Here is a 72,089-nt window from a genome sequence, read left to right on the forward strand (position 1 = left end):
GAAAAAAAAATTATAATAAATTACATAAGTGAGGCTGAAAACAGGATACCGGATATACGGAAAACCAGATTTACGGTTTCCGGATATACGGAAAAACCGTATCGGATAAGGATACTAAAAAGGAAATTTTAAAAACCGGATATCCGATACGGTTTCCAAAACCGTATCGGATATCCGGTTTTCCTCACCCCTAGTTTCAGGGAGAGTGAGGGAATAAAAGGCGGGAGTAATTAGGGTTAAGTAGGGTGGGTTGGGTTAGTTTAGTGGATTGTTAGGTTAGTGGGTTGGGTTAGTCAATTAATAGGATGGGTTAAAGGTGGGTTGAGTGGTAATAATATAAAAGTAAGAAGGATAGTATGTCATTTCACAAGAAAAAATTTTACTGAGAAGGGAGAGAAGGACATTATTGTGAAGAGATGATTATGGAAAGTGGGAGATGTCCCCGCTCCCTGATAAGCTCCCGCCCTGTTAGGGACCCGCTGACAGACCTATTAATTAAGAGAGAGCCCTAGCAAAGGAGACGGGAGAGATTAGATGACCAATGTAACTCGATACTCGACCTAGCAGAGACTACTTGGCCGAGTATCTAAGGTATTACTCGACTGAGTGCGGTGTACTCGGCCGAGTATGTCTATACTCGACCAAGTATCTCGTCCGTCAGCGCGTTAATATAAAACGCGGAGAATTAAACATAAATCATTTTCGACGGTTTCCCTTATCATTCCTAAACCTAATCTCTATCTCCCAATTCTCTCATCTCACTCTACACTTCTTGGGTGGCCTTGAACACTAACCCGGAGAGTGAGACGGTCTATGCATGGAGTCTTTGAGTCGGGTTGTTGCCGCCGCCGTCGGTATCCGTCCGTGTCTCAAGGTGAGTTTGTGAATAACTGTTATCTGTTAATATATCTTGTATAGCTTAGTGATAGGGTACGGTTGTTAATTGTAGGATTTGATGTGGAGTCTTGCTTTGCATAATTTGATGGACGCGTTTTCATAGAATAGCGAAAAGGTAGTGTTTTCCTACTCAGTTGGTTGTTTAATTGATATTGAGATGATATGGTTTGATTATTGATATGATGATTACGGGTATGATTGATTGATATTGATATTGTGATCGGTATTGTGTTATGGGACCATTTTCGGGAGATGGTTCCAACCCCATGTTCGTGGATCCCGTCACAAGGGGGATGTGCACATTAATGATCTGGGTTCGCTCGCTGCGATGAGTGGGCCGGGCTTAGGTGGGGAAGGTTGCGGTCCTCCACTGGCGGTGTGGATTACCCGTTGCGATGGGTAATTCCGCAGGGCTACACACTTGGTGAGTAGTCGGATACTGGATACTTCTGGAGTTTGGATATGGTTACGACATTGGATGACTTTGTGTTTTGGTTTGTGTGCATTTCTTATTTTGATTATGCCGATGACTGGCATAAAACTACGATTTTAAAATACGTCATAAAACCTTGAAATCAACTTTTAAAAGTAATTTAAGAAATTTACATATAAAATTAAAAAGCTTCATTTTGTTTTATTTTCAATAATACGCAAATTAACAATTTAAATTAAAATCAAGACGATAAAATCTTAAATTAATAAAACAAATAAATTAAAAACCGATTTAATCAATTTAATTAATTTCATTAATAAAACCGATTAAATAAATCAAACCGTACCTACATCGAAAATCGACCCATAACTGAGCAGAGTCCATTGTCAATACATATCGTCCTATCATCATCGGGTGCTTGTTTGGTTTTCTATAAATCCCGATATCGACGGATACGGGTATCTACAACATTGGATGGCTTTGTGTTTTGGTTTGTGTGCACTTCTTATTTTGATTATGCAGATGACTGATCCCATTGTCGTTTTCAAAAATGGTTTAGCAGGTCTTGGATGTTGATATTGTTTGCGGGATAAGGATGGACCGAGTCATCACGCTGTCTAGTTAGATGCCGCTGTCTTTTACGTTTAGTTGTCTTTTAGTTGTATCGGAGTTGTTTTCCCTTTTGGTTATATTTTGTATAACAGTAAGTATACATTTAATAAACGTTCTGTCATTATCTATATGATATACTCTACCTCGGGCAACCGAGATGGTAACGCTTTTACTTAATAGGGAAGGCCTTGCTAAAGCTCATTGGTAAGTGGGGGTGTTACACAGATACTCGTTGAAATTGGCTTAACACTTGCTATTTGTTGCTTAAGTTAAATAGGGTAACTCGTGAAGCTACTCTAAGCATGTGGTAGAAAGACCGGGAGAAAAATACACACGATTCGGAACAGTCTCTCGAACGGCTCAAATTGAAGTCTATAATACACGTTTTTCGGGATTTTAAGGTCCTGGAACAAAAAATGTCCATAAATCACACGGATGATTTTTCAGGTCAGCTAAAAGGGCCTCACAATATTTGGGCAGCAACAGAGGACATTTGAGGCTACCGATGTGAGATAAACGAATCTCGGAATTTAATAGGAAACTCGTTGAAATTTGTTTAATACTTATTATTTGGTTTTGAATTGAATAAGGTAACTCCAGAATCGACCCTAGACACGTGGTAGAAAAACCGGGATAAAATTAATACGACCCAGAACGGCCTCTCGAAGGGCACAAATTGAAGTGTATAATACTCGTTTTTCGGGAGTCTATGGTCCCAGAACAAAAATGTCGGTAAATCACATGGATGATTTCTCAGGTTAGATAAAGGGGCCTCACAAAATTTGAGCAGCAACATAGGACATTTAAGGGTGCGAGTGTGGGACAAACAAGTTTTCGGCTTAAATCAGATACTCCTTGAAATTGGTTTAATACTTGTTATTTGTTGCTTAAACTGAATCTGGTAACTCATGAAGCGACTCTAGACACGTGGTAGAAAACCGAGACAAAAATAAACACGACTCGGAACGGCCTCTCGCACGGCTCAAATTGAAGTGTGACACGTTTTTCGGGATTCTAATTTCCTGAAGCAAAAATGTCCGAAAATCACAAGTATGATTTCTCGGGTCAGACAAAGTGGCCTCACAAAATTTGAAAAAGAACAGAGGACATTTAAGGGTGTCGGTGTGCGATAAACCAGTCTTTAGCTTAAATCAGATACTCGTTGAATTTGGTTTAATACTTGTTATTTGGTGCTTAAATTGAATAAGGTAACTCCTGAAGTGACTCTAGATACGTGGTAGAAAAATCGGGAGAAAAATAATTATGATCCGGAACGGCCTCATCAAGGTTCAAATTGAACACATTTTTTGGGATTCTAAGTTCATGGAACAAAATACCCGTAAATCACACGGATGTTTTCTCGGGTAAGACAAAGTGGTCTCACAAAATTTGAGGAGCAACAAAGGACATTTGAGGCTGCTGGTGTGCGATAAACCAGTTTCGGGCATAAAACTTATATTCGTTGAAATTGGTTTAATACTCGTTATTTGGTGCTGAAGTAAATAGGTTAACTCCTAAAGCTACTCTAGACACGTTGTAGAAAAAATGGTAGAAAAATAAACACGACCCGGAACGGCCTCTCGAACGGCCAAAATTGAAGTATATAATACACGTTTTTCAGGATTCTAAGGTCCCGGAGAAAAAATGTCCGTAAATTACACGGATGATTTCTCAGGTCACACAAAGCGGCGACAAGCTCCCTTATTACTATTTTGTCGATAAGTGAAAGAAATGTATTATATTATGAATCAATCTCGTTGTAATTCAATATAAAATAATCCTATCATCATTAGATCACATGCATATATAAAAATGTATGAACGGTTCAAAATTAAGATTTTAATTGACGGATGTAAGTAAATGTGAATTATTATTAATAATACACAAACTTTATTAACATGATACCCACCAAGATTGCCTTAATAAATATTAATACCGTAACCGTCTATAATATTGTTATTAGTTAATAAAGTATTAAACGTACTTCTTTCAAGGCTGGGTTAAATACTTAAATGTAACACGTCTAGAATAAAGGAATTGGTTGAGATTATCTTACCGTCAATACAATATTATAGCACTCATGAAACGATAATATGTTCGACTTGAAGACGATTACAAACATCTCATAAAGTCATATTAACTATTTTAACATTTGATACGAACTCAATTAGAAATTATAAATAAATTATCGTAAAAATAATATAAACCTGGTTACGGTTAGTAAATAATTTAACGGAAGAAAAAACTTTGGTTATGTATTTTAAAAACGCGAAGATACGAACCAAGCTCCAACTAACGCGACTCGAAAATGACCTGACCCGAATGAACCCGACCCGCTTTATCATCGACCCGAAAATGACCCGACCCACTTGACCCGAAAATGACCGACAAATATACCCGAAACGGCCCGAAAAACCCGATAGGACCCGATAATGTGGCAAACCCGAGCAGACCCGACCCGAATTGGCATGACCCGTACCCGACTCGTCGACCTCTTTTGCCAGGTTTTCCCCCTCAAGTCCCGCTCGATTGAATACGCTCTATACTCTGCCAAGTGACCTGAACAGTAATATCCGAATTCGACTTAAAGTCAAAAGAATTTGAACTGTTGCAACCTGAATTGTTTTAATTCGAACCGAAATAAACCCGAACGAGGTTTAACCTATATATTGATGACATAACCCAACATTGAAATCCGAAACGACTTGAATGTACCAATTGGGCGTCTCTCTTACTTATTAGAAAACATTATATACTACCTATTCAAAAAAAATTATTTGTATTTTAGGAGTTAAGATTGGAGGTTAGCAATTATTTATTAGTATAAGATTTAGTTTTCTTTTACAAAATATTTTTTTAACAAAATTCAAACAAATAACCAAATTCGAGTTTTTATAGTAACAATTATTACACTACACTCTCTTGGTTTCATTTAGCATTTATCAAAGTGATAAGTGCAACCATCCTTTGATGGAATATTTATGATGTATATTTATGATGAACAATAATATAAGGTTGCAAGTTGATAACTACATTATTTACTTGCTTTTCATGCCTGAAAACCTTCACTTATAGCTCACTTATGCATACTATGTGCATATTCATCACTTAATTGCTCAAATTGCTCAAGACCCGACATTTGGGTATGTGGTTCGGTTTTTCTTATTTTTATCGCTTTTGTAGGAGAAATGGAGGCCTAGGAAGCATCATATTAACTTAGGAGAGGCCCACAAGCCAACCACATGACCCATGACTCAACTAAAGAAGGAACTAAGGCCCCAAAAGAAGAAAAACAGAGTCTAGCGTGGATCTTGGAAGCAAAGTGAGCATCTCATTCAGGGAAGAATTAACCGTGCCAATCTCACCGCGCCTTCCTCAATTGGTCAGTGCGCATCGCCTTCAGGGAAGGCACCAACGTGTCAATCTCACCGCGCCTTCCTCAATTGGTCAGTGCGCACCGCCTTCAGGGAAGGCACCAACGTGCCAATCTCACCGTGCCAATCACCCATTACCTAATATCTAATTTATATTTAAGTCCCGACCTAATCAAATCCCGACCCGTTGATAGTCAAGGATCGAAAGTCAACTATTTTCCTAATTAGAACATGTACAAGTCAAATTTCTTGTTTAGGGCTTGCCTGGAATCCATGGAATAATTCGGGGGTAAATTTTAATTGAGTGATAATTACCGGGGAAGTTAATTACATGGGTAATGAGTTCATTGATGATATGTTTGGCATAAGGGTAATAACTACTGAGTATATGTTTTACTCCCTTAATCATTACCTAGGGGGGAGGGTGGGTAATGTATTACCCTTTCATGAGGGTAATAGATTCAGAGGTGAATAATTATTTTCATGCCAAACATGAAAAATGCACTTTAACTCTTACTCCTATATTTATTCCCCTCTTTTTACCCTCAATCCAAGCAAATCCTTAAACCCAACAAATTCCCCCTCAACAACTAATTTAAGTGAAACTAATTAGGTAAATTACTCATGTTGGGGCCTAATCGCATCCTACTGAAGGGATTTTTCACTACTCATGTTAATTAAGACTAAACAATGATAAAAGTTGCAACTTTGACAATAAACATGGTATGGAATCGATTTCTACAATTAATCATGCAATTAACAAAATAAAGATGATAGGATACTAATTAAACCAAATTCTAACATCAACTAAGTATAAAGGATAATGATCCTTTATGAAGAAGCAAACCTTTAAACTTTGAACTAACTAATATGTAAACAAATGACAAAAAGGAAAGAAAGAGAAAGAGAAATATACCAACAACGGAAAACAACAAAAACAATGAAGGAAAAAGATGGAAGAAAGCTTGAATCTTTGTAATTGATGAAGAATTGGTAAAAATTACAAAGAGGAAAATGTATTTCTCTCACTAAAATGTTGTTGTATGAAGTTTTTTTTTGATAAAAACGGGATGAACCCAAAGACCTACAGCGAGTAGAGTCTCAAGAGCGAGAAAACTAGAAAAACAAAACGCAAAAAACATCCAAGAACATCCTACAAAACATAAGTAGGTTACAAAACAAGTAAAACAAATAGTAGGTTACAAAACAAGTAAAACAAATAAAACAAAGTCGTTTAAGGTCGTTTCGGATTTCAATGTTGGGTTATGTCATCAATATACAGGTTAAACCTGTCGGGTTCATTTCGGTTCGAATTAAAACAATTACGTTTGACTTAGCTAAACACGTGAATTATAACAATTGGTAGTCTCGTTGCTCCTTATAATTCGACCCTTAAAAGTGCAACGAATCTCGTTCACTTGCGAGATAATTAAACTTACATCACAAGTTGCTACATACTTATGATCAATTTATCAAGTATTATATAAGAATGTCTTTTATTTTTCTCAATTGTATATATGTTTGTATTCAAATTATTCAACTATTCAACAAATGATAAAAATAAATATTACATAATTAACAAGTGTTACGTTGAGCCTAGTTATCTTACTTGTCAATAGAAGATTGAAATATTATATTCTATAAAAATCTAAAAATAAAAATCGAAATATTCAATATTTTGAATAAAGAGCTAATCCATTTACATCCTATCCAAACATAGCCTGAATTGAATTGAATCTCGTCTGCTTTGATATGGACCCGATTTGAATCTTATCTGGTTTGAAATTAACCTAACTCGAACCTGCACCGACCAGAAATATCTACAACCGATTAAAAGGGATAACTGAACCTGAACCTGAGTTGAACCGAAATCGAAAATAAAGATCAACCGAAATAGCCCGGCCCAAAAGAATCTGATCTGAAACTAATTCGATTGAGCTGTTAGCCACCTCTAAATATTATAACCCCCCATATATATGAAAAACCCTTTCACAATATTGAGCTAATAACAATTATGTTGAACATAAATAAAATCAATGCTAAGAAATTATTAAATTCAAATTTGAGACTTATCAACATCATCATCATTCATTCATTCATCAAGATGACAAGATTATTGATAATATTCCCTTAATAATGAAGATGGAGATGGAACATGAGGCCAGAGTTTTTTAAAGGATGAACCCGTTTGCATGCAACTTAGTTTATCTATTGCGTAAAATAACACGACACATTTAAATTTAAATTATATTTGTATGTTCTTCATGACTTATATTCTAGTTAGACGGGTCTCCTATATAAAGGAAGGGTGCATGCACTAGGGAACAAATAAAACACAAATTAAACAACCAAAACAAAAATACAATTAAACGCGTAACAAATATTAAGGTTGAACGAAAATGGCAAATCAATCCTCAACAAACCAAGTTTCACGTCCAATTGCAGGGTTTCACCCATGCCATTGGGGTGACCATTTCCTCAATCTTACTCACCACGATGAAGTAATCTCGCTCTCATCCTTCCTCCAAAACTTTAATTTATTACTCGTAATTTTGTTGATTTTGTTGGAAGTGACCCTTTAATATAAAATTTATTGTGCTCTCATTCCTGACATTTCTATAAGTACACCATTGTATGATATTTATGTCAGTAATATTAGTTTTTCTATGTACCATTTTAATTTGGGCCGAGCAAGTTTAGGTCCGGACCGATAAAATGGTCCAGACTATTTGGTTTGGACCGAATTCTTTCAGGTCCGATCCTCGGTCCTTTTGAAATTCCGGTCGTCGGTCGAAGACCGGTTACTTTAGGTCCAGACCGAATGGACCAAAATATATGACTTTCACGACTATTTATTCAAACTTTGAAAATGAATCGAATATTTTACACTAAAATGTCATTATTAACTCAACTATAAGAATTATTTAAATTAAACAATAGTTCAAATACCTATTTTATTTTATTTGATAAATTTAAAATTCAATAATCGTATACTAAACCAAGTGGTGTTAGTCCAGTGGTAGCTGGGTTAAACCTTGAAGCTTGCAGAAATGCAGGAGTTGAGAGGTCCCGGGTTCGACTACCAGCTGGGGCGATGATCACTTGGCCACTGCAGCCCCCGAAGGGGGTGGCTTACATGGTCCATGTGGTGGTGCGGGAATGCATGGGCCCGGGGGGACTCAACCCCCTCGTCATCAAAAAAAAAAAAATCGTATACTAAATACCGACAAAGTGTACTTTTCGCTCCATATCAGTTAGAAACCGGACCGGACCGAAAAATTCGGGTTTGGTCCGATCCAGGACAAAACTGTTAGGTCCGGTCTTCGATCCACTAAATTTATTTTTCGGTTTTTTGGCCGGCCGGTTTTGAACCGAAATTCAGCCCTAATTTTAACTTCAGATTGTAACACGGCTTACAATAAACTATCGTAAAAGTGTTTTAGAGACTTCATCTATCTATTCATCCTATATATACGTTGTTCACACATAAATATGATTTATGATTTAGGAAATTCTCGTCGAAAAGGAGCAAGAAATCTATCAACTCAAAGTAGAAGTTAGTAAGCTGCTAGCAGCGGCCCAGGAGCCACTGGTGCAACTCACATTTATCGACACGCTCGAACGTCTCGGCGTGTCTTATCATTTTGAAGAGGAAATTGAGCAAGCTTTAGAGCTTGCTTATGAGAGATTTCATGGTGATTGTGAGAATGCTGATCTCAATCACGTATCCCTTCGATTTCGGATCTTTAGGCAACATGGTTTCCATGTCCCTTGTGGTAAGTCTAACATCAAATTAACTTCTACGTCGTTTTTGTATTCCAATCATTCATACACTAAGTTAAGTTAAGGATAGATTAAATTAAAGATCGTTTTGACTTTTGAGTCCCTAATTCTCGTCAATTTCAATTGTTAAAAATAAACTGGTACAAAGATGCATCCCTTTATTATTTACTAAGAGAATAAAAACTCTCTTGATTTTCCCTTCAAAATGCATATAACTAAATAAAGAAATAAGTGAAACTTTTATTCTTTTAAATTATTATATTTTCTTATAATTAAACTCTATTTTTTTTTGTTAAATTCATAACTATGAATTTTTCGGTATACTAAAATAAAATTGGTATTAAATAATAAACTATAAGTTGCTAATTTTTTTAGTAATGCAATATTTAGAATTTAATTTGACACATATTTACAATTACTTTCGTGACAAAAAAATCATTAAAAAAAATTGGAGAAGATTTATAAATGAAATCCTTAGTTTTATCGTTAAAAAAAATATTTTCATAAAAATACATATTTCATAACTTTACTTAATTTAGTTTTCCATTTCAATTTTTTTTTTTTTGTTTTAAATCAAAATACACATGCATTTTGCGGGATATATACTAGTTTTTAAGTATTTGTATAAGCCTTGAAAGTTGAACCTCTAATCTTTAATTGGATCTAATTGGATCCTATACTAGATCCATATTCTAACGGATTCATCAAATGTAAATCTAATTGAAACAGATGTTTTCAACAAATTCAAGGATGAGAATGAAAGATTCAAGGAATCATTAACAAGTGATGTACAAGGAATGTTAAGCTTGTATGAGGCTTCATATGTTAGAGTTGACGATGACAAGATACTAGATGATGCCCTTGCCTTCACAACTCCTCATCTTATAGCTATGTCTAACAACTTAAGCTCGCCGCTTGCCGACCTAGTGCCTCATGCCCTCCATCAACCTTTGCACTTGGGGATACCTCGAGTTGAGGCTCGATTTTACATCTCCATTTATGAGAAAGACCCGTCACATAATCAACTTGTTCTTCAATTTGCTAAAGTCGATTTCAATTTCGTGCAATCGTTGCACCAAAGGGAGCTGAAAGAACTAAAAAGGTACTCCGTATAAGACTGTCTGGCACAATAACTAACGTAAATTTAATGTGTAGTTGTTAGTCGTATTTTAATATTGAGGTCTTACTAAAATAAAAAGTTCATATTCTTATGTGGCTATACTATCCTATGTAGTTGGTGGAAAGGACTACATTTGAAGGCATCATTCAGCAGAGACAGAATTACAGAGGCGTATTTTTGGACTGTAGGAGTCTATTTCGAACCTCAGTTTTCCTTTGCAAGAAAGCAATTTAGAAAAGTTTTTAAGATAATATCACTATTAGATGATACATATGATGCTTATGGAACCCTTGAAGAACTTAAGGTCCTTACAGAAGCGTTTCAAAGGTATAAATCTAAACTCGACAATGCGATTATTCGTATAATATACATATGTGTGTTAGTGTGACAATTTTAGCAAATTAATGAATTGTAGGCCATGGAACAAAGATGTTGCGGAAGAACTTCCGGAGCATGTCAAATGGTGTTACTATGCTTTTGTAGAAGCATGTGAGGAGGTTGAGGAAGACCTTGCTAATGAAGGAAGAGCCTTTTGTGTTAAATACCTTAGAGAACAGGTGCTACGACATCTCTAATCGATTAACATTGTTGATTATTTTTCGTCAACTTACTGCTCCATCTGTCTGAATCATTTTATTTCGTTATTAAAAAACCCATTTTAACAAATTTCATGGTCAACTTTAAATTACATGTAAAATTGCCGTGTTTTATTTATTAGGTAAACATCTTATGTAAAGGATATATGAAGGAGGCGGAATGGTGCCATCGAAAGTATGTTCCGACATATGAAGAGTACATGAAGAACGCCATTATAACATCTCCGTATCCAGTAGGCATACTTATGTCTTTCCTTGGCATGGGAGAGATTGCATCCGAGGAATGCTTCGAATGGGCAACTCAAAACCCTATCCCGGACGTTATAAAAGCAGCGTCAATAATAATAAGACTCATGAATGACATGGGTGGTCACGAGGTAACTTATTAGATTGGACCAGGCATTCTGCTTTTGTCTCATCTATATATTTAATTTTTTAAGACGGATATGCTTGTTTATAGACCGGTCTGACAATTAAAATGTTTTTTTTGTACCGTCAGTTTGAGCAGAGTAGGAATCATGTTGCATCATCTGTGCAATGCTTGATGGAGCATAACAAGGTGACGGAGAATGAAGCAAATGAGATGCTAAGCAAACAAGTAGAAGATGCATGGAAAGTTATAAACAAAGCGATGTTACGACCTCATGTCATACCAAATCCATTATTAACTCGAATCCTTAACTTAGATCGTTCTGCTCATGTCTTTTATCATGGCACTGCTGATGGTTATACTAATGTTAATCAAATTGTCAAGGATAAACTCGATTCAGTCTTGGTTCGCCCGATCTCTATGTAGACCTGGCAAATGATACGAGCCACTTACGTGTGAGTATGTTTCAAGTGTGTTATTATCGCGTCTCTGAGTAAGGGTCAATCTGGAGGTATAGTGTACATTAGATGAATAATATTGGATCTCCAGTCGTGTTTCGGCTTGTCTGTTTGGACATCGTCAAGTGAACTTGGGTCATGTCATTTAGATCGAGTTGGTTTGTCAATTTATCTCTATTTCTACTCCATTAAGGCTTTTAAGTGTTTTGTTGATTGATATGTGTAATCCAAATATTGTTTACTTGAGTAGTTGCAGTGAACGAAAAATAAATTATTTCATTTTGTTGCTTGTAAGTTGTAAGTTTATTGATATCTAATAAATCGTTTGTACTTCTGATCACAATGAAAAAAAAAAAAAAAAAAAAAAAAATATTTCCTTTTTCCAATGAATAGTTTACTTTGTTTTCATTAAGCCCAATTGAAGAATGTCCAAGCTAACACAAGACTAGAAGCACGTGATATAGGCCCAACAAAGCAGCCCAAATAATCCAAATCAATCGTTCCTTGGGCGGCCTGCTGGACGTGCTCTTGTCTTGACCCGCTTTTCTCACTCGATTTTTACTCGAGTTGGTAAGGGCTGAGCAAAACCGTATACCCGATACGGTTTTGAAAACCGTATCGGGTAAACGGTTTTTAAATTCACAATTTTGTCGATACATATCCGACCCGGTTTAACCGAATACCCGGTTTTCGTATACCCGGTTTTTCCATATATCCGGTTTTCGTATACCCGGATACGGATTCCAGTTATTTGTTGTTCAATTTATTGCATACGCGATAAAACCGGCACACCCTAACTTAAATTTAATAATAGGTTACAAATTAAAATAATCAAAATTTCAATATTCATTATACAAATGCATTAGGGAAAAAGAAAGTGGACAAGTTAAAGTGATTTTGGTTAAATTATTTAGTTATTGGAAGATATTTTTGTTTTTTTCTTTAATTTGTTTTCAAAAATCGTATCAGAAACCGTATACCCGGTTTTGTTTTTGCCCGACCCGGATACGATACGGTTTTTTAAAAACCATATCGCATATACGGAAATCCGTATCGTATATACGGAAATTCGTTTAATTGAAACCATATACCGTATCGTATCCATATATTAATACCGTTTCGTATATTTTTGCTCACCTCTACCTACACACATAAAACATCCAAGAGCAATACCACAGTCCCGGAAATAATATAAATTAACATAAAACCACCAATATTCTACTTCATTTCAATACGAGTAAAATAAAGTGTTATCGGTGATTCTAGGTCATATCAAAGATTGACTTATAGAGTTATAGTAGTGCTTTTTAGTCATAAAAGGTATCTGTCTTAAGTTAAGTTGGATAAAATGTGATCAACTACATCACCCTAGACTTTTAAGTAGACAAGTGGACCTTGAGCAAGTCTCATTTGAGGTGGTATCTGACTATCTGTCTTAACTTAAGATAGATTAAATAAGGCCATTTTACAATAAAACGTAAATATTTCTTGATAAAAAGTTACTGCCAATTTATTATTAAAAAATGATAATTTTAATTATAACTTTATATTATTAAATGATCACTTTTTATTATAAAGTAACGACATTATTCTCATCTTAAGTGAAAAACGTCTAAAATGAGAATTTGTGAATGTCAATATTGTCTAGCAGAGTGTTGTTGTGTTTTGACTGACCAGGCTGTTGCTTTGTTAGACTTTTCTCCTTACACTAAAGGACGACTTTTATTGCTTTTGAATTTTGATCTATATATCTCTATATAAATGGATGTCCACCCAACTTGGCTAATATCAATACCTCACAAAACATGACTTCCTCTTTAAGCTTCCGTATGACGGTTCTTCTGATCATTTCAAGTAAGTCACTCACTACACCATGCACTTCTACACTTTCATGTTCCTCAGTTCATTTAGATTTCATACGTTTAAGTAAAATACACATCACATATATATTAAACAAATGTATGGAATATAAATGAACACAGGAAGTACATCATATCAATACGTAAATTAGATTTCCAATTATGTTGTTATTAGACCCAACTACCTGTTATGACAAAATTTGAAAATAAATTGCCGTCTACTGCAAGTAGAGCTGACCATCAACACGGGTTGACCTAACTCACCCGACCTGGCCTTGGCCTGCCGCTGGCCTAGCCCGGGTCCTAAAATTCCAGCCTGGCCCGGCTCAAGCATATCCCAGTGGGGCTCTCCCCTGGCTTGGCCCGGGTCTGACTAGGAGAGCCGGCAGCCCGGCCCGAGTAGAGGTCTAACTGCAAGAAACTATACCTCCTATCACTAATCGGTTTTATGGTGAAAATGAAACTCTTTGAGCATATGAAGCAGACTACATCTCTGCTTATATGACCCGACTCTTTTCATGAATTTAACAGTTTACTCAATTGTTAACCTCAAGTCTAAACATAACTAACTAATCAATCAATACTATATATTAATTCCAGAAACCAAGGGACTTCAATGTAATTAAAGAAAGTTATACAAATTAATTATACTATATAGTTTTAAATCAATAGCACCGTGTGATGGACCCGAATAAGGGATCTCAATGCAAATATTATATAGTTTGGGTTAAAATTAAATTATATAGAAGTTTGGTAATTTTCCTAAACATGGTCAATTTCCATAAAATAAAATAATTAATTAATTAAGATGGTCAATTTCCTTAAAATAAAATAATTAATTAAGATGGTTAATTTCAAGGAGACTAAAAGAAAGAAGATGCCTGGTAATTTTCCTAAATATTTATAGAAGACTAGAAGATGGTCAATTTCCTTAAAATAAAATAATTAATTAGTATAAACATGCACACTTATAGTATTAATTATTATCATCATAAAATTATACTCCGTATATTAAATTTAAAATCTATGCAATTTTATTAAACTTTATAGTTTATTTAGTTTATTAGATGTATAGAGATGTTAATTATTTAACATACAAAAATATAATAAGTAGGTTATAAATAATTCAAGTTAAATTCCATAATATATAATATTGCATAATTCTTTCGATTTGATTTAATGCATATATGTAATATATTTATATAAATATATAATCGTCTTAAAATTGCATGCCTAAGTAGTAAAAGTAATTTCGTCAGTAAAGAAAAGAATTGTAGTAACATTGGCTATGGTTATATGATATTAATCACTCATTTGAATAGTAAAAGTAACAATATTATCAACGAGATTAGTGAGAGGGGTAGAAACAACAACGGGAGTAGTGAAATAATCAATATTAATGCAGCAATAGTGAAAGTAACAATAATTACGAATGCGGCAGTAGTGACAGTAACAATAATTACGGCGGGAGTAGTAAAAGTAACAATGATTACGGACAAGTAGTGAAATGTTATTACTATTGTTTCATTAATAAGAGTAAAATATTAATAGCGGGAGTAGTGAATTTGTCTCAAAATTTATTCCATCGTAATTTTATGATATGTTATAAAAAATATATAAATAATAAATTTATGGGTTATGCAACTTTAAGTAATTTTATTTTAAAAAAAAAATTTAATGGCAAGTAGAGGTAGCCCGGGCGAAGCCGGGCACCAATACTAGTAGTATCATATGTTAAATGTCCATCATCATAGTGTAAAGACGGTCATATACAAAAGCACTCAATTTATCAGTACCTGATATTAACTAATAAACACGAGATGGGTCTGGCCTTACCCGCGGTGGAGGAGAGAAGTCTAACTCACAAGCCCAAGAATGCTCTTATCTCCCAAAACCAATTGGCAATGGGAGAAACACCCCTAGGCCTTATAAGATAGACAATCTCTCTCTTTTTCACCGATGTGGGACTCACAAGTAGACCTGGCAAAACGGGTCACTCGGGTCGGGTACGGGTCGGGTTAGTTTGGGTCGGGTCATTTCGGGTCTGTCACATATTTCAGGTCGGGTTGGGTCGGGTCGGGTCACTTTCGGGTTTCGGGTCAATTTCGGGTGACCTGTTGTCGGGTCATTTCGGGTCGGGTCATTTTCGGGTATAGGTCATTTTGGGTCGGGTTGCTTTTGAGTTAATGGCTAAGCACTTAAGTTAATACTATTTTGATTAAGAAATACTATTTTGCAAATTTAACTATTTATTAGGGATTATTGTAACCAATGAGACTTTATTTTGATATATATAGTATTAATATGAGTTAATACTAGTCGTTTCAGGTCATTTTAGGTCACTTCAAGTCATTCAGGATCAGGTGAGTTATGAGTCGGGTATTTTCGGATTGGGTCACCTCGGGTCGGGTCAACATTGGGTCAAACAATGTTCGGGTCGGGTCTGGGTCGGGTCGGGTTAGTTCGGGTTTCGGGTCATATTCGGGTCAAGCAAGTTCGGGTCATTTTCGGGTCTCGGGTCAGCCTTTTCGGGTCGGGTCATTCGGGTCTGACCCATTTTGCCAGGTCTACTCACAAGTGGATTTATACTCCAAGAGTAACTGAGTGTTTTAACCAATTAAGCATCATCACATACATTTGTAAAACCGTCGTATTCTATAATATGTGGTTAAATGCAGATGTGTGCATACAATATATGCAGGTATGATTTTGTTGGGAAGTTTAAATAGCAGGAGTTTAAAAGTGGTAGCATGCCCACAATCATGCAGAGAAGGTGTGGAATACATGACATGCCCTTCATCTGGAAACCAGCAACTCCAAGCAAGCTGCAGTTGCTGTTTCACCCCTAATTCTAAAGGTTGCACTCTCCACTTTTCTGATGGTACTTCTGAGAACTGCTAGCTCTTCTTAAACTTAATCGTGTATTGATAATCGTGTAACATTTTCATTTTCTTTTAAATAATAAAAATTGTGTATCATATATCATATATAAAAAAAGAATGAGGGGGGTTTGTCACTTTGAGACTGCCTTTACCCTTGCATGACGTCACAAATTACTATTTCGCCATTCCGTTTTAATTTTTAGTTGCCTTCTCCCATGCTTTCCTCTTCTAAACATATTTGTTTAATTAATCACCATTAAAAGTTGGCTTCTTCTCACCAATAATACTTCACGCAAGTCTAACCTCTAGATACAACCACCATCTCTCTTCTTTCTCATAAAAAAACAGATCCCGCAAATTTTAATCAGTCGGTTCATCGTTCGTATTTCTAAGGTTTCCGTTTTTAATAAGACGGTTTCACCACACGAACATACTGATATAGCAAAATTCTAACTTTCACCCCTTCAACCCAGTAGGCTTTAGTATTAGTTGGTAATTGTTGTGTAAGACGGTCTCATATTGTAAGGACGGTTTATTTATATACAAATTACTTTATAAATGAATAAAATTTTATAGAAAAGAGTCGTCTCTTGGGGTCAAATCGTCTTATTCTATTTGTATTAGTAAAATTTCAAATTACAACACAAATGCACAACAATTTACCATTCCATTGAAGAACACTTATTTTTGCTATATCAGTATGTTCGTGTGGAAATTATTACACAAAATCCAAAACGTTAAGCTTATTACGGTAAATTTGCAAACAAATCACCATATTCGCCAATCGCCAATACACTACATCATATAATGTACATTCCCAAACCCAAATCACCGGTATACTACATACCTTGATTAAGACGGAAAATTAGAGACGACCATGGTAGGTGTTGACAATGTTGACAGTTTGTCTACTGAATGTTGCTTGATGGAGACAAAAAATTGGAATTTGGGGAAGATGTATTGAAATAGGATTCAACTAATCAAAGAGGAGGAAGTCGGAGAGGCTGGGTTTGCAATTTAATATTGGATTACTGGGTAATGTTTAATTTGGCTTTAACAATTTTTTCCCTAACCTATTCTAATTTAGTAATTTTTCTTTAGGGTAAATTGATTATTACTCTTCTATATAATTCACTTTTTAAAACTTATTCCCTTATACTCCCTCCATTATTTATTAGATGATGTTTTACATTATTGCATAGAGATTACGATTGCATTTATTCTCTTTTTTTTTTTTATGTTTTTTTATTCCCATAAAATGTCACATTTATCAAATTTTGCTCACATTTAATGACTCCAGTCAATAAAAAAAAAATATTTCATTCAAAATTTGAAATTTGTTACTAATTTTTGCTGTTTATTACTTCCTCCGTTCTAAAATAATTGACGTTTTCAATTTACAAGGTGAGCCTTTGAATTCAATTTATACAAAAATATATTGGTCGGAAAATTATAAAAATTACACCATAAAATTCCTTACGAATAGAGCTTTAATATGAGTATACATTTCAACATATTTAGTCATATATTTTGAGAAATATTGAAGAGAGAAGTGAGTGTCTCGAAAAGTGAGAATGACAATTAAAAAAAAAACAGGGGGAGTACTATATTATCTTAATGTTTACGGATAAATTTATTTCCGAAACTGAAATCTTTCTAGCAACTTATGTTTGCAAGCAAATAAGCAAATTTTTACGACTTCTCTACTGCGATTGAAAGTTTGATGGCGCAGGCTTCTTATGACTTCTACTGTGGGATTAAGAGTTGGATGGTGTGTGCGAAGCACACACCCTTCCAACTAGTCTTGTTAAATGAAAACTAGTTTGGGTGCATGTACGAACTATTTTGATAGTCTTAAGTAAAGCGGTTTTATACAAAGAAAGCTAGTGCTCCGTACTTTATCTATTTATATAGAGAGATCAATCTTCTTACAGTTCGATTCAAGTTCATGCCCGGTTAATTCTAAGTTTCAAGCCACTCTGGATTCCTACAACACAAAATCTCATTGAAGACGACACCTATCCGTCACTTTGGAGTGAAGGATATCATTTCCTCTCACAAATGACTCAAATAGAGGAGGGAAGGAAGCATATGGGGGTGCCCTCACCTTGTCCCCCCTATCCGTTTAGTGAGTGGCATTACCCGTCACTTGCTCCGACCCGTCTTCAGCAAAACTAACTGTTCCTACAAATGGGATTAATTCCTGTTTTTCAATGTTTTTGTCTCCAACTCCCATTCAACTTACGGAACATTATCTTACTTGTTCTCTCTTAAGATGGACATATACGTCAAAAGAACGACAATTGATTTCTCTTAAAATGGATATATCCATTTTAAGATTAAAATCGGTCAACTACTATTCACTTATTGGCTAGATCGACAATTATTTTGCTAGTCTCTTTTGTCTTACTCTGGTATTTTACCCTTTTTAAACATAAAACAGATATACCCGTCTTAAATGAGAGTTTTTGAGAGATTAAAAGCATTAAATACTACCCACTTGCTAGTCCTAAGTGGCTATGTCGCTTTTGTATTATCTATCCATTATGTTTAAGACACAATATATTCATCTTAAACAAGATGTTTGGGTTAATAATTTTATTAGCGTAAGATTATTGATAGTTTTGAGATAAGACTTTAGTAAGTCTTGAGATAAGACTTTAGTAAGTTTTGAGACAAGACTTACTCAAGACGACAAATATTTCACCGTAGTTTTTGACAAAGTTTTAAGTTGAATTTTGGAAATACAAGATTTAACAAGATTTTATATGAGTCTTGACCCCACTTTGAAGGCAAATTATCCAATGAGTAGATCTCATGTGTCATTTCAATTGGTCTCCCTTGTGACGGGTTACCATTTGTGGTGGATATTTTGTGAGTTAAAATGGTAACAAAATGGGTTAGTGGAGAAAGGGGACCACATGAATAGTGTTGCAGAGAGAGAAAAAGTGGGTACTTTGTGAGGTAAAATGGTATCCGTCACTCAAGAGTGACGGATATGTGCCGTCACAAACAAGAATTTGTGTATTTCAAGTGAAGTTGAAAAGTAGAGTTTGATCTCATGTCTTAACCCTAGTCTTGACAAAGTTTTAAGTTGAGTTTTGGAAAACAAGACTGTGTATGACTCTTGACCCTATTTTGAAAGTAAATTATCCAATAATGGATTTCATGTGTCATTTCAAATGAAATGGAAAAGTAAAATCTGTTGTGAGTCTGATGGTTAATATATAAAGTTTGAAATAAATTTGAACAATAAAGAAATACTCCCTTCTATTCACTATATTTTTCCCTATTTCTTTATTCGGATTATTCGGGTTTTCTTTCCTATTTCCTTTTTTGAGTTGATTTGTGAGGTCCAAATTAAATTGCATGTGGGGTAGTGTGTGTTTGTGTGGTCCAAATTCACTTTCTTATTTCTTGTGCAAAAAGAAAAGGAGAAGAATACAGTGAATATGAGGGAGTAATAAAAATTATTGAAAAACTAATGCAACAAAGATTTAAGACTTGAAATAGTTTTATTCCTACCTTATCCATATGCATGCACCTACTTGGCTACTTCCCAGACGGCATACTCCCGAAACCATGGACTCCCTAAAGTTTGGTACCACTGTTTTTTCCCCTTAAAACCGTAGGCATTACCCATGGTTTTTATATCAATCATTATCATAACATCAAATTTATTCACCATATTTATTTCACTATATATAACTCACACTTTACTCACCAAATTTTCATCATCAAACTTTTACAATTCTAAACAACACAACAAAACTCACCATATTTATTCATATATATACCAAAACAAACAAAAAAGTTTATTTTATTCTCCAAAAAGTTTCAATTTAAAAGATGAGTAGTGCAGCAAAAAGCAAGTGTGCATGGATAGTAATGTCAGCAGTAGAAGGATTAAAAGATCAAGGATTTGCAAGATGGAATTACACTATTAGATCTCTTAATCAATATGCTAAGAACAGGATTAAATCTTATTCTCAGGCTAATAAAAAGCTTTCTGCTTCTTCATCCTCTGCTATTTCTCACAAGATTAGAGATCAGAAGTCGATGCAATCTGATGAATCTCTTAGAAAAGTCATGTTTTTGAGTTGTTGGGGTCCTAATTAATTTACGTTAATACTTGTGTAAGACGGTTTTACCTAAAGTTATTGTAAAATCGCTTGTTATCATTTGTAAATAAATAAAGTTCTGGGGATTTATGTATTTTACTTTTTTTTGTTTTTCCCTTCTGCCTTTGTTCTTCATTGTTGCTGACTTGCAATAGTCAATGTTAGGATTGGAATTCAACTTCTGCCTTTGTTCTTCATTTAGTTCAGCTCTTATTTTACAAATTAACTCTTTATTCCATTTTAGTTCCAATATGTTTAGTTTAATTCAGTTTTATTAAGTTTAGTTCGATTTAGATAATTTCAGTCTAAGAATAAGGCCTAATTAAATTGATTAGATCGTAAAATCTTTACATCCGAAAAATCAACTAAAAGAAATACATAATGGTGTTAGAATCAGGATCAACCACTACTTTTCGGATTTAAATCGGGAGTTTAACAGCGATGGCGTTAGTTACTAACTAGCGAACTAGTGAAATCAACATGAAATGATAAGAAATGCAAACGTTTTATTACATACTATCAATCAACTTACAAACACAAAATGAAATACTTTATTTTTAGGAAAATTGGCAAGCAAACACGATATATATGACATGATGAAAATGACCTGACCCAAATGACTTGAAGATGTAGACAAACCGAAACATGACTTAGAGACGCGATAATAATTAATAACACACGTAAAACATACTCACACATAAGTGACTTGGTCAAACCCAATTATAAATGCATTTGAAATCTCTCGTATGTTTGCCAGGTCTACATAGAGATCGGGTTAACCAAGACTGAACCGATTTTATCCTTGAGAATTTGATTAACATTAGTATAACCGTCAGCAGTGCCATGATAAATGACATGAGCGGAACGAGCCAAGTTGAGGATTCGAGTTAATAATGGCTTTGGTATGACGTAAGGTTTTAACATTGCTTTGTTTACAACTTTCCAAGCATCTTCTACTTCTTTGCTTAGCATTTCCTTCGCTTCATTCTCTGTCACCTTATTATGCTCCATCAAGCATTGCACAGATGATGCAACATGATTCCTACTCTGCTCAAACTGATGGTACAAAAAATCATTTTAATTGTCACACCGGTCTATAAATAGATAGATAAGACAAAAAAAAAATGTCTAGAAAATGACAACAAACTTGTCCCATCTATCTAGAGCTGGCCAATAGCACGGGTCAGCCCGGCCAGTGCCCGACCCGCCCTCAGCCTGGCCCGCTCCCTCCCCTGACTTGGCCCGGGTTCCATTTCCCAGCCCGGCCCGGCCAAACCCGCCCCTACCCCCTGGCCTGGCCCTGGTCTGACCAGAAGAGCCCATCCCAGTCCGGCCCTAACCTGACCCGAGTACAAGCTACATCTATCTACATAAGCAATACTTGACCCATTTAAAAGATACCACTTAAATACAGTAATTAGTTACCTCGTGACCACCCATGTCATTCATGAGTCGTAATATTGTGGACACGGCTTTTATAACGTCCGGGATAGGGTTTTGATTTGCCCATTCAAAGTATTCCTTGGAAGCAATCTCTCCCATGCCAAGGAAAGACATAACTATGCCTATAGGATACGGAGATGTTATAATGGCGTTCTCCATATACTCTTCATATGTCGGAACATACTTTTGATGACACCATTCCGCCTCCTTCATATATGCTTTCGATAAGGTTTTCACCTGTTGTCTAAGGTAGTCAACACAAAAGGCTCTTCCTTCTTTAGCAAGATCTTCCTCAGCTTCGTCACATGTTGTCACATAAGCATAGTAACACCATTTGACATGCTCAGGAAGTTCTTCGACGACATCTTTGTTCCATGGCCTGCAATTCATTTACATATACATTTATATGAAAGATATTATACGGAGTATATATAATTATGTTATCATCGGTTTATACCTTTGAAACGCTTCTGTAACGATCTTAAGTTCTTCAAGGGTTCCGTAAGCATCATATGTATCATCTAATAGTGATGTTGACTTAAAAACTTTTCTAAACACCTCTCTTGCAAAAGAAAACTGTGGTTCAAAAAAGACTCCTAGAGTCCAAAAATACGCTTCTGTAATCCTGTCTCGGCTGAATGATGCTTTCAAATGTAGTCCTTTCCACCACCTACATAAAAGTATACAACTTGTATTTTAATCAAACGTAAAGAATCAGTTGAGATAGAGGAAGTATAATATTACGTTTTTAAATCTTTCAGCTCCCTTTGGTGCAGTGATTGAAGGAAATTGAAATCGAGCTTTGCAAATTGAAGAACAAGATCGTTATGTGACGGGTCTTTCTCATAAATGGAGATGTAAAATCTAGCCTCGACTCGAGGCATGCCCAAGTGGAGAGGCTGATGAAGGGCATGAGTCACTTGTTCAGCAAGCGGCGAGCTTAAGTTGCTAGCCAGAGCAGTAAGATGAGCGGTTGTGAAGACGAGGGCTTCGTCTAGTATTTTGTCATCATCAACTCTAACATGTGAGGCCTCATACAAGCTTAGCATTCCTTGTACATCACTTATCAACGATTCCTTGAATCTTCCGTTTTCGTCCTTAAACTTGTTGAAAACATCTGTTTCAGTGAAGGGGCGTGTTAGGGTATAAAATCATTAACTGGGCCAAAGACACCCTTGTGCATGATTGGAAAGTAACATATAAAACATGATGTTAAACTTACCACAAGGGACGTAAAAACCATGTTGCCTGAAGATACGAAATCGAAGGGATACGTGATTGAGATCAGCATTCTCACAATGACCATGAAAGCTCTCATAGGCGAGCTCTAAAGCTTGCTCGATTTCCTTTTCAAAATGATATGACACGCCGAGACGTTCGAGCGTGTCGATAAATGTGAGCTGTTCCTGTGGCTCCTTAGCCGCCGCTAGCAGCTTCCCAACTTCCACTTTGAGCTGATAGATTTCTTGCTCCTTTTCTATGAGAATTTCCTAAATCATACGTAGTAATTCGTAGAAAAAATAATACAGTAATTAATAAACAACTTTCTATAGATATATATAATTACTTTTTGCTAAGGATCAGATTTTACCAGTAATTTTTTTCACTCGTGTAAATATAGGATTTCCAGGTCCAGTCCATTGGAAGTAAGTATAACTATTAGGCGTAATATTATGCTCTATATGAGGAGAATATTATGCTCCGGTTATTTGAGTCACATATTAGCTGTGTGATATTATTTGATTATGATTTGGTATCAATCTGATTCCTAAAATCATGCACTGTATGTATTATATAAAGCCTATGGCTTGATTAATAAGATCAACACAAATTCCTCTCTAATCTCTCTTACGTCTCACAATTCATCATGGTATCGAGCCAGGTTACACAAAAACTCTAATTTTTTTTTTTTTCGAAACTCAATCGTCTTCTTCCATGGCGGGTGACGATGCCATTGTTACTCAATCGTCTTCCAAGTCCGGTGCTAGCTCCTCGGAATCCGGGCCTATTGTTCATGCTAATGTGGTGCATACTACCACTTCTCTTGCTTCCTCAAACAGGTTATCGGGTCAGTCTTCTCCGTGGATAATTGATACCGGCGCATCTAACCATGTAACAGGTGATCTCTCGCTGCTTGTGGAGATGATGGATATTCCGCCTCGGGCTGTGGGATTGCCTAATGGGCAACGCATAATGGCTTCTAAAATGGGTACCGTTCGCATTAATGGAACGATATCATTACGGCGGGTTTTATTTGTTCCTCGACTTACTTGCAATCTAATCTCAGTGTCTCAATTGACAACTGACAATAATTATATCCTACAATTTGCTAATACTTCTTGTCTCATACAGGACCGTTCCTCGAGGACGATGATTGGAGTCGGTGAGCTACAGGATGGACTGTATTTGCTTGATCCGGAGGACAAATCATGCTCGGTTAATTCGGTGGGGCCAAGAGAATCTTACGAGTTGTGGCATCGCCGACTTGGGCATCCGGGTGAAAAAGCGGTTAAATCTATTTCTTTCGCTCGTCCAATTACTTTTAATAAAAGCTTGGTGTGTGATGTGTGTCACCTTGCAAAACAAACACGTACTAGTTTTGATTTGAGTGATAATACTGCTGTGGACATTTTTCAATTAATACATTGCGACCTTTGGGGTCCGTATCGTACTCTTTCTTCTTGCGGCGCTAAATATTTTTTAACTATTGTGGATGATCATTCACGATCCGTATGGGTTTATTTGCTTCTTGATAAAACTGAAGTCACAAGCATGTTTATGAATTTCTTAGCCATGGTCCGAACCCAATTTTCCAAAACGGTTAAGATTGTCCGTAGTGATAATGGGAATGAGTTCAATGCTATGGCTACTTATTTCTTGCAGGAGGGTATTCAGTTCCAAACATCATGCATTGGTACGCCCCAACAAAATGGGCGGGTTGAACGTAAACACCGTCACATTCTTAATGTGGCCCGTTCGTTATTATTTCAGGGTAATTTACCCAAGAAATTTTGGGGCGAGTGCGTACTTACAGCAGCCTACTTGATTAACCGTACACCCACTGTCCTTCTTCACAATAAATCCCCATATGAAGTTTTGTTGGGAGTTCCTCCGTCCTACACTAACTTACGAGTTTTCGGGTGCCTTTGTTTTGTTCATAATCAAAAAACACGTGGTGATAAATTTGAACCTCGAAGCCGTAAATGCATATTTGTTGGATATCCACATAATAAAAAGGGTTGGAAAATTTATGATTTGGAATCGGAAACATTTAGTGTCTCCCGTGATGTCTCGTTTTATGAAGACGTATTTCCTTTTCATAGCACAATTTCCACTTCCAATATTGACCCAGGCCATGAAATTTTGTTTCCCTTTGTTGATGAAGTCATACCAAATGAGCCCAGTCAAGCTGCCAATCCTCAGCCCATTACCAAAACACTTGAGCAAGACACGGCTGCTCTTAGTCAGCCCAATGCAGAGGCTACTCAGCCCAATGTCGTGAATGATGTCCAGCCCAATGCTGACAATAATGATCAGCCCAATGTTGAGATCAATGATGAGTCCAATATCGTTACCGAGCCACAACCTCTTGGTCGTGGCCATCGACTCAAGATTCCGAATTCCAGATTACAAGGTTATGTCCTTGGTACTACTAACAGTCCATCCTCACCAAGCTCACCAAGTCCGCCATCATCGCCCTCAGGTACTCCTTACTCTTTAGCAAATTACATTAATTGTCACAAATTTTCTAGTCGACACAATTGCTTTCTAGCAGCCATAACTGCAGGCGTAGAGCCTCCCTCTTTCAAAGTTGCAATACAAGATGACGGGTGGTGTCGCGCAATGCAAGATGAGATTGACGCTCTTGAATCCAATGGCACTTGGGAGCTTTCTGACCTTCCTCCTGATAAGAAAGCTCTCGGCTGTCGTTGGGTATATAAAATTAAATACAAATCAGATGGTTCAGTTGAACGTTTAAAGGCTCGTCTCGTCGTGTTTGGTAATCATCAAGTCGAAGGTTTAGATTATGGGGAAACCTTTGCTCCGGTTGTTAAAATGGTCACAGTCCGAACCTTTCTTGCTATAGCTGCGATAAAAGGGTGGGAATTACATCAAATGGATGTCCATAATGCCTTTCTTCATGGGGATCTACATGAAGAAGTTTATATGAAGCTTCCACCCGGGTTCAGTCGTGGTCATAACGGGAAAGTTTGTCGCCTCAAAAAATCACTCTATGGCCTGCGACAAGCTCCCCGTTGTTGGTTTGCTAAATTAGCAGGTGCTCTACGAGAATATGGGTTTCGTCAATCTTACTCAGATTATTCTCTCTTTACTTATTCAGCAAATGAGGTACGATTATATGTTTTGGTCTATGTCGATGACCTTGTTATAGCTGGTAATAATTCTCTAGCCATCATCGCTTTTAAGGATTATTTGAATCGTTGCTTTAAAATGAAGGACTTGGGCACGTTAAAATACTTCCTTGGTCTTGAAGTAGCACGAAGTAAGGAGGGAATTTTTCTCAACCAGCGTAAATATACTCTCGACATTATCACTGAAACAGGCTTGTTGGGTGCTAAACCTGCTCCAACACCCATGGAAGTCACACATCATCTTAGCACCGACCAAAGCCCTTTCTTAGCTGACCCGGAGTGTTATAGACGCTTGGTAGGGCGCCTCGTCTACCTCACCGTTACTCGCCCAGATCTGACCTTCGCGGTCCATGTTTTATCACAGTTTCTCCAACAACCACGTGAAGCCCATATGACTTCAGCTTTACGTGTCGTTCGTTATCTAAAAGGAAGTCCAGGACAAGGTATTTTACTGCGGTCCGATAGTAGTCTTACGGTTTCAGGTTGGTGTGACTCCGACTGGGGAACCTGCCCATTAACCCGACGCTCTGTGACGGGATGGTTTGTGTTCTTAGGGGACTCTCCCATTTCTTGGAAAACAAAGAAACAACATACTGTCTCGCTGTCATCTGCTGAAGCGGAATACCGGTCCATGGCAGCTGTGGTCTGCGAACTAAAATGGCTAAAGGGACTTCTTGCGAGTTTGGATGTGATTTTATCTTCGCCTATGCACTTATTTTGCGACAGTCAATCGGCTATTCAACTTGCACAAAATCCTGTATTTCATGAGCGGACAAAGCATATTGAAATCGACTGTCACTTTGTTCGCGATGCTATTACGGAGGGTATCATTAAGCCATTTCATGTTTCAACGGATGAACAACTTGCTGATATTTTTACAAAGCCATTGGGGGTCCGTCAATTTCACTACCTTCTTCGCAAACTGGGCACTCTTGATCTCCATGCTCGAGTTTGAGGGGGGGTATTAGGCGTAATATTATGCTCTATATGAGGAGAATATTATGCTCCGGTTATTTGAGTCACATATTAGCTGTGTGATATTATTTGATTATGATTTGGTATCAATCTGATTCCTAAAATCATGCACTGTATGTATTATATAAAGCCTATGGCTTGATTAATAAGATCAACACAAATTCCTCTCTAATCTCTCTTACGTCTCACAATTCATCAATAACAATTATGTTTCAGGAGTATTATATTTTGAAATATAGAATTGTTGTTTACCTTCTTGTGTCATCGCTTAAAACATTGTACTGTATATGTTGCAATTTGCATCATTCATGTGACTTACACCCAACATAATATTACTTCGTATATTTTTAGTTTATTAATGAGTCAGTTGTGAAAGAGTAGAGGAAGGTTGAAAGGAGAAGATGGATAATAACTCTATTAAAAAATTAGAACTATTTCCCCTATTTCAGTGATATGTTTACACTTCTTTAATTTTGTGAGAGAAAAATAAAAAAAAGTATAAATATATCACTGGAGCATATGAGCACTGTTTAATGAAAAAAAAGTAGAAAACAACCGTCAAATTTGACCGGTGAAATCAAGCGAGCCACTCAACTACTCAAGTGAAAAGACAAGTACAAGTATTGTACCAATATTTTACGGAATTCACTTATACTTGGCAAATGGGTCATTCTGGCTAATACTCCCTCCCAGTCACTATAATGTTCCCATTTTTTCAAAACGGATTATTCAACTAATGTTCTAATTTCTTTTTTTGGTAACTTTTACTCTTATTTTATTCATTTCTCTCTCCTATCACCAAACCCCACACAACTCTTTTACTCCTATTTTATTACTTTACTTTATGTTTTGGCCCCACAATTCTTTTAATAACTACTAATAATTCATCTTTCTCTCCTATCACCAACCCCACACAACTCTTTTACTCCTATTTTAATACTTTTCCTTAAGTATTGTGCTAATATCAAATGAGAACAATATAGTGACTGGGAGGGAGTATTTTATTATGAGTAAATTTGTAAAAAGTTATTTTTTTTTAAACACCAGGGGTAAAATGGTAAATTCCTTCAATATTTTCACTTTTCCCTTTTAAATTTTAAATTTTAAACAAATAAGTGACAAAGGGTAATTTAGAAAGTCCAACCATAATATAACTTAATAAGTTGCAAGTTATAATCAAAAGATATGGGAATAGCTAAACGATTTTTAAGGACTTATTCACATTTATTTTGTAACCACCAATGATTACTCCATCATCATCCAATCATCCATAGTTAGAATTTACAAGGTATCAATCTGCTTCTTTTTTCCTTGGCAAATATGGCAATATATACGAGTAAATTGCGTACATCATATGATGATGGAGTATGATAGTTCAAAAACTAAACATATTCAGCCGAAAATGTGTGAATAATTCAGATTATGTTGTCGCCAGAAATGTTAGGAATTTGTGCCTTGAATTTGTGTCGAAGACAAACTAAGCTAAGGCACAATTAAAGATACGAAATATGCTAAGGAAGAAATTGGAGATGAAACAGGAACACATGTCAAAAGAAGACCCGTATCCGCGCGAGTGAGCAATTCTCTACGGGTCGCATGCATTACTGATATCGACGCTAGAAATTGGTAATAAGCGTTGTATTAGTTGACTTTGTTTATGTTTCTTAGAAACTTAGTGGGTGTGGGTCCCACTAGTATATTAGTATCTGGTCTTCTATGCTTTAGTTTCGTACGTAAGATTTGGGTGGCTTAGGAAATTATTATTTATAATTTCTTATGTTAGTATTTATTTATTAATTAGACTAGTTATTTTATCTTGGGTGGAATAAATATATAAAGACCAAAGTTTTATTCTAGGTTAATTAAGAGAGAGATTTGAGAGCACAATAAAGAGGGTCGATTTGTGAGGTTCCTTCTGAAGAAGAAAACTCAGTTTGTTCAGGGTAGAGTAGGCAATGGGCGTCTTTGGCGCCCGCGTCTTGCCCATAGTGCCTTGCCCCAAAATTGGCCCGGCCCAGGCACGAATATTGGGCTCCTCGGGCCGTGCCGTGCCAGGCCCACTAATCCAAACCTACGCCGCGGCCCGCTCAAGGCACGGCCATTTTCGTGCTCGGGCCGTGCCTGGCCCATGGGCTTTTTGTGCCTTATTCGTGGGTCGGCCCATGTGCTTTAATATTTTTTTTATTTAAAAAAAAGTTATATAATTGATATATTTTTAGTACTTTTTGTTTAATAAATAATAATTAATTTTTTAAATATATATTTTATTAAATATTAATGTACTTTTTGTTTAATAAATGATAATTAATGGTTTAAATATATATTTTATTAAATATTAATGTACTTTTTGTTTAATAAATAATGATCAACGGGTCATTCTTCGTGCCGGGCCATGCCAAGCCCGTCGTGCCTTGTCCGTGCCGGGCTCCACCGTGCCTGGGCCGTGCCGTGCCTAGGCACGGATTTTTGAAGAAAATCGCGTCGGAGCCCGTCTCAAGCCCAGTCGTGCCGTGCCCGTGCTTCCTCGATTTTCTCACCGGGTCGGGCCGTGCCGTGCCGTGGGCCGTGCCTGGCCGTGCCGCCCACCGGCCCGCGGCCCTTTATGCCAACTCTAGTTCCGGGCTCTATTATTGTTGTTCGTCTGTCGTTGAAGATCGGAGGAGTTTGTTCAGATCTTGGTAGGCCTCAAGATTATTTGTCCTTCGTCTTATTGGGGTAGTCTCTTTTGTTCCTTTGAGACTACTATATTTGTTGGTAAAATAGAGTATACTTTTGGCTCATATTGAGCGCGTGTGTACCGGTCTACTGCTGTACTATTTTCTCCACAATAGCCAGTTATTTTACTGGTGAACCACGTAAATCTTTGTGTCAACTTTATTTACATTTGTTATTTATTGTTCTTATTGCCTTATCAATTAACTGTTTGGGTAACAGAACGCCTCCATTACAACAAAATTTGGGTAAATTTATCATAACCTTCTTATATAAACTAGGTACTAAAAATTGAAAGTCATTGTTGAATGACGGAACCAACACCATAAATTTTCGTTGAAGATCAAGACCAAAATTGTACTCCGTAAATCACTAAATCTGTAATGGAGTTGCGTGAAAGCACAATAAAAACTCACTTGAATGAAAAACCATTGAAAATATGTGACGAAGGAGAAACAAGTTGATCAAGAAGAGATCAGTTCATCATGCCCCAGATTGGATTTTCTTGCAGTTAGAATTTCAATAATCTCAATCCCAAAATTACCTTTGTAACCGTCACATTTTGGCGGTAAAATAAAACATTCTTGTAAAAATTTTATTTTTTCTTTATTTTTAATTATGGTGTTACCGAGTTTCGGTAACACCCGGTGGCGCCCTAGCGCTTTCCGTATTTTATAGAGTTTTTCTAAAATGTGTCATAAGGGCACATGTTAATAACCTTAATATGGTAAGATTAACAATATATTCTCACTAATATGTTGTCAATCTTACTATATTAAGTTTATTAACATGTGCCCTTATGGCACATTTTAGAAAAACCGTATTTTATATTAATAATTAATATGTCAATCATGTATTATAGTTTATAGACGATTCTATAGAAAAGTTGCTGAATTAAATATACGAGTAATAAAATAAGGGTATTGGAGGAAAGATTAGAGATTAATTACTTCATCATGGTGAGTGAGATTGAGGAAATGGTCACCCCAATGGCATGGATGAAACCCTGCAATCGGACGAAAAATTTGGTTGGTTGAGGATTGATTAGCCATTTTCCTTCAAGCTTAATATTTATTATTATTACTTGTTTAAGTTGTAATTTACACCAATTGCAGTATTCCTTTATATAGGGGTCCGGGGCCCTCCGGGCTAGAACACATGAAACGCATGTTTCAAATTAAAAAATTTAAATCATCAAAGTTAATAATCACTCAAATCTCAAGGGTACCAGGAAAGATCCTTGTATAACTATAGACGGATAGTGTCCGTCTGTAATGAAAATATGTGTGTCTATTATTACTAAGATTTTGTAAAGCTGGGTAGTGGAAGTGGGTGGGAAATGGATACCCCCATTTGCACTACCCACTTTAATTTGTGAGAGGGACACTATCCGTCTATAGCTATAGACGGATAGTGTCCGTCTATAATGAGACGGACTGTAATAGACATAGGCTGATAGTTGATAGACATATCACCTGATGAGTGATGACGTTGTCATCCTACTCTATTCGTTAGTAGACCTGGCATAACAAACTTGGCTAGAATAACCCGACCCACGCCTGAAATAGGGGCCTCGGCTAGAACACATGAAAAGCATGTTTCAAATGAAAAAAATTTAAATCATCAAAGTTAATAATCACTCAAATCCCAATGGTACCAATCAAGAAAGATACTCGTATATATTTCTGAAAAAACAGCTTTACAAAATCTTACTCTCTCCGTATCACACCAAAGATAACGTAGGGAAAATTGGAGTATTTAAGAAAAAGTGGAAAAAGTAAGGGAAAAAATAGGTGTGGTATGTAATTGTGAATTTAATTGTGGGTTAGTAGGTGAGATATATAATGACATTTTGTGTAAATATCAAATGGGTATAAGGATAACTTGGTAATGTTGTGGGCCAAATAAGGAATGTTACTTTTGGTGTGATACGTCCATTTATAGTAAGTGTTACCTTTGGTCTGGTACGGAGGGAGTAGTAATAATAGACATAGGCTGATATTGTCGTCCTACTCTATTTGTCCGTAGACCTAGCATAACAAACCCGACCCGAGCAATTGGACCCACGCCTGAAATAAAGATTCGAATCTAACCTGAAACTTGAATTGACCAAACAATATTCATTCCCGCTCAAAGTTTATTATCGTATAGTGGTCGTTACCCTCAAATGACTTAAACCCACCCGAAAATGACATAAACCTATATGACCCAACCCGGCCTGAGTTTTGCAAACCCGAACAACTTGAATCTGAATTGGTATGATTAAAACTCAGACTCGATTGACTCGTTTGCGAGGTTTAATAGTCGTCGGGTAAGACGGGACTCCCAAAAGGTGTGATGCTAATTTTTTTTTTTGGTACAACGAAGCGCGCACTTGGTCGCATTATAATAGATGGGAGGGGAAATCGAACCCGGGACTTATTGTCCACAATACCTCCGTCTTAACCACTAGACTAAGACATCTTCGGTAGGTGTGAGGCTAAATTGCTAATGCATAAAATATTAAAACTCAAGAGAATAGTGACAACTGTCGGCCAATAAGTGGACAGTGAGAATCCCAGCCTTTATTTCCAAAGTGAGGACGTAATACCCTGCGTATTGCCAATTTGCCACTAATTTATTAGCAAGTGTCCTGCTGTACGAGCCATTTTGCACGCAACACCGTTTACAATTAGACTCAATATATATTAATATATTCGTCTAAAGTGAAAGACGGGTCAAATATGCTTATAGTAGTGATATTTTTTGGCCACATTATGCAACTTGTTGTTTTCTTATGCTTAAAGTGGGTGGATATTTAGCCCGTCTATAACTATAAACGGATATCTGTTAAACGTGATTGAAGGTGAATTGTGTGTATTATTGAGAGCCCTTACTTGGCTTAAATAGCAATACAAAAAGATATCGTATCTCTAACAATATGTTAATTACATGGAAAGATAATAATAGCTAATAACAATATAACAATAATATGGAATAAGGAATATCCTCCTAATACCCCCCCCCCCCCCTTCAAGCTGGAGCGTGAAGGTCGAGAACGCCGAGTGTCACGGTCCGAAACTTTGAGTCGGGGCGTGACGCGCACCTTTGTCTAAACGCTTTGACAAGAATGAAAGCGAGAGCGTTAGGCACTAGTGTTTGTCAAGCACTAGGCACTCGTAATCGGTCTCGGGTTGTGGGTGTCGAAATCCTAGTCTCGATCGACACACACGGGCTTGTTAGAAAGGTGAAGGCAAGAGTCATTCACAAGAAAGCAACAACAAGCAATAAGAAGGCAACTTGGTGGGAAGCAGATGTTTGATTGACTAGTACTCCCCAAAGAGGGAAATTTGATATTTACATCCTGGTAGCAGGAAACATTGATTTTACAAGTTTAGTTCAGAATAGCGATATACCTATTTATGGAAATAAAGCTATTCTAAAACTAAGCTAAACTAAGAACTTACTTACTAAAAAAGTACAAGGAAAATAAAATTACATAAGCATAAATAAAACTAAGGGTTCAAGTGTGCGGATCATCACACTCTCCCCCACCTAATCTGCTGTCAGTCTCGCAACGCTTCAAAATCTTCATGGTCGGTTCGGTCGGTGATGTCGCCGGGAAGTTGATTGGAGCGGATGTTGGCGCGCTTGCTCTTGTTGCGGGTGGGATCTTCGGGATCCGGATGGTAAGGCTTTAGACGGCTCACATGAAAGACGGGGTGACACTTCATCCAGCGGGCGGTCCGGCTTGTATGCTACTTCCCCAATCCGTTTGGTCACTTGGATTGGGCCTTCGTACTTCCGCACTAGACGCTTGTCTCGGCCTCGGAGGAATCTCATCTGCTCTTTGTTCAGCTTCACCATGACCATGTCGCCTACTTTAAACTCCCTTGGTCTCCGATTCTGATCCGCCCACTTCTTCATGCGGCGAGACGCTTTCTCCAAGTAAGCTCGAGCAATTTCGGCATTCACGTTCCATTCTTTCACATATTCGTGGGCTTTCTTTGTCCGGCCTCCATACGTATCTGCAACTGTGGGAGGCAATAGCGGTTGTTGACAGAACCAGCTCAAACGGGCTCTTGTTGGATGAAGAGCTCGTCGCACATTAAAAGAATCGGGCAACATCAAGGAGTCTTACCCACTCCATTTGAGTTGCCCCAACAAAGTGTCTCAAATACTCTTCCAGCATGCTATTGAATCGTTCAGTCTGGCCATCCGTTTGAGGATGGTAACTTGAGGACATCCGCAGCTTTGAACCCAAGAGATTGAACAATTCCCCCCAAAATAGTCCCGTGAAGCGAGAATCGCGGTCACTGACTATACTTTGAGGCAATCCCCAGTATTTCACAACATGTCTGAAGAACATGGTGGCCGTTTCTTCAGCGCTACACGCCTTAGGAAGAGGAATGAAAGTCGCGTATTTTGAGAATCGATCCACAATGACAAGGATCACACTTAACGCCCTACCTTCGGCAACCCGAGAGATAAAGTCCATAGAGATACTCTCCCATGGTCGTGTAGGCACGGGCAACGGATTTAACACCCCGCTCGTTTCTCTCCCTTATCTTGCGGAAAATGAGGCATGTCTTCGTGTACTCCATCACATCATCCTTCATCGGGGCCGTAGTAACTTCTCTTCAATAGGCATAAGGTTCTCTGCCATCCCGGATGACCCGCCCACAAGGTATCATGGCACTCCTGTAGAAGCATCTTCCTCAACCCGGCCGCCTTTGGAACAAAGATGCGATGTCCTTTCGTGAATAAAAACCCATCTGCCACCCAAAACTTGCGAGTCTTTCCTTCTAAGGCCAACTGTTTCAGAGTCCTCGCCATTGGGTCTTGGTCGAGGTGTTCCTTTGCCTTAGCTCGAATATCTGTGACCACGGTGGTGGTGGACAAATGAGCAATCGTGTGTAATGTAGCCAAATCACATCGTCGGCTTAGGGCATCAGCGACTCTGTTTGCGGCTCCCGGTGCGTAAGCAAATTCCACATCGAACTCGCCAACAACTCTTGCCATCTAGCTTGTCGGCTTGTCGGCTTGGGCTGAGTCGGGAAGTGAGACGCAGCGGTATTATCGGTCTTGACAACGAACTTTGATCCCAAGAGATAATGCCTCCATCCCCGCAAGCAATGAACAATAGCTAGGAGTTCTTTCTCTTGTACCGCATAACGAGTCTCGGCTCCATTAAACTTTCTGCTCTCGAAAGCCACAGGGTGACCCTCTTGGAGTAGCACCCCCCGAAGGCGTAATCAGATGCATCCGTCTCAACTTCAAAAGGCTTCGTGATATCCGGCAACGCCAAGACCGGTTCCTGTACCACCGCTTCCTTGAGCTTCTCAAAGGCCCTCTTCTTGTCGATAGACCACTCCCACTTAGTATCCTTCTTCAACAAGTCGGTGAGCGGGGAAGCAATTTTTGAATACGCTCGGATGAATCTTCGATAATAGTTTGCGAGCCCCAAGAAAGACCGGAGCTCGAGACACATTCCCCTGGGGTTCCCAGATCCTTGATAGCGGCAATCTTCTTCGGGTCCATCTTCGTTTGCCTTTGCCCACTATGTGACCAAGGAAATTCACTTCAGGTTGGGCAAATTCACATTTCTCTCTCTTCACGAATAGGTGGTTCTCTCGGAGCTTCGCGAACACCAACTCCAAGTGTTTTACGTGTTCCGCCAACGAGCGACTATATACAACGATATCTTCTAGATATACCACCACGAATTTGTCCAGGTACTCGTGGAAAACATGGTTCATCAACGTACAAAACGTTGCAGGGGCGTTTGTCAAGCCGAAAGGCATGACCAACCATTCAAAAGACCCATACCTCGTCACACAAGCAGTCTTCGGCTCATCTCCTTCGGCAATTCGAACTTGATGATAACCAGATCTTAGGTCGAGCTTGGTGAAGTATACAGCGCCTTGTAATTGATCGAACAAATCCGCTACCAATGGGATGGGGTAGCGGTTCCTCACCGTCAGCTTGTTCGAGCCGGTAGTCGATACACAATCTCGGACTACCGTCCTGTTTTTTCCGGAAGAGCACGGGGGCTCCATAGGGAGCTTTGGAAGGTCGTATCGACCCCGAGCGAATCGAACGTCTAGTTGTCTTCGTAGTTCCGCTAATTCGGGAGGCGCCATCCGATATGGCCCTCGAGCGGGGAGGTCTTGTGCCGGGAGTAATTCAATTTGATGGTCTACCGAACGTCGGGGTGGCAGACTCATAGGTAGCTGATCAGGCATCAAGTCCTTATTGTCTTCTAGCACCTTCTCTACTTGTGGGTCTACACATTCAGCAAAAGTGTCTTCTTTCATGGACATTGTACACAAGTATGTAGGCTCTCCCTTTTGAAGTCCCCTCTTCAACTGCATTGCCGAGAGGAGTGGCCCCTTTTGCTTTCGGTTAGTTTCAACAGCTTTCACAAGACATGGTTTTGATCCCACCATTATTAAAGATCCATTGTGGGGCGCCAGAAAGGTTGGGGCCCGCTTCAGAAAATCCATGCCGAGGACGATCTTAAAGTCATCCATCGGGACGCTGGTGAAGTCGAGCTTCCCTGTCCACTCGCCCATCTTGATCACCACTTCTCTAGCCACGCCCTGAATTGGCAAGGCTTTGGAGTTGACAGCTTTCATGCTTCCTCCTTCGCGGTTCAACTTCATTCCGAGTCTCTTCGCTTCGTCGGGGGTGACGAAATTATGGGAGGCTCCTGTATCTATCATTGCTCGAGTGGCCTTCCCATTGACGTTTATCTCCACGTACATCAGTTCCGTGGACTTGGTCTCGGAGCGCTCAGCGCCTTTGTCCATTGAGCACATCATGTGGACTGCTCCCATTCGAGCCATTTCTCCTTGCTCACTGGCCTCATCATCATCGCACCCCTCTGCATCAGGGCCTATCCCCTCGGGATTCTGTTCTACCGACATCTTGGACAAATTCTTCTTAAGGGTGTTGAACTCCCCTTGGTGGGGGCACTCAGACATTCGGTGCGGTCCTCAACAAAGGAAGCACGCGAACGGCTTTCTAGCAGTCGACGCTTCAGAATTACTACCCTTAGAAGAGGTTGGAGTGGAATTCGTCGGACCCCATCTCCTATTATCACCTCCGGGACGAAACCGACTATTACCCGTAGAGGGAGGTCTTGTTTGTGAAGTCGTCCCTCCAAACCTTTGGTTGCTTCCGCCCGTTGCAGCGAATCCCTTCTTCTGGGAGGTTTCGCGCTCCGTGTAATAGTCAACTAGCCTTTAAGCAGCTGTCATCGCAGTTGCGAGGGACTCAGGTCGTTGTCGCATGATTTCTCGCTGAGCCCACTCCTTCAAACCATCAATAAACTGAAACACCCGATCCTTCTCGGTCATGTCCGCTATCTCCAACATACAAGCCGAATATGCTTTCACATAATCGCGAATCGAGCCTGTATGTTTCAGGTTATTTAATTTCCTTCGAGCTAGGAAATCGGTGTTCTCCGGGTAGAATTGTTCCTTGAAGAGTCGTTTGAAATCATTCCATGACTCTAGTCTAATGGTTCCTGCCTCGATCTCGGCATGCTTCGAGCGCCACCATTGTTTAGCGTCGTCCGTTAGGTACATACTCGTGATCGACCTTTAGACCTTCGTCGAGCGCACTCACTCGGAAGTATTGTTCCATGTCGAAGATGAAGTTATCGACTTCTTTCGAATCTCTCGCCCCACTATACTTGAGGGGTGTAGGCGGCTTCACCTTAGGAGTTCCACCAAAACTCCCGTCCGCGGCCATTTCATCAAGGTATTGCACATGTTCTCGAGTTGCTCGACTTTATCATAGAGATAACCCATATCCGAGTTATACTCTTTCGGAATCGCCTCTTTGATGGCCACAAGGCGGCTCTCATGCCCCTCTATGGACTCGTCTACGGCCTCGAAGCGGGCAGCATGCCCCTTTACCGTCTCCTCAACTACATGGTGAGTATTCCCCAAACTCACAATGAGTGCCTCCAAGGATGGAATTTTCTCGTCCATCAATTTCTCTAAAGCCGCCAGTTTGGCCTTAGTATCACTTTTAGTCCCACTCGGTTCTACCGCCTTTGTTGCCATCGTATACAGCAGCCCGTCAAGAAGACCGGGCTCTGATACCAAATGTCACGGTCCGAAACTTTGAGTCGGGGCGTGACGCGCACCTTTGTCTAAACGCTTTGACAAGAATGAAAGCGAGAGCGTTAGGCACTAGTGTTTGTCAAGCACTAGGCACTCGTAATCGGTCTCGGGTTGTGGGTGTCGAAATCCTAGTCTCGATCGACACACACGGGCTTGTTAGAAAGGTGAAGGCAAGAGTCATTCACAAGAAAGCAACAACAAGCAATAAGAAGGCAACTTGGTGGGAAGCAGATGTTTGATTGACTAGTACTCCCCAAAGAGGGAAATTTGATATTTACATCCTGGTAGCAGGAAACATTGATTTTACAAGTTTAGTTCAGAATAGCGATATACCTATTTATGGAAATAAAGCTATTCTAAAACTAAGCTAAACTAAGAACTTACTTACTAAAAAAGTACAAGGAAAATAAAATTACATAAGCATAAATAAAACTAAGGGTTCAAGTGTGCGGATCATCACACCGAGCTTGCGGAGAAGAGTTTGAAATTGTTGAGCACCCAAGGCTTTAGTAAACATGTCGGCTAGCTGAGACGACGTAGAAACATGGGTTGTGGTGATAAAATGGTCAATAATCGCATCCCGAATAAAATGGCAATCTATTTCAATATGTTTGGTACGCTCATGATACACGGGATTATGAGCAAGATCAATGGCGGACTTACTATCGAAAAATACTTTCATGGGGGCAGTAATGCGGACATCAAAACTCCGAAGAAGACCTTGTAGCCACTTTAACTCACAAACAAGGTTGGCCATGGAGCGATACTCCGCTTCAGCCGAGGACAAGGAGACCGTTGTTTGTTTTTTTGTCTTCCACGAAACCGGAGATTCGCCCAGAAAAACAAACCAGCCGGTTACAGACCTCCTGGACGTAGGGCAACCACCATAATCGCTATCGCACCAACCAGAGATGGTCAAGGTACTGTCACTCCGTAACAAAACACCTTGATCGGGGCTGCCTTTGAGATACTTAACAACTCGGAGAGCTGCGGTCATGTGGTCTTCACGGGGCTGATGAAGAAAACGGGACAAAATGTGAACGGCATACGATAAGTCAGGACGAGTCACTACAAGATAAACTAGAGGCCCAACAAGACGCCTATAAGGCTCAATATTGCGAAGCAACGGACTGGTAGACTCGCCTAGCTTATGGTTTTGTTCAATAGGAGTTTGGACCGGCTTGCAACCTAATAACCCGGTTTCAGAAATAATGTCTAGGGCATACTTTCGTTGACTCACATAAATACCTGCCGAACTCCGAGAAATTTCCAAGCCCAAAAAATATTTAAGTGGACCTAAATCCTTCATATGAAAACACCGTCCCAAGTAAGACTTGAATTTGGCAACCGCGGAAGAGTCATTCCCCGCAATAACGAGGTCATCAACATATATAAGAATAAAAAGTTTAACCTCGGCATGCGAATAGGAAAATAGAGAGTAGTCTGAATGTGACTGGGCAAAGCCATAGTCTTTGAGAGCAGCTGTGTGCTTAGCAAACCAACAGCGAGGGGCTTGGCGAAGACCATATAATGATTTCTTTAACCGACAGACTTTACCTTCTTTGCCACGACTGAATCCTGGAGAAATTTTCATATACACTTCTTCATCCAAGTCGCCGTGTAAGAAGGCGTTATGGACATCCATTTGATGGAGTTCCCACTTATTCATTGCAGCCAGAGCGAGAAAGGTACGAACCGTGACCATCTTAACAACAGGAGCGAAGGTCTCACCATAATCGAGGCCCTCCACTTGATGATTTCCAAAGGCAGCGAGACGGGCTTTATATCGCTCTATGGACCCATCAGATTTGTACTTGATTTTATAAATCCAACGGCATCCAAGAGCCTTTTTGTCAGGTGGAAGGTCGACTAGCTCCCATGTTTCATTTCTTTCAAGAGCGGCGATTTCCAATTGCATAGCGTCGCACCATTCATTGTCACGGATAGCCTCTTTAAATGTCGGTGGTTCAATGCCCCTGGTAATGGCAGCCAAAAACAAGCGATGTCTTTCCGAGAATAAATTGCAATTAATATAATTTGCTAAATTGAACGACGTACCTGAGGGCGACGTTGGGGAGCTCGGTGGACTAGGGGATGGACTGTCGGTGGTGTCAAGAACGTACCCGCGGAGCCTAGAGCTAGGGAACCGAACCCGTTTCCCTTTACCCATCACGGGAGCATCTACCTCGGTAGTGTCAGCAGGAGCACCTACCTCGGCAGAGGAAGACGAGACCCCCGTTGTGGCGTCAGTAGCATCGCGGCCTGCCTGATCAGTAGCCGAGCCACTGTCCGTGGAAGAACCCATATCAAGCTCTTTGGACCCATTAAAAGGATCATCCGCCGAAATAGAATCAGAAGTAGGAGGAACAATACTCACGGCCTCAGGAACAGCAAAAGGAAATTCATTTTCATGAAACACAACATCACGAGAGACGAAGAAAGACTCGGTTTCGAGATCATAAAGTTTCCACCCTTTCTTATTCGACGGATAACCAACAAAAATACACTTACGCCCTCTTTTAGCAAATTTGTCACCCTTAGTATTCTGATTATGACCGAAGCACAAGCACCCAAAAACACGTAAATTCATGTACGATGATGGCTCCCCAAATAAGAATTCGAATGGAGTTTTGCCATTTAATAATAGGGACGGAGTTCGGTTTATTAAATAGGCGGCAGATAGAACACATTCACCCCAAAACGACGTGGGAAGATTACCTTGAAAACGAAGGGCACGGGCCACATTCAAAATATGTCAATGTTTACGTTCGACACGCCCATTTTGTTGAGGCGTGCCGACGCAAGATGTCTCAAATTTAATCCCATGAGAGAAAAAATATCCGGCCATACAATTAAATTCCGTCCCATTGTCACTACGAACAGTTTTTATGGTTTTTGAATATTGATTTGCAACCATATGAATAAAACTCATAAACATGTCAGTCACTTCCGTTTTATCAATAAGTAAATAAACCCATGTGGCTCGGGAATAGTCATCAACGATGGTCAAAAAATATCGGCCACCACATGACGATGGAACACGATAGGGCCCTCATAAATCACAATGGATCAATTCAAACAAATCCGAAGCACGCTTATTATTAGAAGAAAAACTGTGACGATGTTGTTTGGCATAATGACAAATATCACAAATTAAATCCTTATTGGAATGTAAACGACTAAGAGAAGGAATACTCTTCACTACTTTCTCCGACGGATGACCAAGACGCCGGTGCCAAATATCAAAGCTACCATGCTGCGACACGTTGTGTACAGCCGAAGTCCGAGTCCCCGCGCTAATCCAAAACAGTCCATCCCGTAACTCACCAGCTCCAATCGTCGTCCTCAAGGAACGATCCTGAATAAGACAAGAGGATTTAGCAAATTCAAAGCAAAGGTTAGTGTCGGATGTGAGCTGCGAGATAGATATCAAATTGCATTTCAAACTCGGAATATAAAGAACATTATTTAGAATAAGAGATTCATTAATATAAACTGATCCGATCATTATAGCGAGAACTTCCTGTCCATTTGGTAAACACACAGGACGACCATTGATATTTTTGGTGTCTTCCAAACATGACAAAGTTCCTGTCACATGATTGGAAGCTCCTGTGTCTAAAATCCAGTTACACATACCACTGAGGCGCTCCGAGTCGAGAAGAGAATGCGCTGAAGGACCCATCACCGCGTTAGCATGAACGACATCCTTGTCGCGACCAGCCCCTGTACCCGTGCCACCAGGTGCTCCAGAACCCGAGCTTTGTCCACGTGAACCAGCCCTGTAGCGTCGGTACTCAGACAGAGTACGTGGCCTATCTCCCCACCACTCAGGAAATCGATTAGTCTTAAAGAAACAGTTAGAAAGGTCATGTCCACGGGTTTCACAATAAGAGCAACGAAATTTTTGAAACCGCTCTCCCCTCTCCCTCTCTCGCTGAGCACGCCAATCCGTAGAGGGGCGAGAAGAGGAGACGGCGAAAGCAGCAACATCACTACTGTCCGACGGCAGAGAGTCTGCCCTCAACCTTTCTTCTTGCAAGACAACATTATAGGCTCGACTAAGGCTCGGTAGAGGATCCAATTGAAGTTGTTGAGAACGAATATTGCCATATAGTGTGCTATCTAGTCCCATGAAAAATTGGTGAAGGCGTTCATTGTCTAAACGATTCACTGCATCCCGCCCAATATCACATTTGCAGTCACCGCATTTGCATGCGAATGGAGGTTCATGAACAATTAAAGCGTCCCATAAAGATTGTAATTTGCCAAAGTAAGTAGTAACGTCCATACCTTTGGTTTGAACACAGTTTTTGAGTTGAGTTTTAAGACTGTGAATTAACGAACCATCTACGACCGAGAAACGAGCTTTTAGCGTCTCCCAAAGTGCAGATGCATCCTCGTCATACGAAATTAAGGGTAATAGAGACGGATCAATCGTATTCCGAATCCATTGCACAAGGGTACAGTGAACAACCTCCCAATTGTCGAGAGTTGCCGGGTCAGTCGGTTTCTTAATGGTGCCATCGACAAAGCCGAATTTTCGTCGTGATTTTAGCGACATCCGCATCGATTTTTGCCAATCTTGATAATTGTATTTCGCGAGCATGATATTGGATATTTTAGTATAGGAACATCATGGGATCCTAGGTAATAAGGGCTAGAGAAATCAAGTTTCGGGGCCGTGGGAACCTCGTCGCCGGCCATTGGAGAGAATTTGAGAATTTTCGTGGTTAAAAATTTGGAATTAGGGTTGAAGAAAAATTAATCAGGCTCGATACCATGTTAAACGTGATTGAAGGTGAATTGTGTGTATTATTGAGAGCCCTTACTTGGCTTAAATAGCAATACAAAAAGATATCGTATCTCTAACAATATGCTAATTATATGGAAAGATAATAATAACTAATAACAATATAACAATAATATGGAATAAGGAATATCCTCCTAATAATATCTCCCGTCTATAATGAGAATTTGTGCACCGTTTATTGTCCGGTTGTCCATCAACAGTAAGGCCCTATTCTTTTTGGCTTATTTTCAGATCACTTTAGATCCGTTCAGTTCAATTCAATTCAGTTTAGCTCGATTCAGCTTTAAAAAGCCAGAAAGAATAGAACCTAAATGTCTAAATGTATACAATAATTCATTATTAAGTCTCTTAAGATAATGCAGGTCAATTAATCAACCATTTGCATTGATAAAACAAGTCTTTTGCCAATATCTATACATTTTGTTTTTTTTTTCTTATCTACGCAAATGATACTCCCTCCATTTTTTTGTTTTCTTCTCATTTCCCTAATATATTTGAGGATCGTTTTAATGAAATAAGAAGAAAATAGAAAAACAGAGGAAGTATGATATTTGACCCATCTTAAATCTAAACGGATAATGTCGTCTTAAATGAGATTTTGTGAAATGCATATCATTATCTTCACAGCACGCTCTGACCTTCTCCATAAAAGCGGACCGTGTGATGAAAGCTCGAGCCTTGTTTCTCAATCTCTCATGGGGTACACAAAGGATTAGATGTCATACTATTTCAACCTATAAAATACGCCCTGAGGAAGGAAAACACAAACTCTAGGCAGTTCTGTAAGATGAGCAAGATCACGTTTCCTTTTTGTACCCCAAATTGGCTGCGAAAACCCGATCTCACCTTTTTCGTGGTTTCCTCTCCACCTCTATGTAGCCCCATTCCCGACCCATTGTCTCATCAATCACACATTTACCATCGTTAAATTCGTTTAATTTCTCAAAACAACATGCGTCGAGAGGAAGGTGGTTAGGCCTTAGGGATGTAACTATCAGGGAATTTTGACTGGAAAATCTGATTTATAAGTTAATAAAATTCTATTTTAAAAGCATAACCTATCAAAATTTGCATATTGGTCTAGGGCCGCATCTATCGAAGAGAAAAGAATGTAGCTTCATAAAGTCTAAGAGATTCATCCCAAAACCAATCTATATATATATATATAAAAGAGAGTTTTTTCGAGCGATCCTAGAGCGTCCACATCATCAAAAATCAATTTAGGAAAGTATAATTTTTGATGTAAAAAATAAAGTGGAAAATCTTTTAATTATTATAATATGTATATTTCCTAAATTATATTCAAGTGATATTTCCAATTTTTATATCAAACTTTTACATTTCATTTGGCAATAAAATATCGTTAAAAAAATTATAAAAATAATATAATTAGCTTTGTGGTAAAAAATGCTATCATTAGAGTATAGATTTCATATTATTTGCACATATTAAAGATGGTGTACTTCTTAATACGTAAAATTGTGTACTTTTTAGTATGTTTTGTCCCACATTGGAAAATAAGTAGGTGTGGTGAATATACTACATATAAATAGTAGAATTGTCCCACATCGAAAGATTAGTTTAAGGTGATGTGATCCTATGATTATAAATAGGAGACATATTTGGAACTTATGTATCCACCCAAAATTTTTTGAGTCTTATAAATATTATTTTAAAGAGCTCTTAAGATTTTCTATCATTATCTACGATATGATATAAAAAATAAAGTGGAAATCATTGGGAACTACCCGGGAAAGAGTTAAGAACATGAACAAGAAAATCAAAAAATACAAAACTAAAGATTTTACTAATGATAGTCTCCTGACACAGTACAAAACTAAAGATAATGTAGGCATGATGAACATACTACGATGTAGAGATCATTATCTAATGATCGAGACTAAGTGGTTTTACCTTAAAAAAAAACAATATGTATACAATAGTGGTTTTTTTAAGAAGAGACATGTATTTCTTGGTATGTTATATCTTTCACATTGAAAAATAATGTGGGCATGATGAACATACTACGTCTAAATAATTAAATTATGTATCTCACATTGAAATAATAGTATACGGTAGGGTGATTCTATAAATATAAATAGGAGACATCCTTGAAACTTAGGTATTAACCTAAAATTTTTTGATATAAAAGATATGTACTTTTTAGTAGGTTATATGTCCCACATTGAAAAATAATGTAAATGTGGTGAATATATTATGTATAAATAATAGAACTGTCCCATATATATATATTTTCTATATTATATTAAAGTGATGTTTATAATTTTGATATAAAAACTTTATATTTCATTTGACAAAAAAGTATCATATGAAAATTATATATTAGATTGTGACAAAAAAAAATGCTATCATTAGAGTGTAGATTGTATTGTATTGTATTTTCTCATTATTAAATCGGGTTGATGTCAAAGTAGGTGCAAAAAAAAAATGGTGTACTTAGTATGTTATTTGTTCTACATTGTAAAGTAATGAAAGTGTGGTGAATATACTATGTATAAATATTAGAATTGTCACACATCGGAAGATTACCATAAGGCAGGGTGATCTTATGATTATAAATAGAAGTAATAACCCAAAATCTTTTGATTCTCTTAAGTATTGTCAGAGAGAGCTCTTAAAAGAGTTTGTATTACTGTTTTTACAATAATGATTTCTAACCTAAGTTAATCTTTGGAAAATCTTTTAGTTATTTTAATATATACTCTGTATTTCTTATTTTATATTCAAGTGATGTTTCTAATTTTTATATAAAAACTTTTACATTTCATTTGACAAAATAATGTCGGTAAAAAATTATGAAAATAATATTATTAGATTCATGGTAAGAAATGCTATCATTAGAGTATATATAGATTTCATATAATTTGCACATATTGAAGATGGTGTATTTCATAGTATGTTATATGTCCCACATTGAAAATAATATAGATGTGATAAATATACTACATATAAAAAATAGAATTTTCCCACATCGAAATATAGCATAAGGTGGGTGATTCTAAGATTATAAATAGGAGGCATCCTTGGAACTTAGGCATCAACCCAAAATCTTTTGAGTCTCTTAAGTATTGTCTTGGAGAGCTCTTAAAAGTTTATATCATTATATTTTTTACCTATATATTTTATATGTCCCATATCGAAAAATAATGTAGGTGTGGTAAATATACTACGTTTAAATAATATAATTAGAATTGTGTTAAAAAAATATTCTATCATTAGAGTATAGGTTCCTATCATTTGCACATATTTTAATTATGATAAAAAAAATAGAAAACAAAAGTCCATGGTAGCATGTGTAATCTATCAAAGTTCAAGGTTACCATGAGAAATTTCCAATATTATAATAACATAGTTAATTAATTTTTCATTTAAAAGAGAGAGATATCCGTACCAATAAAACAATAAAGGGGGTATTATTTTTTAATTGTTATTTTATTGCCACGCTATCAAACTTAACGTCCATTTAACAGCCTTTTCATTAGGGGGTACCATGGGCAAAAACATAGAACATCAAGGGGGTACCATAGGCAGATTCTTAAAACTAGGGGTAACATGAAAAATCTGACAAAATTAAGGGGTACCACGGGAAATTTCCGTATCTCAATTATGTTAAATTTTTTTTGAAGAAAAACAACGTACAAATATTAATGGAGAGTACTTGATCATATTATTAAATTTAAATATAACTATTAGATATAATGAGTAACAATTGTCTGTATTCAGTATTCGGGATCTGGTTGGATGTCGAACTAAGTGCAAAAAAGATGGTGTAATTCTGAGTATGTTATTTGTCCACAATGAAAAACAATGCAGGTTTGATGAATATATACTACGTATAAATAGTAGAGTTGTCCCACATCAGAAAAAAAATCCAAGTTTGATGAATATATTACTTATAAATAGTAGAATTGTCCCACATCGAAAGATTAGTATAAGGTGGGGTGATTATATGATTATAAATGAGAGTTAACCCACGTATATATTAATCTTTTATTTTTTTAAAAGAGATATTTTAATAATATGTAAACAAATCATTAAACATAGAATATAAACATTAAACCATTATAACGTTTTTTTTGCATTATAATTAAGTTTATAAGCCCGTTGCAACGCACGGGCATTCAAACTAGTAACCGAATAAGAAAGTGAATTTGGACCACACAAAATACACTACCCCACATGCCATTGAATTTGGACCACACAAATCAACCCAAAAAAAGAAATAGGGAAGAAAACCCGAATAACCGAATAAGGAAATAGGGAAGAAAACCATGAATAGGAGTATTATACTCCCTCCTATTCTAAATAACTCTCCCTATTTTCTTTTTCGTCTATTCACAATACTCTCTCTATTTCCTTATTTGGCAAACTTTTATACTTATTTTAATCACCTCACCCCACAACAATACCCCACATACTCATATTTTATCTTATTTTAATCACTTTACCCCACAATAATACTGATTTTAATCATCTTACCCCACAACAATACTTATTCCCGTGCCCTCCATAAAAGGGGAGAGTTATTAAGAATAGGAGGGAGTACATTTATACCTGAGTACCAGACAAATGGTTCTCGTACCATGTAGAGTTGGTATAAAGGGCTGCGGGCCGGTGGGCGGCACGGCAGGCACGGCCCACAGCACGGCACGGCCCGACCCGGTGAGAAAATTGAGGAAGCACGGGCACGACACGAATGGGCTTTAGACGGGCTCCGACGCGATTTTCTTCAGAAATCCGTGCCTAGGCACGGCACGGCCCAAGCACGGTGGAGCCCGGCACGCACCAGGCACGACGGGCTTGGCACGACCCGGCACGAAGAATGGCCCATTGATCATTCTTTGTTAAATAAAAAGTACATTAATATTTAATAAAATATATATTTAAACCATTAATCATCATTTATTAAACAAAAAGTACATTAATATTTAATAAAATATATATTTAAGCTATTAATTATCATTTATTAAACAAAAAGTACTAAAAATATATCAATTATATAACGTTTTTTTAAAATAAAAAAAATATTAAAGCACATGGGCCGACCCACGGACAAGGCACGAAAAGCCCATGGGCCAGGCACGGCCCGAGCACGAAAATGGTCGTGCCTTGAGCGGGCCGCGGCGTAGGTTTGGATTAGTGGGCCTGGCACGACACGGCCCAAAGAGCCCAATATCCGTGCCTGGGCCGGGCCAATTTTGGGGGAAGGCACGACGGGCCGGCACGCGAGCCGGCCCATCACGGCTCATTGCCTACTCTAATACCATGTTTCACGCATCACATGTAACATCTATATTTGGTATGTGTCACCTTCATAGCAAACATACCAATAAACAAAGTGATAAATTATGATCACCAATATTGATTGTAATGATTTTATATGATGATTAATTAATAACTTTATCGAATAAGACTTCTTATGTGAATACAAATATTTTTTAAATGATTAAATCTTATACTAGACAAATAATTCTTGATAGTGGTTGTGATTATTGCACTTCTCGTTATGTTTATACAGAGTACTTGCAAGTTACATATGATTCAAGGTTATACCTAAGATTGTAAACTATTAACATGGACGGAGGAGTAGTCATTATAACCCGAATTCCAATTGTTTAATTTATTACTCGAAGATATTTAATTGAGTCAGTACAGTTATTTTATGAATGAAGTAAAAAGAATTACTCCCTAGAAGACCGATGCTAAGGTTAAGACAGTTGTTTACTAGAAATGAAGGTCCATTTCTTTGTAAAAATGGCGAGGATACTGTTAGGGTGCAAATCCATGTCCCACGTCGGTAGAATAAAGATGGAAGATCATCTTTATAAGTGTCCAGAAAATATAATAGTACGAGGCCTTTTGGGAAGGAGCCCAAGAGTAAATCCGTGAGGGTTTGGCCCAAAACGGACAATATCGTACTATTATGGTCTGTGGACACAGGTGCAGCAGAGGCCCAACACGAGGTATTTACGCTTCCGCACAGCAAGTGGTATCAGAGCCCAAGGTTCGACTTGGGCTAGACACGAGGTAGAACTGTTGATTAGGTGGACCCTTATAAGGGGAGGTTATCAAGACCTGTGATGTTTCGGCTGTCTAGAAGTTGGGGTTGTATGGTGTGGGAAGTTCTACTTAGAGGTTAAGGTCCGAGTCAAGATGATGGTCCTTGGTTTGAGGGGAGGATTGTTAGGGTGCAAACCCATGTCCAGGCTTTTTGGGAAGGAGCCCAAGAGTAAATCCGTGAGGATTTGGCCCAAAACAGACAATATCGTACTATTATGGTCTGTGAACACAGATACAGCAGTGGCCCAACACGAGATATTCACGCTTCCGCACAACATACTTATTCCTAATGATCAACTAAATTTAGAGTTGTTAAAAATGGTGGAGTTGGGGGGCATCCGAGAAAGCTCATTCCTAATGATCAACTACATTTAGAGTTGTTACTTGTTACCAGTAGTGGAGCTAGGGATGATAACGGAACTGATCATATAATCGAGCTCAAAGAGTCGATTTGCTCCAGTTTATTTTATTTGGCTTGGATCTTGTTATTAGGCGCAAAAAAAAAGCCCATTGGTCGGCCTTAAAAGCTCCAAAACATTTTGAACCGGATTTGTAAACAAATGGCCGGCCCAATCTATTCCCGGCCCACATTCATTAATAAACAATACAGTATGTTTTTACAACATTCTTTATTTTCTATGGCAAGTAATAATATACGGTCATCATTCATCAACACAATTTCCATAGAAACAATCAAACAAGTTACAAAAATTATCTTATTTTATTATGTAAGCATTTTCTATGGCAAGGGCAAGTATTATCTGTTGGAAAAATAGAAGCAGTAACTAGACAAGGACCAGAAATACCGAATATGAAAGGTAGTGACGTGGTGCGGAACCACTGCCTTGAAAACTATTATTCCGGTACGACCGTGGTGGCGATCAGCAATGACCGGTAGTTCCCCAAGGATTACACTATTGCTGCCCTTCAGAATCGTCCACTCGAAACTAACGGACCTGGAACTGATCAGAACTATACCCAGAAATTTTGAGAAGAGAGAAAGAGAAAGAAAAGAGGAAGTGTGTGTAATTGTGTGTTGAAGAATGAAAACAGGTGCTGTGTTTATAGCAAAATACAGACGGTTTTAGGAGCCAAAACGTTCTCCTAAAACGCAGCCTTCAACCCTGAATAGTGGGAGTAAGACCCTCTCCCACTAACAGACTGGTTGACTGAAATAACACACAAGTCCGGATGAATCTGGACAAAGACACACACGCAGGACCAAAAAGGTAAAAGTGGGCCTTTGGCCCGCCCCGCAGGGGCTCTACCCGAGCCCGAGCTCGAGCCGAGCCGGCGCGCGCGCGCGCGTGTGTGTTGGACCCAAACCCACAGGCCCAACAAACACAACAAAACCCACATTGGTCCATTCTCTTACCCATACAAAGACAAAGGGATATATAAATCCCATATCTTGGTTGTGTTCCACCGATGTGGGATACACAAACAACCAAAATATGAGATTGCCTTCTATCTTAGGCATCAAGTCCAACAATCCCCCACAGATGGCTAAGAGAAAAAAGGAAGAAATTTCTGAGTAAAGGAAGGATTGGATACTTAGGTGTCAATATCTTTCGATTTGAATTGACACTTTAGTGAAGTGAGGAAACAACTTACTTACAGCGAGAGAATATCTTGCGATTTGAATTCCTAACTGAGCTTCAGTTGATACCCCCCACAACACATATCATACCTTCGAATTTGATCGTTCCGCGATTTCAGAGTGCAACGCGCTCTTTAGAGCTTATGCGTTACCTTGGTACTAGTAGATGTGTTCACAAGACTTCTCATAGTCTTGGGATCATCACACCTACGTAGGTGGCTCAAGTGCTTCCCAGTAGCACTTCTCACACGAGCCATTAAGGACATAAGTCCAACCTGGTGTATAATTCATCAAGTGCGTCTCAAAAGCACCACCATAAAGGCTATGAATCATACTACGACATAGGAATAGAGACTTTGGGCCTAGTCAAATATCAATCTTGACTCACGGACCTAAGCCCCATTCCCCTCGACGTGTCAACGACTAATCTCTTAGTCAGCCCCTTAGTAAAGGGATCAGCAAGATTACTTTCGGACTTCACATAGTCCACAGTAATCACTCCGTTCTCAAGGAGTTGTTTAACTGCTGCGTGCCTTATTCGCATGTGTCTCTTTTTCGCATTATAGACACTATTCTTTGCAACGCCAATAGCAGCTTTCGAGTCACACAGCATGGAGACCGGAGTAAGCCGTCCTCCCCATACTGGTATATCAGCCAATAGGTTTTTCAACCACTCAGCTTCTTGTCCTGCCAACTCAAGAGCTATGAACTCCGACTCCATGGTAGATGTGACACCCCGCGATAACGCGGAAAATATAACTAATAAAATGCGGAATTTTAGGGAATTTTTGAAACTTTTAAAATTTAAAGCGCGGGTTCACCAAAATCTAAAACATAAATAAAGAGTACGGAAATAAAGATTTTAAATTATACAAACGTGATAATCGAGGTGAGAGAAAATATATCCCTCGAATGACAATACAATAAAAGGTAGGTCTAAACAATCCTAATAAACCAACTACTAGGCCGAAGTGCTCGCTAGCTCACACATGTCTTCACCCCATGAATGCATCACTAATACCTGTCATTCATGTAAACATGAACGCCACAGTCAGTGGGGAGTAACTCAAGGTTCTCCCAGCCACAAAATGTCGAAACGAACATAACAAAGAACTAAAATAAGTAAGTCATGTAAGACTCTTACAAAAATATGGAGATCAAGTTTATGTTTAAACATGGTGATTAAATGAGATGGAACAAGACAGATCAACATTAACGTGATAACGGTTAAACTATTCATGTGAGACAATTAAATAATATGAAAGACAAGAAAACAGACATGGCCACTTAGCCACGAGCACGTATTTCAAGGAGATATGACCAAAGTAACCATCCAAATAATGCAAGACATTTATCACTCTTAGACTATAATTTCCCCGGGTAGGACTACGATAATAATACGGTCCTAGTCTAAATCTGCAGATTCTCGGGTGTACATCCCGATTCGACGTGCGCCAGCACAGCACACACCCAAGACTCGACTACTAAGGAGACCGAGTACCCCAATCGCCAGAACAGCACGAAAGTGGCGGAAAGACTAAGATAAGACTCACTTGCCATAACAGCACAAGTGGCCAAAAGCCGCACATGCCAGAACAGCACAAGTAGGCCAAAACCATACTTGCCAGAACAGCACAAGTAGATCAAACCCGTGCTTGCCAGAACAGCACAAGCAGGGCAAAAATGTGTGTCAAGCACATACGATGGTAATATGGCATTTCTACAAGAATACGACTCTTACAAGTAATTATTCATAATAACCTTTTCATGCTTGTAACATATAAGTAAACCTTTCATTTCATAATTATACATGCCGGTTAAATAGAATAAACAAGTACATCAGACAAGTACATGGGACGGGATTATTAATGTCACACTCATACTTATGGCTTGCATCTCACCATAAGTACGGATGGGAACATCGGTCCCGACGATCATATCGCAACTAGAGGGCCTATGGCTCACCCCTAGTGTCCGATAAGACCAAGACTCTTACAACCGAACAAGTAAAACCAAATGAGCCCACATAATAGATATATAAAAGAACGATACTTAACGAGTCACATTATATAAAATATGAGATGTAAATTAAATAATTCAAGCCCGGTATTTAAGATACGACCAAACATAAGCACATGTAAGGTCCAAACAATTCAATCACATAGGTCCAACAAAGTAAATATGGTGAGCCCGACTAAGAAACATAATGAGTCCAACATGTAACAAATACTGAGTCCAATATGTAACTTATATTGAGCCCAACATGTAACCTTTATTGAGCCCATCATACAACCTATATTAGGTCCAACAAAGTAAGTAGTAAAGAGCCCCAAAATATAATTCATAAAAAAATTTCTACTGTGGACAAAGAGGAACGCAAGAGGGAGGCCATTGCAGACCATAAAGCGAGAACTAACAGCCCCGAATACGAGAAATAAGATGTAATACAAGACGAAAACGACAGGCCAATTCATGTAACAAGTCACCAAATTTCGATTATGTCGTCCCAAGCAGAGAATCAGGTAGCACTAGACAGTAGACATGGTATAAAACCGAGCTCCAACAGTCCAAACCCGAGTTTTTACAACCACTCGACTCCATTAGACCCACGGCTCAAAGGAGCCACCACCACTCGACTCCATTAGACACACGCCGTCCGAAAACAACTAGCAATACCACTACTGAGGCAGAGTCGAGAACAGGCCGTGACGGCCACCCACAACCGCCATTCACACCCGTCCCGAAACAGTCCTATAACCTTCCTTTCCACTACCCAAAAACAGAGCTCAAATAGCCCATTTCCCGGCTCCAACACAGACTGCACTCCAGCGAAAACTACCTCCGACCAGTCCTCAAATTATACACAAAACGTTCCCAAAACAGGCTATTTTGTGACCATTTTGAAACGACATTGAAGTTTGGTAAAGACGGAATTTGTCCCTCAAAATTGACCCAATATGAAACCAGGCCCTAAAAGCGAACAAACGACCATGTAAAACTAACCACAACTCTGCAAAATTTAATAACATACAAGGGGAAGGCAAAAGGCTCAAACTTTACCATAAACCAAAGTGAAAATTGAGTAAGAAGGGTGAGATATCGACATTTGTCGAGTAACCTATCACCGTTACCTGTTTATGAGCTCTTAAACGTCCAAGGAACCGTCCAAGGGTGATTCTAAACCCAAAATGGAAGAGATTAGCTCCAAAAACCGCATCTTTGAAAGACGGCCGAAATGAAACCGGATGAAAGGTTGACTCTTTTTTATATAGGAAGAAGGAGAATGAGGAGGGGAAGCTAAAGGAGTAAGTTTTATGAAAATTGGTTGAGGATTGAAGTCGGGAACTAAGATGGGAGGAGCGTAAAAATGGCGGAGCTGCTATGTCTGGGTTGTTGTTGCTGCGTTTTTGTTGTTTGCTTTCCGGAAGAAGACGAAAAGTAGAGAGTAAAGAATGAGGAAGGTGGGTCACGCAGTAGCACAACCACAACAATATTAGTAGTAATAATAATATACAATAATAATAATAATAATAATAATAATAATAATAATAATAATAATAATATGTAAAAGTAGAGTGTCGGGTGGATAGGGGGTGTATGTGTCGATTTTCGATTGGTCCGTGATAAGATAAGATTCTCAAATAAAATGTGACGGTCTAATGTTAGACGGGATTTAAGACGGGAATTATTACTATTACAGTCATTATTATTATCCGGCCAAAAATACGTATACATATATTATTATATAAATCGTGCCTTAAAAATATTATTTAATCGTACGTATTTTTATAAAAATGAGCTTTTATATAATACATTTATAAAAATCGTGTTTGACATAAAATTAATTAAATAAAATAATTCAAAAATATATAACAAAATAATTAAACGGTTTAACAAATTTTAACTGTCAGAAAGGGAAATTCGCGGGTGTTACAATCACCCTATCTTTTAAAAAGTTTCGTCCTCGAAACTTGAAAGTAGAAATGAAAGGTAATAAAAATAAAACTGGAATTGGAATCGGTAACCAAAACATTTTACAGGTTACTTATCGTAAGAATCAAAATCCTTTCAAAAGTTTCAAATAAAATTTTTTTTCCGACAGAACCCGATCGAAAATTAAATCATTTGTATAAATCAAAAATCAAAATACTTTCAAAAACATTAACGGAGAGTTTTCAAAAGTGTAAGTCTCATTCATGGAACGAGATTGCTCTTGTCGTGCACACAAGAACGCTAACTTTCCAAGTCAAAGACAGATTTAAAACAAAAATCATCCGCCGACAAGCGTAGAACAAGTTATTAAACGTCTCCAATAACGAGTTCTAACATCCGATCAACGTTAAAATCAAAAGAGAAAGGTAATTTACTCAAATTTTCTTTCACAAAAGCCAACATAAAAATAAAAGTTTCACTTTTGAACTCAAAAAGGAGTCAAGTTTGTGAAAAGATAGCATCAAACCTTGGCAAAGAAATCACAAATAGATCAAAGTTAACAGAAATTGGATAAAATTTAAAGAAGTTTCGGGTTTAGCATTTAAAATCATGATAAAGAAGTCTATACTCAAAGAACAAATCGGAAATTGAATCAAATTTTCATTTTCAAATTTTAAAATAGGGAAGGTTTGTAAGAGTAACATAGATTCTTAACAACGAATCAAAAATGATAGCTTGAAAGTTTAGACATTGTATAAAATGAAAAGCAATTTAGACAACATAAATACTAAGTAAGCTAAGAGAGTCCAAACTTAACCAACAAAAAGAGCTATGATGCACATCGTAGGGGTAAGAATTGAAATCAAATCAACAAGGATGTCAAAGATAGAGTTTCGCAGGTTACGAGTATCAAACTTAAAGGAGGAGCAAGCTGAGGCGAGAAAGAGAGGTATGAACGGTAACGCTTATGGTCAAGGAGAAAGGGAAATTAGACAACAAGGAAACGCCAGATACTCAAACCTCAAATAACAACATCAACCTAAGCGATTCTGAAAACTTCCCAACAACGAAACTTATGACTATAACACTCCCAAAGTCCCAAGGATTTCCCTCAAAACATTTACGTGATTTCATCTAAGTTATTCCATGTAACAAGGTACTTCACTATAAGTGTGATCTCATCACTCCGAATTCTCAAACATCCACAAACAACTTCCACAAGATCAAGGTCAAGGTTTCCAACAGAGCTATACCCATATCCAACTAGTGTCAACCACGGGTTTCTCAAAATGGTAAAATCCTCAAATCCACCATTCAATTCCATCCATTTTAAGTCAAGTACTAAGCACTAGTATCCCAAGACACGTTCCACTATATTTCCCAAGGTTTTCAAATCCCAAACATAAACAACGACGCCAAGTTCTATAACCTTAGTAGCAAATGTAACTCACACTTGACACACAGAATCCACCAATCAAGAATACTCACTTTATCAAAGTTCTAGGTCTAAGAATTATTAAGTATATCTCATCACACTACCTAAGTCTCTCCAACATCAAATCACCTCAAAACCAGGATTAAGGGTCAAACACAACAATCTCCTCAAAAGTCAAATTTCCAACCAAGGTCAACATTCCTCAAAAGAAAGAGTACCATAAAAAGGCGTTAAGGGAGGATAAGCAGGAAACAAAGGACAAGTTAGGAGTACAAGAGTAGCTTTCAAAGTAAAACGAAAGAGAGTTTAGAAAAAGGATAAGCACCAAGAGATAAAGGGTAAGGCAAAGTACACAAAGAAATGAGAAACATCTTCGAGGAAGTAGAAACATTCTTCAAAGGTTGAAAAATCTTCAATCCCCAGCAATAGGCACCAAATCTTGGTCTTCATGTAGATAAGCTCACGGTAATTGATCCAAGGGCACAACAATTATTAAATGACAATCAACAAATAGGTTAGAACCTAACAAAGAGCAAACACACTACAGACTACCACCTTAGGTCCTTAAGTCTACCCATCTCTCATTCATTATTCAAGGTCAAGTCCAGGTTTAAATTTGGGGTACACGTGTGTGCATCGGGAGCAATAAAGGCTCTGATACCAACTGTGACGCCCCGCGATAACGCGGAAAATATAACTAATAAAATGCGGAATTTTAGGGAATTTTTGAAACTTTTAAAATTTAAAGCGCGGGTTCACCAAAATCTAAAACATAAATAAAGAGTGCGGAAATAAAGATTTTAAATTATACAAACGTGATAGTCGAGGTGAGGGAAAATATATCCCTCGAATGACAATACAATAAAAGGTAGGCACAATCCTAATAAACCAACTACTAGGCCGAAGTGCTCGCTAGCTCACACATGTCTTCACCCCATAAATGCATCACTAATACCTGTCATTCATGTAAACATGAACGCCACAATCAGTGGGGAGTAACTCAAGGTTCTCCCAACCACAAAATGTCGAAACGAACATAACAAAGAACTAAAATAGGTAAGTCATGTAAGACTCTTACAAAAATATGGATATCAAGTTTATGTTTAAACATGGTGATTAAATGAGATGGAACAAGACAGATCAACATTAACGTGATAACGGTTAAACTATTCATGTGAGACAATTAAATAATATGAAAGACAAGAAAACAGACACAGCCACTTAGCCACGAGCACGTATTTCAAGGAGATATGACCAAAGTAACCATCCAAATAATGCAAGACATTTATCACTCTTAGACTATAATTTCCCCGGGTAGGACTACGATAATAATACGGTCCTAGTCTAAATCTGCAGATTCTCGGGTGTACATCCCGAATCGACGTGTGCCAGCACAGCACGCACCCAAGACTCGACTACTAAGGAGACCGAGTACCCCAATCGCCAGAACAGCACGAAAGTGGCGGAAAGACTAAGATAAGACTCACTTGCCGAACAAAGACAAGTGGCCAAAAGCCGCACTTGCGAACAAAGACAAGTAGGCCAAAACCATACTTGCGAACAAAGACAAGTAGGTCAAACCCGTGCTTGCCAGAACAGCACAAGCAGGGCAAAAATGTGTGTCAAGCACATATGATGGTAATATGGCATTTCTACAAGAATACGACTCTTACAAGTAATTATTCATAATAACCTTTTCATGCTTGTAACATATAAGTAAACCTTTCATTTCATAATTATAAATGCCGGTTAAATAGAATAAACAAGTACATCAGACAAGTACATGGGACGGGATTATTAATGTCACACTCATACTTATGGCTTGCATCTCACCATAAGTACGGATGGGAACATCAGTCCCGACGATCATATCGCAACTAGAGGGCCTATGGCTCACCCCTAGTGTCCGATAAGACCAAGACTCTTACAACCGAACAAGTAAAACCAAATGAGCCCACATAATAGATATATAAAAGAACGATACTTAACGAGTCACATTATATAAAATATGAGACGTAAATTAAATAATTCAAGCCCGGTAATTAAGATACGACCAAACATAAGCACATGTAAGGTCCAAACAATTCAATCACATAGGTCCAACAAAGTAAATATGGTGAACCCGACTAAGAAACATAATGAGTCCAACATGTAACAAATACTGAGTCCAATATGTAACTTATATTGAGCCCAACATGTAACCTTTATTGAGCCCATCATACAACCTATATTAGGTCCAACAAAGTAAGTAGTAAAGAGCCCCAAAATATAATTCATAAAAAAATTTCTACTGTGGACAAAGAGGAACGCAAGAGGGAGGCCATTGCAGACCATAAAGCGAGAACTAACAGCCCCGAATACGAGAAATAAGATGTAATACAAGACTAAAACTACAGGCCAATTCATGTAACAAGTCACCAAATTTCGATTATGTCGTCCCAAGCAGAGAATCAGGTAGCACTAGACAGTAGACATGGTATAAAACCGAGCTCCAACAGTCCAAACCCGAGTTTTTACAACCCCAAACCCACGGCTCAAAGGAGCCACCACCACTCGACTCCATTAGACACACGCCGTCCCAAAACGACTAGCAATACCACTACTGAGGCAGAGTCCAGAACAGGCCGTGACAGCCACCCACAACCGCCATTCACACCCGTCCCGAAACAGTCCTATAACCATATTTTCCACTACCCAAAAACAGAGCTCAAATAGCCCATTTCCCGGCTCCAACACAGACTGCACTCCAGCGAAAACTACCTCCGACCAGTCCTCAAATTATACACAAAACGTTCCCAAAACAGGCTATTTTGTGACCATTTTGAAACGACATTGAAGTTTGGTAAAGACGGAATTTGTCCCTCAAAATTGACCCAATATGAAACCAGGCCCTAAAAGCGAACAAACGACCATGTAAAACTAACCACAACTCTGCAAAATTTAATAACATACAAGGGGAAGGCAAAAGGCTCAAACTTTACCATAAACCAAAGTGAAAATTGAGTAAGAAGGGTGAGATATCGACATTTGTCGAGTAACCTATCACCGTTACCTGTTTATGAGCTCTTAAACGTCCAAGGAACCGTCCAAGGGTGATTCTAAACCCAAAATGGAAGAGATTAGCTCCAAAAACCGCATCTTTGAAAGACGGCCGAAATGAAACTGGATGAAAGGTTGGCTCTTTTTTATATAGGAAGAAGGAGAATGAGGAGGGGAAGCTAAAGGAGTAAGTTTTATGAAAATTGGTTGAGGATTGAAGTCGGGATCTGAGATGGGAGGAGCGTAAAAATGGCGGAGCTGCTATGTCTGGGTTGTTGTTGCTGCGTTTTTGTTGTTTGCTTTCCGGAAGAAGACGAAAAGTAGAGAGTAAAGAATGAGGAAGGTGGGTCACGCAGTAGCACAACCACAACAATATTAGTAGTAATAATAATAATAATAATAATAATAATAATAATAATAATAATAATAATAATAATAATAATAATAATAATAATAATAATAATAATAATAATAATAATAATATGTAAAAGTAGAGTGTGGGGTGGATAGGGGGTGTATGTGTCGATTTTCGATTAGTCCGTGATAAGATAAGATTCTCAAATAAAATGTGACGGTCTAATGTTAGACGGGATTTAAGACGGGAATTATTACTATTACAGTCATTATTATTATCCGGCCAAAAATACGTATACATATATTATTATATAAATCGTGCCTTAAAAATATTATTTAATCGTACGTATTTTTATAAAAATGAGCTTTTATATAATACGTTTATAAAAATCGTGTTTGACATAAAATTAATTAAATAAAATAATTCAAAAATATATAACAAAATAATTAAACGGTTTAACAAATTTTAACTATCAGAAAGGGAAATTCGCGGGTGTTACAGTAGAGCGTGCTATACAAGTCTGTTTAGAAGAATTCCACGATATGGCACCTCCACCCATGGTGAAGACATAATCACTAGTATAACAAATCTCGTCGTTACCTGCAACCCAATTTGCATCACAGTATCCTTCTAACACAGCAGGAAATTTACCATAATGCAAACACAGATCAACTGTTCCTCTTAGGTATTTAAACAAGCGACGAAGGGCATTCCAGTGTTCAATGTTAGGGTTATGTGTGTAACGACTCAGTCTACTAACTGCATATGCAATATCTGGTCGAGTACAGTTCATAAGAAACATCACACTACCTAGGATTTTAGCATACTCTTCTTGGGAAACACTGTTACCCGAGTTTTTACACAAATGTATACTAGAATCATAGGGTGTTCTAGCAGGCACAACATCAAAGCAGTTAAACTTTTTCAACACTTTTTCAACATAATGAGATTGACTTAGACAGATTCCATTGGGGTTTCGGATGACCTTAACTCCTAGGATAACAACAGCTTCTCCTAAGTCCTTCATCTCAAATTGTGATGACAAAAATTCTTTGGTTCTAATTATCACCTCCAAATTATTACCAAGTATTAACATGTCATCAACATATAGGCATATAATTACACAATCAGATCCCATCAATTTTGAATAAACACATGAATCAGAATTGTTAAACACATAGCCATTACTTATCAAAGTGTTGTTAAATTTCTCATACCACTGTTTAGGTGCTTGTTTCAGTCCGTAAAGTGACTTGTTCAGTTTACACATTTTACTCTCTTGACCCTCAATCACAAAACCTGAACCTTCAGGTTGAGACATATAGATCTCTTCCCTTAGTTCACCATTCAAAAAAGCAGTTTTAACATCCATCTGATGTATAACAAGGTTATGAATAGCAGCTAAGAGAGTCCTAATAGTCGAAATTTTGGTCACAGGAGAGTAAGTATCAAAATAATCAATACCCTTCTTTTGTGTAAAGCCTCTAACTACAAGTCTAGCTTTGAACCTCTCTATTGTACCGTCAGGTCTCATTTTCTTTTTAAAGATCCATTTACTTGTAATGGGTTTACTACCTTTAGGTAAATCAGTCAACTCCCAAGTCTGATTTGACACAATAGAGTCAAGTTCACTTTTAATAGCATCTTTCCAAAAATTAGCATCAATGGATTTCATTGCCTCACTATAGGTTTTTGGGTCATCTTCTATTAAAAAAGCTGAAACAAACTCATCACTAGCACAAACAGTGTATCCAAGTTCAGACAACATAGTTGTATCATAATCATTACCAAAGTTCTTTGGGCATCTAGGTCTTTTACTTCTTCTAGGTTCAACAGGAACATCAATAGAAGTGCTACTACTACTAGCATGTGAAGACAAATCATGAGATGCAACAGATAAACTAGGAGATGGTACAACAGTTTTCTGAAAAGGAAAAATATGCTCAAAGAATTCGGCACCTCTAGCCTCAGATATAGAACGGTCACTCAAAGACATACATCTATAAGCAGAGCTATTTTGAGCATAACCTATAAACACACAATCATAGGTCTTAGGTCCAACGGTAGGTCTCCTAAAATCAGGTAAACCCACTTTAGCTAAACACCTCCATACCCTAAGGAAGCTCAGGTTAGGAGGATAGCCCTTCCAAATCTCGTAGGGTGTCTTGTCAATTTTCTTATGAGGTACACGGTTAAGAATGTGACAAGCTGAAAGAATTGCTCCCCCCCACATATCGTCAGATAGGCCAGAACTTAAAAGCATAGCATTCATCATCTCTTTTAAAGTTCTATTTTTACGTTCAGCTACACCATTGGATTGGGGTAAGTAAGGTGGACTAGTCTCATGTATTAAACCGTTTGCAGCACAAAAGTCGGCTAGATAACTGGATTTATACTCACCACCTCTATCAGACCTTACCCTTTTAAATTTCCTGTCAAGTTGGTTCTCAACTTCATTTTTAAAGTTTATAAAAGATTGTTCAGCTTCATCTTTATACTTAAGCAAATAGACACGGGTGTATCTAGAACAGTCATCTATAAACGTAACATAATAATTCTTGCCACCTCTACTTGCAACATTTTTAAAGTCAGCTAGGTCGGTGTGAATTAACTCAAGAAGACTCGTGTTCCTAGTAGTCACAGGTTTACTAGGCTTCTTTGTAAACTTAGCCTCAACACAGCTAGCACATTTAGAGAATTCTTGACTAGTCAAACTCGGAATTAAGCTCATAGTTCTAAGTTTTTTAATGTAATCCACATTCACTTGACCTAACCTACCATGCCAAACATCAATAGACTCAGCGATATAAGCAGAAGAAGATGCAATATTATTAATAGCAGAATCAGTGTTCAATACAAAAAGACCCCCCAGAAAGATAACCCTTGCCCACAAATTCCCCATTACGCGACATTACCACCTTGTCAGCCTCAAAAACAAGTTTCAAACCAGCTTTGTTTAACAAGGCACCAGACACAAGGTTTCGACGCAATGAGGGTACAAATAAAACATTACTGAGAGCAAGTGTTTTCCCCGAGGTGAGTTTGAGAAAGATCTTGCCTTTGCCCGTGATCTTTGCAGATGAAGAATTACCCATGTAGACGCATTCCCCATCAGCAACTTCCTCGAACTCAGCAAATAAACCCCTATCAAAGCACTGAGAGGTGTCTCGAAGCTCCAGATCAAGACCCATTCAAAGAACATTACCCACCAGATTAGCTTCCACAACCACAAGTGCAATAACATCATCGATCACAAAGCAACATTGGCCTCAGCAGATTTCTTCTCAGAGCATTGGTAGGCTTTGTGCCCAGGTTTGTCACAGACATAGCAGACAATAGGACCCTTAGCAGCTTTCTGAATCTTAGGAACCGGTTTGGTATGCTTTCCTGGACCACTCTTATTAGCAGGACCCTGGTTCTTACCCTGACCAACCTTGGCCTTACCCTTACCCTTATATTTCTCAGCATTAGACGGACCACCAGACTCAACCAAATTAGCTTTAATAGCAGCAACAGCAGGAACAGTCACAAATTGACTAGCAGGAAGGTCTTCAAGGCGATTAGCCTCCTCGGTCCTCATATGTCCTATAAGTTCTTTAAGGGACAGGTCTTTCTTTTTATGCTTAAGTTGGTTTCGGTAATCAGACCAGGTGGGAGGGAATTTCTCTAGCAGAACATTAGCTACAAAGATATCATCAAGTTTCATGCCCTCATTCACAACATCAGCACATAAGTTTTCATAGACATGGACTTGATCCATGATAGGTTTCCCGTCAGCCATTTGAAATCCCAACCATTTTCCCACAACATACTTCTTTTTCCCCGCATTATCAGCCCCATACTTAGTTTCTAAAGACTCCCAAATAAACTTAGCAGACTTATTCACAGCAAATAAGTCGAACAAGGTGTTTGTCATATTATTCAGAATGTGCCACCTAGCAGTTTTGTTGTCTTTTACAAATTTTGCAATATCCTCTTCATTAGACTTAACATCTTTAGCAGCAGAAGGGGTCGTCTCAGCATCAGTAGGAGTGATAGGTTTAGGCGGGTCATTAAATAAAACATAATCAATTTCTAACTGCTCAAAATACATCAATAATTTCTGGGACCAACGCTTATAATTGTGACCATCCAACGACTCTAGTTTCGCCAATTCAGGAACAATTTTCGAGATAACAGACATAGCTACTGCAATACTAATAGTTTTCAAATTGTTGGAAAAATAGAAGCAGTAACTAGACAAGGACCAGAAATACCGAATATGAAAGGTAGTGACGTGGTGCGGAACCACTGCCTTGAAAACTATTATTCTGGTACGACCGTGGTGGCGATCAGCAATGACCGGTAGTTCCCCAAGGATTACACTACTGCTGCCCTTCAGAATCGCCCACTCGAAACTGACGGACCTGGAACTGATGAGAACTATACCCAGAAATTTTGAGAAGAGAGAAAGAGAAAGAAAAGAGGAAGTGTGTGTAATTGTGTGTTGAAGAATGAAAACAGGTGCTGTATTTATAGCAAAATACAGACGGTTTTAGGAGCCAAAACGTTCTCCTAAAACGCAGCCTTCAACCCTGAATAGTGGGAGTAAGACCCTCTCCCACTAACAGACTGGTTGACTGAAATAACACACAAGTCCGGATGAATCTGGACAAAAAGACACACACGCAGGACCAAAAAGTTAAAAGTGGGCCTTTGGCCCGCCCCGCAGGGGCTCTACCCAACCCCAAGCCCGAGCTCAAGCAGGGTTGGCGCGCGCGTGCGTGTGTTGGACCCAAACCCACAGGCCCAACAAACACAACAAAACCCACCTTGGTCCATTCTCTTACCCATACAAAGACAAAAGGATATATAAATCTCATATCTTGGTTGTGTTCCACCGATGTGGGATACACAAACAACCAAAATATGAGATTGCCTTCTATCTTAGGCATCAAGTCCAACATTATCTCCAATGTTCATGTTCTAAGAGCGGTTCACTTGTCGGAAGTCTGCTGGTCGTTGCTTGTCGGTATGGTCGACGAGGAGCTGTTGGAACTTGAAAGAACGGAATGTCGAACACCGAGTCTGATACTGTGGAAGCTAGAAAACAGGCGTGTCCATGCTTCCTAGCTTGCAAGTTGCAAGTCCATAGGCAATCTGCTTAATTTCGTCTATTTATTTAACTCGTTTTAAATTTAAGACTGATATGCGGGTGGGAAAAAAGTATTCGTGTTATTCCAATTTTGTAGATAAACAAGAAATGAATTTTGTTTTCCACTATGATAAGAAATGCAAACGTTTTATTAAATAACAATGGACTTACAAACAACATGAAATAATTTAAACTCCGTTTAACTGCAACATGTGACAGTTTTTGGATTACACATATCAATCAACACAACACTTAAAACAAGAATGGAGTAAATGCAGAGATAAATTGACGAATAAACTCGATCTAAATGACGCGGCCAGAGTTTACCTGACCATGTCCAAATAGACGAACCCAAACATAAGTGACTTGATCAAACCCAAATATAAATACATTTGAAATCTCTCGTTTCGTTTGCCAGGTCTACATAGAGATAGGGCTAGCAAAGACTGAATCAATTTTATCCTTTAGAACTTGATTAACATTAGTAAAACCGTCAGCAGTGCCATGATAAATGACATGAGCGGAACGAGCCAGGTTGAGGATCCGAGTTAATAATGGGTTTGGTATAACATAAGGTCGTAACATTGCTTTGTTTATAACTTTCCGTGCATCTTCTACTTCTTTGCTTAGGATCTCATTTGCTTCATTCTCCGTCACCTTGTTATGCTCCATCAAACATTGCACAGATGATGCAACATGGTTCCTACTTTGCTCAAACTGAAAGGAAAAAAAATCGTTTTATCATAAACTGGTCACATTTCTCCGTCTTAATTTCAAACTTAAAATGCCCGTCTTAAATGAGACTTGCTGGTAAACAAATGATTGGGACAGAGGGAGTAATAAGTTACCTTGTGACCGCCCATGTCATTCATGAGTCGAACAATTATGGATGCAGCTTTTACAACTTCCGGAATAGGGTTTTGAGCTGCCCAATCAAAGTACTCCTTGGATGCAATCTCTCCCATACCAAGGAAAGAGGTAATTGTGCCTGAAGGATATAGAGATGTTACGATAGCGTTCTTCATATACTCCTCATATGTCGGAACGTACTTTTGGTTGCACCATGTTGCCTCTTGCATATATTCTTTGGACAAATCTTTCACCTATAGAATCAAGGCAATTTTATGCGAAATTCAGAGCGTGAAAAAAGGTAAATAAATGATTCAGACTGAGGAAGTCTCAGATAGGGTTTTGACGGAAAATACCTGTTGCCTAACATAATCAACACAAAAGGCTCTTCCTTCTTTGGCAAGTTCTTCCTCAGCTTCCTCACATGTTTCTACAAAAGCATAGTAACACCACTTGACATGTTCCGGAAGTTCTTTCGCAACATCTTTGTTCCATGGCCTACAGTTCATTTAGTGTGTGTCCTTAGGTACATGTTAGAAAAACCCTACTGGCTACTTATATATCTAAGCAATATAATTGCGTGAGTATTGAGTATCGACTTAATTTTACCTTTGAAACGCCTCGGTAAGGACCTTAAGTTCTTCAAGGGTTCCATAAGCATCATATGTATCATCCATAAGGGTTGCTGCCTTAAAAATCTTTCCAAAAAGTTGTCTTGCCGAAGAAAATTCAGGTTCAAAGTAAACTCCTATAATCCAAAAACATGCCTCTGTAACCCGGTCCCTACCAAATGATGCTTTCAGATGTAGTCCTTTCCACCACCTATATAATTAAAAAAAATGTTAGAATTTGGGCAGCGGAAGTATAAATAAATGTAATGGAGGGAGCATAAGTTATAATTACGATTTTAGATCTTTCAGCTCCCTCTGGTGCAACGACTGGACGAAATTGAAATCGACTTTAGCCAATTGAAGAACGAGTTGATTATGTGACGGGTCTTTTTCATAAATGGAGATGTAAAATCGAGCCTCAACTCGAGTCATGCCCAAGTGAAGAGGTTGATGGAGGGCATGAGTCACTTGTTCAGCAAGCGGCGATCTTAAGTTGCTAGCCAGAGCAGTAAGATGAGCGGTTGTGAAGGCGAGGGCCTCGTCTAGTATCTTGTCATCATCAACTCTAACATGTGAGGCCTCATACAAGCTTAGCATTCCTTGTACATCACTTGTCAATGACTCCTTGAATAATCCATTTCCGTCCTTGAACTTGTTGAATACATCTGTTTCATAATGAAAAAGTTCGCTACTTTATAAACCAAGGAGTTACCCTCTAACAGATCATTGATTTAGTGCATGCATGCATGCATGATTAGAAATTAAAGCGTACGTATAGTTATATATAAGTTGATGTAAAACTTACCACAAGGGACGTAAAAACCATGTTGCCTAAGGATGCGAAATCGAAGGGAAACATGGTTGAGATCAGCATTTTGGCAATCACCAAGGAAACTCTCATAAGCGAGGTCTAAAGCTTGCTCGATTTCCTTTTCAAAATGATATGACACGCCAAGACGTTCAAGTGTGTCGATAAATGTGAGCTGATCCAGCGGCTCCTTAGCCGCTACTAGGATCTTCGCAACTTCGACTTTGAGTTGATACACTTCTTGCTCCTTTTCAAGAAGAACTTCCTAAATAACAAATTGTAGGGTATTATGTCAACTCTGTCACATTTGATTCATTAAAACTTAAAAGTAGTAGAAAAAAAAAGTTTTCTTCATTTTTTCAAGAGAAAATTATGTGATTAACTGCTATAATTTTTTTTGTGGGAAGGAAGTTATAAGGACAAATTTGATATTGACGGGATTTGAATCCAGGTCATGAATATTGAATACCATATCTTATGACTTTATTAGTTAAGTTAGCTGATATTTGCTGAATAACTGCTATATAGTGTAAGAAAATACTGAATGAAACCAAAACGAATTGTAAAACCGACTTAATAACATATTCAAGCGCCGCGTCATCTCATATTCGTGCTTAGAAAATGTAATATTATGTGTTAACAATATAGATCACAAATTGTGACAATGAATAAGAAAACTCATAAAATAATCAAAATATGAGAGATTACTTCATCATGGTGAGTAATGTTGAGGAAATGATCACCCCAATGGCATGGGTGGAAGCCTGCAATTGGACGAGAAATATTGTTTTTTGAAGATTGACTTGACATTTTTGTTAAGTTTTTGTTATTTTGCTTTGTTTAAGTAATTAAGTTGTGATTTCTTCCTATTGCACTATTCCTTTATATAGGAGTACACTTGAAGAGCATAGATGGCAAATATAATATAAAATGTTTCGCGTTGTTTTAAACAATTAATAAACGGAATTGTTCAATGTAAACACAATTTCCTTCTTTTTCTTAAAAAAGAAAAAGAAAAAAAAAACTCTCGAACTAATTAATTTGGTTTATCTCTTCGTGAAAACATAAGATCATATGGTTGTGAATTCGATCCTGATGAGGCATATTCTGCACCGCTGACCAAGTCAACATATTGAGCAAGGTCAAAGATATCCACAGCAAGTCAACGACTTAGACGGCCCTAGCCGTCGACCCATCGGCTGTCAACTGGTCTCGGCATGGCAACCGCCGCCCGGGACACATACCCGCGTACTCATATCCAAGACCCCGGCGGTGAGTCAACGGGCCCGCCGGCCGCCATAGAAACCTCGGCCGAGGGGTAGATCAGTCTTTCCACCTGCTAGCCACTTGGCCACTTGGCCACTACGTGACAAAAGGTGAAAGCCTATAAATACTCCTCAACCTTCATTGAGGAAAGGATCCAACAAATGCACAACTAAACCTAAATACACTATTCATCTGGTAATATCTTCCTTATCTCTCTACAATATACATTCAGCCAAGTAACAACTTATCCTTTAAGTTTACTGACTTGAGCGTCGGAGTGAGTACGCTTGGCACAAAGCCAAGCCCTCGCCTTCGTTCATTGTTGCAGGAGAGGCCGAGAGGAACGATTAAGACCAAAGGAGAATCCAACTCAAGACATCATTCAACAAGCCACGGGTGGTAACTATACATGCTCTGGAATTACACCCGGAACAATTGGCGCCGTCTGTGGGGAAAGATACTAGAAGCTAGTCACATTCATTCCCAAACAAAAAAAAAAAAAACAACAAAAACCCACCCAAAAAGCTAAGATGTCAAAACAACAAGACGCAGTCGTGACCGACGAAACCGCATTCTACCACGATGACACTTTCAACAATGCTCGAGTCGTGCGACCCTCCACCCGCGGAGTAATCCAACCGGAGTTCGGGATGCCGATAATGCCGGACACGCCGCCGCCGACCAACCAGGTCACCATCATGGGACACGTGGTTGACATAGCAAACCGAAAATGGTCCTGGACCTAATTAGTAATACGCCCGCTCACACTGTCACGCCGACAAGAGCGGCGGAAACCGCCCAGAGACCGGGGCCCAAAACGTGACTCCGAGAAATTTGAACGGAGCACGGGAGAAGCCGACCCAGCCAAGTCGCCGGAGGAGCCCAAAGTGGGCGTGGTAGACCTAAGTCCTTCCCGCACTCATGGGAGGACAGCGTCCCCGCAACACGAACGAGGCTTACCCCAAAGGAACCAGAGGAGTCCGACTCAGCAGAGTTGGAGAAGAAGTCCGAGTCGAAGAAGAAGTCCTTCCCGCTACGAGGAGAGGAGCCGGATTAGGAATGCGAGGAGCCGATCGCCGCGTGTCGTTCGACACGTGGTCAGACAGCCCCTCAACGCCTACGTCCTAGAAGTCCAGGTGCCAACTAAGCTCAAGTTGCCACCCCTATCATACAAAGGAGATAGTGATCCAGCCGACCACGCTGAGGCTTTCGAGTCTTACATGTCGGTATGGGAGCGGCCCGACGAGGAAGTGGTGCCGAGTCTTCCCAACAACTTTGCATGGGATGGCTCAAAGTTGGTACAAAGGGCTTCCCGACGGCTCGATATACTATTACGCCGACCTAAGGGACGCCTTTCTAGCCCAGTACTCTTGCAACAAGAGAAGGGCCGTGGAGACGTCGGACCTCCTAACTATCAAACAGGAGGGGGGCGAGTCTCTACGAAGCTATGTGAAGAGGTTCGACGGAAAGGTCCAGCAGATTCGAGAAATTAATCCCGAATTGGCGGCCTTCGCGCTGATGAAAGGCCTCCCAAGGGGAGACTTGAAAAATGAGCTCATCAAGTGCGGAGGCCTGAACTTGGACGCCGCTAGGAAGATGGCCGACCAGGCCATCAAGGTAGAGGACTACCACAAGACCTGGGTAGGCCCCAGCGAGGCCGAGCCCTCCGAAAAGAAGAGCCATCGGGAGGACAACCCGGATGAGAGACGCCGTGACAACAACAGGTCACGGTCCGATGAAAGACGCCGTGAGAACAATAGGTCACGGTCGGACAAACCTGCCAGGAGACAGGACTCGACAGGCGCCGGGTGGAGTTCGGGAACATACCACCAGAGGCGGTATAGTGATAAAACCCCTCTCGTCGTATCAGCCGCCGAGGTCTTTGCCCTGAGCAAAAGCGAGGGCCAGAAGTGGGAGAGACCCCCCAAGCCAAAAAGTGACGGTGACACGAGCCAGTACTGTGAGTACCACGGCCACACCGGCCATTTAACCAACGATCGCCGGCATCTAAAGAATGCCATTGAAGAGCCGATCCGGAAGGGGAGCCTCGGCAAGTACGTTGCCAAAGGCCAAAAGACTGACGCCGACAGTTCAGGTAAGAAATCCGTCTTCGAACGGATAGGAGTGATCCATGTTGTCATCGGGGGCAACGAGAACGGAGGGTCCGCTCATGGGCACAAACGGCACCTGAACGAGCTATATCAGGCCATCAACTTTGTGCCCAACACAGCGATCCCCGCTTCCAACATCCCCGATATAACCATCGGAAGGAAGGACTACGAAGGAGTCATCGCTCCTCACAGCGACCCACTTATAGTCAATTTGGACATATCCAACCACCTGGTCAAGAGGTGCCTGATTGACACAGGCGCGTACACGAACATCATGTTCAGGAGTGCTTCCTCCCTTTCGCCCGAAAGTCAAGGACTTGAGCCCCCGCACCAACCCACTATACGACTTCTCCGGGGGCCGCCTGCTACCACCGGGGTCGATCGACTCCGGTGACGTTCGGCGAAAAGAATGCGGCTAAGAATGTCCCGCCGAGTTCGTGGTCATCGACGGCTCGTCCGCCTACAACGTTCTCATAGGCCGAATCACCCGAGCGAGGCGATGCGGTGATGTCCTCCGGGCCCTAACACCGATGTATGTCTCGGACCGGGGGAAGCGCATAAGCTCGTCTCCAAAGACGAGAATGACGAGGTGGTCAACGTCCGGATAGCCGCGGAGGATGCAACATGCAATCCCTCAAGGTGGCAAAGAAATCGGAGAAAGGGAAAGGTCTATCCTTACAACAGGAGGGCGACCTCATGGATGTAACTAGCGGCTGACTAGGACGTTGTGCCTTTGATAGGCCATTAGGATGCTGGTAATCTCGGGAATACTCTATGTAGCGGCGGAGGTGTCCAAAACAGCTGTGGGCACCCCGAAACATGTTTTTACCTAAATGAAAAATCATCCAAGTCTTCCATCAAAATGTTCATTCTTCCCATAGTCACTAGGAAGCGTGAGACGCCGACTCACACTGTCATACCGACAAGAGCGGCAGTCTTTATCGATAAGCGATGTCGGCTCGATGTGCTCACACCGTCATACCGACAAGAGCGGCGGTCTCCATGAAGAAATAGGCGCCGTCGCAGTCACCCCAAGTAGTAGACGCCACGGCGGTCACCCCAAGAGGTTCGACGCCGTCGCAGTCACTCCAAGTGGTAGACGCCACAGCGATCTCCATGAAGAAGTAGGCGCCGTCGCAGTCACCCCAAGTAGTAGACGCCACGGCAGTCACCCCAAGAGGTTGGACGCCGTCGCAGTCACTCCAAGTGGTAGACGCCACGGCAGTCTCCATGAAGAAGTAGGCGCCGTCGCAGTCACCCCAAGTAGTAGACGCCACGGCAGTCACCCCAAGAGGTTGGACGCCGTCGCAGTCACTCCAAGTGGTAGACGCCACGGCAGTCTCATGAAGAAATAGGCGCCGTCGCAGACACCACAAGTGGTAGACGCCACGGCAGTCAGTAACAAGAAGCAGATGCTGGCTCACACTGTCACACCGACAAGAGCGGCAATCACGACCAGCGCAGTTGATACTCGCAAAGCAATCAAAATGCCTTAGAAGCGTTAACACAATTGAGATACGCGCTCTAGAGTGCCTCGGCCAAGCCGAGGCGGAAACAAAAGAGACACTCAATTAATAACGAAAGGAGACAACCCAGACGAAGACAAAGACGCTAAAAGTAGAGTTGAGGCTCAAATACTAGCGCAAGAAAAAGAAGTGAGGTAAAAACCTCGGCCAGGCCGGAGGCAGAAGAAACGAGCTCTTATTAAAAATGTTCAACGAATTACAAGAAATTACAAGGACAAACCAAAAGACAAAAGGCTACAGATATCATCTCCCTATGTCTGCTGTTGCTCGCCATCAGCAGCGGTAGCAGCACCTTCTTCGAGGGGCAACCCAGCAGCTCCCTTAGCAGCCTCAGCTTCAGCAGCCCCTGTAACATTCCGTATTTGTTACGTTTAATTGATGAGTCAAAAGTGTGTTAACCGTGTTA

At 39.1% G+C, this 72,089-nt stretch overlaps 4 protein-coding genes across 4 annotated transcripts; 1 reads left to right on the forward strand and 3 right to left on the reverse strand.

Annotated features, from left to right (window-relative positions):
- Window positions 1-7,715: 7,715 nt before the first annotated feature.
- Window positions 7,716-10,214, forward strand: LOC141648577 ((-)-drimenol synthase-like). The gene is made up of 3 exons (XM_074457306.1): window positions 7,716-7,817; window positions 8,825-9,092; window positions 9,829-10,214. Exons 1-3 carry the CDS (start codon window positions 7,716-7,718, stop codon window positions 10,212-10,214), a joined length of 756 nt encoding a protein of 251 aa, XP_074313407.1.
- Window positions 10,215-20,993: 10,779 nt separating this feature from the next.
- Window positions 20,994-31,104, reverse strand: LOC141645858 ((-)-drimenol synthase-like). The gene is made up of 6 exons (XM_074454038.1): window positions 30,959-31,104; window positions 23,171-23,438; window positions 22,693-23,065; window positions 22,406-22,618; window positions 21,931-22,327; window positions 20,994-21,561 (listed from the first exon to the last, which is right to left on the reverse strand). The coding sequence occupies exons 1-6, from the start codon at window positions 31,058-31,060 to the stop codon at window positions 21,265-21,267; spliced, it is 1,650 nt and encodes a 549-aa protein (XP_074310139.1). The 5' UTR covers window positions 31,061-31,104; the 3' UTR covers window positions 20,994-21,264.
- A 3,491-nt stretch (window positions 31,105-34,595) lies between these two features.
- Window positions 34,596-35,009, reverse strand: LOC141648578 (uncharacterized). Its single transcript, XM_074457307.1, has one exon. The coding sequence runs from the start codon at window positions 35,007-35,009 to the stop codon at window positions 34,596-34,598; it is 414 nt and encodes a 137-aa protein (XP_074313408.1).
- A 6,165-nt stretch (window positions 35,010-41,174) lies between these two features.
- Window positions 41,175-42,692, reverse strand: LOC141648580 (uncharacterized). The gene has a single exon (XM_074457308.1). The coding sequence runs from the start codon at window positions 42,690-42,692 to the stop codon at window positions 41,175-41,177; it is 1,518 nt and encodes a 505-aa protein (XP_074313409.1).
- Window positions 42,693-72,089: the final 29,397 nt, after the last annotated feature.

The sequence above is a fragment of the Silene latifolia genome, chromosome 3 (genome assembly GCF_048544455.1).
Source record: "Silene latifolia isolate original U9 population chromosome 3, ASM4854445v1, whole genome shotgun sequence".
Classification (NCBI taxonomy): domain Eukaryota; kingdom Viridiplantae; phylum Streptophyta; class Magnoliopsida; order Caryophyllales; family Caryophyllaceae; genus Silene; species Silene latifolia.

What these genes read in the sequence shown, in the direction of transcription:
- LOC141648577 (XM_074457306.1), top strand. Translation starts at nt 7,716, where the DNA reads ATGGCAAATCAATCCTCAACAAACCAAGTTTCACGTCCAATTGCAGGG. An exon ending in ATCTTACTCACCACGATGAA is followed by an intron (nt 7,818 to 8,824) that starts GTAATCTCGCTC and finishes TTTATGATTTAG; the next exon opens with GAAATTCTCGTCGAAAAGGA. An exon ending in TGGTTTCCATGTCCCTTGTG is followed by an intron (nt 9,093 to 9,828) that starts GTAAGTCTAACA and finishes TAATTGAAACAG; the next exon opens with ATGTTTTCAACAAATTCAAG.
- LOC141645858 (XM_074454038.1), bottom strand. Translation starts at nt 31,060, where the DNA reads ATGGCTAATCAATCCTCAACCAACCAAATTTTTCGTCCGATTGCAGGG. An exon ending in TGGTTTTTACGTCCCTTGTG is followed by an intron (nt 23,066 to 23,170) that starts GTAAGTTTAACA and finishes TCACTGAAACAG; the next exon opens with ATGTTTTCAACAAGTTTAAG. An exon ending in GTTACAGAAGCGTTTCAAAG is followed by an intron (nt 22,328 to 22,405) that starts GTATAAACCGAT and finishes AATGAATTGCAG; the next exon opens with GCCATGGAACAAAGATGTCG.
- LOC141648578 (XM_074457307.1), bottom strand. Translation starts at nt 35,009, where the DNA reads ATGGCAAGAGTTGTTGGCGAGTTCGATGTGGAATTTGCTTACGCACCG.
- LOC141648580 (XM_074457308.1), bottom strand. Translation starts at nt 42,692, where the DNA reads ATGCGGATGTCGCTAAAATCACGACGAAAATTCGGCTTTGTCGATGGC.